Source organism: Vicia villosa, linkage group LG2, assembly GCF_029867415.1.
Source record: "Vicia villosa cultivar HV-30 ecotype Madison, WI linkage group LG2, Vvil1.0, whole genome shotgun sequence".
Classification (NCBI taxonomy): Eukaryota; Viridiplantae; Streptophyta; class Magnoliopsida; order Fabales; family Fabaceae; genus Vicia; species Vicia villosa.
This window is the reverse complement of record NC_081181.1, coordinates 114,567,829-114,639,917: the sequence shown is the minus strand read 5'-3', so window position 1 is coordinate 114,639,917 and position 72,089 is coordinate 114,567,829. Positions and strand designations below refer to the sequence as shown.

Below are 72,089 nucleotides of genomic sequence, written 5' to 3'. Positions count from 1 at the left end.
AGGGAATCCCAGCTCCTTCATGATACTTTCCAATGCTCCCCAATGAACCATATCATAGGCCTTTTGTAAATCTATTTGAATCATACACCGAGGTGTGCCATGTTTTCTATTATACCCCTTAATAAGCTCATAAGCAAGATGGATGTGATTATGAATATCCTGTCCAGCAACAAAAGCAGCCTGATTATTACCTATAATAGATGACATGACACTTCTCAGTCTAGTAGTCAAGATTTTAGACACAATTTTCACAAAGACTGTACAACCAGCTATTGGTCTAAACTCCTTGATACTTTTAGCACTTTCTCCTTTGGGAATAAGAGTCACAACAGTTTTATTAAAATCTCTATGCATAATTCCAGTCCTGAAGAACTCACTAACTGCTTCATTGATATCCATCTTCATAAAGTGCCAACATTGCTTGAACAGCCTAGCACTAAAACCATCAATGCCAGGAGACTTATCATCACCAATGTCATGAAGAGCATCCTCTATCTCCTTCAAAGTAACAGTGCTTCCAAGATACACTTTCTGATTCAGGTCAAGTTCCTTCCCCTCCCTCATTGCTTCCACATCAATGTGTTTGATGCTGTTCACCCTATCACCCATGAGGCTCCTATAAAAGTCAACCACTTCTTCCTCAATCAGCTGCTGATCAGTCACTATATCACCATTCTCTTTTTGTAAAAACTTTATGCAGCTTCTATTGTATCTGGCCTTGATATGAGCAAAGAAAAATCTGGAATTTTCATCTCCATTTCTGATCCAGCTAAGCTTAGCCCTTTGCCTAAGTCTAGCTTCTTCATGATCATGATACTTGATGATATCATCAGACAGATTCTTAATCCTTTCAATAATGCTGCCATCATGTCTATTCTGTATAAGGTCATTCTGAGCTTGATGTAGACTCTCTCTAGCAGCCTCCAGCTTGATCCTCATATTACCAGCTTGCTTACTGAATGTCTTCACATCATTCTTCAGCCTTTTAAGTTTCAACCATAATCTTTGCATAGATGAGCCCCTAACTGATTTCTCCCAAGATACTTTGGCCATCTCATGAAATCCCTCTAAGTCCAATAAGTAATTATTGAACTTGAACTGAGTAAATTGTTTCACACTAGGGCCACTAATATGCAAGATAGAATGATCAGACAAGTTTGGAGGTAACACACTAAGAACATGGTTGCTATACTGCATAAACCAGTCAACATTACAGATAGCTCTATCTATTCTAGAGTAGATAGTACCAGCAACTTGCCTATTAGACCATGTAAAATAGTCTCCAACACTATCCATCTCAGCCAGATTTGTAGTCTGCATCATGCTAACCAGATCATTATAATCATTACTGCTAACCAATTTCCCACCTATTCTGTCCTTAGCTGTAGCAACATTGTTGAAATCACCAATCACACACCAAGGCCCAGATTGATTGCTATGGATATTAGTAAGGATCTTCCATAAAGTCTTCCTTTTCTCAAACTGGTTATGAGCATATATACCAGTCAACCAGAAACTGAATTCACCTGTAACTTTATAAACACCACAATGGATATGTTGGCTTGAGTTGCTAATTAATCTCACATCAATTTTGTTATCATCCCACATTATCCAAATTCTACCGTTTGGGTGAGAGATGTAATTATCAATATAACATCCATCTCTACTAAGTTTCTCTCTCACTTTACTGGCTTTATTCTCCTTAACTCTAGTTTCAACAAAAATACTAATCATAGGGTGAAGATTTGAGAGGAGGGAGCTAACCTCTTTAATCTTCCCATTCTTATTTAGCCCCCGCACATTCCAGGAGATTAACATGGCCCCCTATCAAAGGCAACTAGTGGCTCAATCATATCCCCTAGTGCCTCATATCCATTCTCACAGTGAATCTGGTTAGAGCTCCCAATATACTCAGTCGACTTCCCTCTTCCACTGCCCTGTTTTCCTATAACAGTCCAAATAGATTCATCAAACAACCCTGTAGAAGTAGGGGTAGTAGTTACCTGAGCAATCTCCTTCGTTTTAGCTTCTGGTTGTTCTTTCACTATAGCTTCTTGTTGGATTTCAACTGGATTAGGTTTACTCTTAGGCTGCCATTGCTTCTTCTTAATTTTGCCTTCACAATTATGTCCAACTGCTTGGCATTTTTCACAAAACTTTGGCCTCCATTCATATTCAACCTTTTGTACTATAGCATTCCCCTCCTTGTCCTTTATAACTATCTCTTCCAATAGCTTTTGAGTTATATCCACTTCTACTAACACTCTAGCATATGAAACTCTAAGTTTGCTAGCCGTACATTCATCTGTCACAATAGGAGTTCCAAAAGCACTACCCAGCATACTCAAATTCGATCCTCCCCAGATATGTAGAGGTAGCATTGGAAATTTGATCCAAATAGGGATTGTTCGCATCATATCTTTCCTAAGGTTGAATCCTGCTCTCCATTCCTTAATGATCATTGGTACACCTCTGTAAGAATAGGGACCATTCATCAAGACTGCATCCATATCATCCCCTGATTTGAACCTAAGGATAAAGTACCCTTCATCATGGAAGAAGATATCAGGCAATTGCACATAGTTCCATGTCTTCATCATATAGGTCTTCACCGCATTCATGCTAAGATCTTCACCTAGCACATACATGATGAGAGAATTGCTCCAATATTGTATTTCACGCTCAGCATCTTCAGTATCAATTTCTACCTCCACTCTTCCATCAACAATCGTTGGGGCAATGTAACGCATCACCAAGCCTTTTGCAGGATTGCGATTCTCCGATAGAACATCTACCCACAGCTTCCGATCCTGTTTCTCCATAGGTATAGCCTTTGAAGGCTCCTTCAGCTCCGTGTTCACACTTTTTGTATGTACCTCAGTGGAAATTTGCGATTTTAGGGTTTCAGCGGGATGTGTCTCAGCTCTCTCACCCTCCACAACGCCGTCAGTAACATTAACAACCGATGCAGTGGCAGCTTCACCGGTTGACGGAGTTGGTTGAATCACCGGAATCGACGGCACCGGAGTTTTTGGCGGCCGCCCTCGATTTCGCTTTTTCGCACCTGAACCAGTAAAATGATAAAGATTTAATATTTTAAAAATATTGAAAAAAAGAAAATATGAAACAAAATTATTGAAAATTTTGATTGTAATAATTGGTTGCATAGATTCTGAGTTGTTTGAATGCAAAATTTCTCCATCTATAAAATGATAAAGATTTAACATTTTAAAAAATATTGAAAAAAATGATAAAGATACTAATAATAATAATAATAATAATAATTACTATTATATAAATGATATGTAAGATACTACTAATAATAATAATAATAATAATAATAATTATTATTATAATTGTTATTATAACTATTATAATTACTATAATATTAATAATAATAATAATAATAATAATAATAATTATAATTACTATAATTATTATAATATTAAAAATTATTATTATTATAATTATAATAATTATAATTATTATAATTATTATATTAATAATTATTAATATAATAATAATAATTATAATATTAATTATTATTATTATTAGAATAACTATAATTATTATGATTATAATAATAATAATAATAAAAATAATAATAATAATTATAATAACAAAAATAATAATGGTAATTATTATAATAATGATAATAATAATTATAATTATAATAATTATAATAAAAATAATTATTATTATTACTGTTCTTATTATGATTATAATTATGATAATATTAATAATTATAATAATAATAATTATTGTTATTATAATAATAATATTTATTATTAATATAATAATAATTATTAATATAATAATTATTATTATTATTATTATCATTATTATCATTATTCTACATTTTTTTTATTAATAATAAACTTGAATGAGAATACAAACATCAATTGCAAAGTGATGTATTGGCTATATATTTCTCATGCATGCAAGATGTATTGGGTTTAATTATTGCCTAAGACAAAATTTTGGAATGTTTAACATAATTTTGATGAACTTTGATGAGGCAGACACATCATGCGTACGACATCAGCACCATGTCAGATGCCACCCAAGCATAAGTTGACGTCGTTAGCAAAAAATGGACGGAAAGGACTAACATGGACTTTTTGAACAATTAAAGGGCCACTTTAAAACTGTTTAAAGATAAAGGATCAAAATGGACCCCGAAGTATACTTAAGGGACCAAAAAAGATATTTAGCCTTAATTTTATTTGTTAAGCATTCAAATATCTTTCAAACCTTTTGATGCACAGTGTCAACTTTTATATTTGATAATAAATTTATTTTATGCTGTACTGAAAATGATGTTACTGTTTCAAATGACTGTTACATGTTTCACACCTCAAACACACATCAAAACTATTTTGTAACAAGATTAGAAGGAATTTTATTGAAGAAAAAAAAACAAAAAAGGTAAAAAAAAATATGAAAAATTAATTAAGAGAACTTGAACACGAAGAAGACGACTATAACATACAAAATTGACGGTAGTGAGAGCAACAATGTTGGTGGACAGCGAGAGCAACATTTCAGTAAAAGCAATTTTTTTCACTTATGATTTCTACTTTCTATATCTTGGATTTTGGTTCTAGATGCATGTTTTGCATAAAGGAATGCAGTGTAAACAAAGATGGAGAATAATTGAATCAATAAAAAATTTGGACTTAATGATAGTTGGAATAAAATATTTATAGCGTAATTATTTTTATTGGTTCTGTTCATCAGTTTGGTAATTCCTAAAAACTAAAATCGAGAACCGAACCAAACTACATCGGTTTTCATTGATTTATTTGGTTTGATTTAGATTATCGATTTAATTGGATAATTTTTATCCGCTTACACTCCTACCTAACTATAAAGACAAATGGTCCACTATATATATATATATATATATATATATATATATATATATATATATATATATATATATATATATATATATATATGATCAAATAACACTAAGGTGTCAAATTTAGTAACATGACACCTCTAATAACTCTTTACTGTAAATTTATATAACAAAATTCACTGTTGGATTGAAAGCTAACATCATATAGGTTATGTCCATAAAATTCAACATCAATCAGAAAGCATTTGATATGTTAAAGAGAATGATCAAAATTAACGATTTTGTTGAAGTTTTGTAAGACGTTAATTTTTACGCATCTCGTTGACATATCAAATGATTTATGATTGATGTTAAATTTTATGGACATGATCTATATGATGTTATGCTTTCAATCGAACGTGAATTTTGTTATATAAATTTGCAGTAAAGAGTTATCAGAGGTGTCATGTTACTAAATTTGACACCTTAGTGTCATTTCATCCTTTCCATATATATATATATATATTCTTGGAAAAATTTTCCTATTGCAAGACAATGCCACTTTTTATCCTACCACAGTTGAATGACCTCTAATTCTTTCTTCTTTGAAACTTCTAGCTCCAAACTTTCTTTCACCCGTGATTGGGTTACTTCTGAAAGGAAGTCAAGTGAGTTCAAAATACTTCCTCATCCATATGTCGATTATCTAGCTTAGCTTTGTAAAATTGAAGCTTCTTAAATTTGGAGTAGTCGACACAATCTATTTTTGTTCGTATCTATAATAGAGATGTTGATGATCTGGCTAGGTTTGAAAGAGCGTATGTGGGGGTGGTGGAAAATCCGGGAATGATGTATAATATTCAGGATTCTTTCATGTTGGAGGGATATGCTAAGTTCAAAGCTACACCCTTAGGAGCGAACCTGTACTTGCTAGAAGATAATGAACCTGGTGAAGTGGAGTTTCTGGTGAATGAATCAAAGGAGTGGTTAGGGAAATGGTTTAAGGAGGTTCACAAATAGAGTCTAAGGGATGTGGATAATGAGAGGGTTACATGGTTGAGATGTTATGGCATCCCTTGCCATGCTTGGTGCCCTGATTTTTTCCAATTCCTGGTTTCACCAGTTGGTACATACATATGCAGTGATGAAGATACACAGAAGCATATGAAGTTTGATGTTGCAAAAATATTGGTTAGAACTAAGTACAATCTGGTTCCGAATCAAAACTTTAATATCAGTGTGAATGGCGAAGCGTATTCCATCAAGATTGTTGAAGATTCTTATGGCCCGTTGAGAATTATGGTTCCTTTGAAAACAGTTGTTGACGCTCACGGTAGTTCGTCTTCGTCTCCAGGGTCCGGAGGAGGGGTACCGGTGATGACCAGTTTGTGGGGGTTACTTCTAGCCATAGCCGTAATAAGAGTATAGAAGGGGACGGAGGGGTGCAGGAGGTCGTACCAGAATCTGTGCATATTGGGTGTCCGGAGGTTTTAGAGGTAGGAAAAAATAAAGTGTGTCCAGATTTTGTGGAAAGCTGTGAGACAAGTTCCAAGGAGAAAGAGACCAAAAGGTTGCAGAAAGGCTGTTTAGATGGTTCTTCTATTTTGTTGGAAACGCTGGTCATAAATGAGGTGCAGAACGAATTTATTGCGGTACCAGGTGTAGATATTGATATAGGTGGTGATTTGAGGGTGGGGCCAAAGGAGAGTATAAGAAAGAGGAAAAATTTAGTGGGTCAGAAGGGTAGTATAGGGATTGCGTGTTGTAGTGGATTAAAGGGTAGTTTATTGTTGGGCCGTCCAAGGCCTCTTGGGCCTAGGAAATCAAAAAAGGTGAAGAGTAAAATTAGGAGGGCCCGAAGTGGGGTGGGTGAACTTGCTGACCCAATCCAAACAGTGTCAATGTAGTACGGTGAATCAAAATATTGTTCGAAAGGATACATGGGAAAGGTTTCTAGAAAATCCAAGGTGGGGATGGGGACAATACCAAATCATAATTTTACTCATAGCTATGAATCCATAAACGATTTAGCAGTGGAAAGGGAAACAAAAGATTTTGGAACGAGGAGGGGAGGAAGGCAAAAAATGAGGCGTGGAGATTTTTTTCACAATTGGGGGTTGTGGGTGACGAATTTGATGAAACTTACATTGAAGCAATTCAAGCGATGGAGGTTCGAGACTGTGAAGGCTGAAGGACTCAGAAGGTGGAGCAAATTCAATCTTTACAATGAATATTGTATCATACAACATTAGGGGTGGGGGCAATCCTTTGAAAAGAAACAGGATTAAGATTTGTTTGTTGAAGGGGAAGGAAGATATATATTTCATCCAAGAATCAAAGTTGAAGGTCACTACGGAAGCGGTGGTTAGAAGTTTATGGGGGTCCGAAGAGGTTGATTAGACTGCAAAAAATCAATTGGTCTTTTCGGGTGGAATGTTGATAATATGGAAGAAGAAGATCATTTATCCGGTGTTCAGCTTCAGAGGCGATGGGTATCTTGGTTTATGTGCAACTTTCAAAGGTACTACTTGCTATTTTGTAAATGTGTATTCGTCGTGTGTATTGGCTCAGAAGAGACGGTTGTGGGGCAAGTTGTTAGTTTTAAGAAGTTTGTGGGAGGATGGTGAATGGTGCTTAGGGAGCGATTTTAATACCGTTAGGTTCGATTCAGAATGTATTGGTCATGACAGGTTCCATTGTCATTAGGAAACCATTGATTTTAATGATTCCATTGGTATCATGGAGTTAGAGGATCTTCTTACGGGTCCAGAAAATTTTCATGGAGTAGAGGGTCTGGTGGAGCTTTGAGTAGAATAGATAGGTTTTTACTGTCCAGCGGCTTTGTCTCCCTATTGTCTGCTGTTAGTCAAGAGATCAAAGCTAAAGACGTTTCTGACCAGACTCCTATATGGATGAAATGTAATGTGTTGGATTGGGGTCCTAGATGTTGAAGGGGTGAAGGATGAAGTTAAAAAAATATATCAAGCAAAGTGTAGAGATTCAAATGTTAGAAGACCAATAATGGAGGGTGTGGTTTTTGCGCAGATATCACGGCTGGATGCTGTCTCGGTGGAAAGTCTGTTCATAGTGGAGGAAATTTGGGAGGTGGTTAAGGATTTTTAAGGAAACAAGTGCCCGGGACCGGATGGTTATAAATTCAACTTTATACGTAAGTGTTGGAGTGTCCTTTTTATGATATTTATAAGTTTGTGGCTGAGTTTTACGACAGGGCGAATCAGCCAAAGGCTATATCAACAAGTTTTATCATATTGATCCCGAAGGTAAGGAATCCTTAATCATTAACAGAGTACATGCCCATTATTTTGGTGGGGAGTCTCTACAAAATCATTGCAAAACTGCTGGCCAACAGGATGAGGAGTTTGATTGGCAAGTTAGTTTCCAAAACCCAAGCTGCATTTATTCCCGGGAGACAAATTCAAGACGGTATTGTGGTGTTTAATGAAGTGCTGGACTTTGCAAAAAGGAAGAGGAAGAAATGTTTAGTCTTGAAGGTTGATTTCGAAAAAGCATACGATAATGTAAATTGGAGTTTTCTTTTGTATGTTTTGAGAAGGTTTGGATTTGGTGTTTAGTGGATTAGATGGATAGAAGTGTGTGTTTGTTCAACATCGGCGTTGGTCTTGGTGAACGGAAGTCCAACGACGAATTTCATAATGGAAAAGGGATTGAAACAAGGGGACCCATAATCCCCATTTCTGTTTACTTTGGTAGCGGAAGGTTTAGCTTTGCTGGTTAATCAGACGGTTCAACGGTTTTTTTGAAGGGTTTTAAGATGGTTGACGGATTGCAGTTTGATCTATTGCAGTTTGCAGACGATACGGTCGTAATGTGTGAACCATCTTGGAACTTCAGTGCATAAAGGCGTTAATTAGAGGGTTCGAATTAATATCGGGGTTGAACATAAATCTGTGCAAAAGCTATTTGTTGAGTGTTAACGTGGAGGATAATTTCCTATCAGAATCTGCTTCGTATTTATGTTGTGAAACGGGTTCTATCCCGTTTAATTTTCTTGGCATTCCAATAGGTGTGAACCAAAGGAGGCAAGATGTGTGGCTACCAATCATTAGGAAGATGAAGCAAAGTTTGTCGTCATGGAAGCCGAAGTTTTTGTCTATCGGGGGTCGAATTAATTTGATTAATTCGGTCCTTAACTCCATACCTATTTACTATCTGTCTTTCTTCAAAATTCCAAGCGTGGTGCTGAAGGTGTTAATAAAAATTCAAAGAGAATTTTTATGGGGAGGTGAGTTGGATAGGAAGGGGATTGCGTGGGTGAAATGGAGCAAGGTTTGCGGGTCGAAAGAAAAATGGGGGTTAGGATTAATTTGTATCGAGGCTTTTAATAACTCATTGATGTGCAAATGGAAGTGGCGGTTTCTGGTTGATAAAGATGTATTATGGAGACAGTTGTTACTATATCGCTACGGGTCTTTGGAAGATGCAGTGTTGGGGGGTGTCTCTAAAGTGTCAGTGAAGAAGGCTTCAATTTGGTGGAGGGACGTTGTAAGTTATAATGTGGAGGGGGAATTTTCTGACTGGTTTATGAGGGGTATCAGGTTTCGGTTAGGCTCCGGAAAGTTCATCAAATTTTGGCATAATAATTGGTGTGGCGGCATCCCGTTGAAAGAGTTGTTCCCAAATGCCTTTCGTAAGACGGTAAACCGTCAGGCATCAGTTATTAACATGTGTGATTTTGTGGATGATATTTGGGTGTGGAGGCTAGGGTTCGATCTGTTGTCAGCATTAGCACAAGAAGAAGGTGTGCAAGTCCATGAGTTGGAATCCATTATGAGTGAGGTAAGTGTGTCAGTAGGCGTGGAGGATTCATTCAAATGGTTCAAAGCAGATTCAGGCGAATATACTGTGGGCTCGGGGTATGATTGTTTCAGGTCCTGTGTTGTTTTGGATCAGTAAACTACAGATATCTCAAATGCTTTGGGGACCGTTTGGAAAACCAAGGTTCCGTCGAAGATTCGAGTGTTTGGTTGGCGGTGCATAAGGAATAGGATTGCGACTGAAGATCAATTAGCTAAAAGGGGTATTATAGGAGACGATAATGAGAAGGTATATCTGTTTTGTCTATCAAATATCGAATCGCTAAATCATTTGATGGTATAATGCTATTATTCGAAATTGGTCTTGCAAGAGATAGTTGTTTGGTTAGGTTGTGTAATAGGAAATTTTGTTGAGGTAGTGGAGCATTTGTTGGCATTTTCTAGGGGGTTGATCGGGGTGGTTTGTGCGAGAAAGCGTCTGCTTACGTGGTTAGCCACTTGTTGAGCAATATGGAGCATGCATAATGATATGTATTTCAACGCAGCGTCTTTCAAATTGGCGAAGTGGTTCATAGGGTAAAACTTTTGTCGTGGTTATGGAACATTGTAGAAATTCCGGAGAATGTTTATTGTAATTATACGCTATGGTGCAATCGACCTATCGACTTTCTTAATAGTTGATTTTGTTAGTGTCGGGGAAGTATGATTTGTACTCAACTGTTTTAGTGAATCTCATTGCTTATAAAAAAATATATCAATTATTTAATGAATTTAAATAATCAAAATTTACTTATAATATGATAAGGAGATGGGAGTACTTCATAGAATATTTTATCCCTTTAGATGGTTTCTATGTTACATAATAACTTATTAATGCAACATTTATGATGTAGTGGTTCTTTACACATGTTATTTCTAAGCTGTGAGATCTCTTGTTTGTATTGGCCAGGAATTAAAATCCTTTATTGTGCAAAGATATTTATAAGAAAAGTGAGTTTGAGCAGTATATATTCGTATGGCAGCGGATGGTGACATACATCTTCAATTCTAGTTTATGAACTACAAATATAAATTTATATTTGTCTATTAATTTCTAAATGCCGCTACATTGGTTTTATGTTTCAGTTATAGAGAGGGAGTGCAATTAATATCAAGTTGGTTCCTCTTATCAATTTTAAAAACAAAAAGAAATATTGAATTACTGAACAAGATTAGTGGAGCTATTTTCATATGATTGTATCATTTTGTCATAGTGCTTACTGCTTATTCATGGTTGAAACAAAATATTGAGAATGCGGTGGTTGTCCACTATAAGGCTTGAATGGATAGAATAGGGTAGGGTAGATGATTTATAGTCTTCTATACAATTCTTAAAGGTTAATAGTTTATAAGCATTTTCTTATTAAAGATATGATGAACGTGCTTGATAATTTTCATCTCTGTCTTGTTGCCCTGCTTAGTTGTATTTAGATTTTGATTAAATATATTGCAGCTAATACTATTCCCAACGTCTTTGGTTAATATGCATAAGGATTTTACTTATATATGCACCATGCATAAGCCTACATAAGTCATTGGATCATGTTTTTAATGCCGTATTGAGTATTGAGTATTGAGTAATAACAATTGATGTCTAGAGTTTGATCCAATGATCCAAGGGTCCATAATAATCTATGCATGGTGCATAGATTTTTATCTATGCACGGTAACTGCACCCCTACTATTGAAGTGTCAATGTATTATCTACCTATTCAGATCGTAAGTTCAGTATTGGGGTGTCTTATTATTGTAAAACTGAATTATGGAGTTACTAATTTCTTTGAGAGTTTGGAGGGGTGCATGAGAGGACTTTGAAAAATATATATTTTTTAAATATAGAGACATTTTATTTTTAAATTTTTTTTGTTTATGTTGTGAAAAACGATGTCAAGAACAAAATATAATAGGGAATTAGGGAAGATAAGAAGAACACAAGAATTGGTTATAACTGTTATTCTTTTACTTTCTCTTAGAAAACAAGATTACAAGTTTACAAGAATAACAAATAACCTCTCTCACCCTAAATTAGGATTTGCTGTGTACAATGATGAGAGACTAATAGACTATTTATAATAAAACCTAACATACTAACTAATGGGCTTTTTCCACAAGGCTCATTACACAAGCCAACTTAATAAACAAGCTAACTTAACAAATTAGGGTTTAAACACTAAAACCTAATTTAACATGCTAACAACCCTAGCATCTTCGACACAAGCATGTGAACAACCTTCGACTTCATGCTTAATCCCGTCGAACCAAGAAGCTACCCTTCGACCATACTAGAGTTCGATCCAATATCTCACAGTTTAGAATGATAAAATAATATTTAACATTAATGTATTTTTAATTTTTTAAATACTATAACAATAAAAATTATATTTGAAGAAATTGTCTACGCCTTCCAATGTCCTTCAAAACCTTGCTCTAATACAAATTTTAAATTCTTAAATTAAGGGGTTTTTGGTATTAAGAAGAAAAACAAATCCTCCAAATCTTCTCAACCAAAATCTTTCTATTCTTGTGATCAAATACTTTCTAATTTTCAAAGTCACGTCTCCCTCCTTCAAACTCCCAACCAAAATCTTAGTGTCTGCGTTTGACGTTATATGTTTAATCTTTTGCAAGCAAATGTTGAAGATTCAAAGTTAAAGTGAGAGATTCGACTATTTCATCAAGAGTCATGAGCATGTAACATTAATAATTTCACATCATTATTTTCACATATTTTGTAATTACATTCATTCACAAATATGCTTTGCTCTTTTTTTTATGGATCTTAGTGTTTATTGGTTGAAATTTGATATACATTCAATAACTACTAAACCAATTGTTAGTAGGTCCAATAGTGATGGACCCTAGACTTAATAGGGAGGATTAGTGCTCAATTCCCACAACTGTGATCGAGAGGGGACTAAAATTACTTGATGTTAGAAATAATCCCTGAATCAAATCAAACGGTCCATTAGACCGGATACTGTAGTGAAAAAAATAAATAAATAAAGTTTTAAATTATAATAATTTTATTCAATCAATAATTTATTTATTTATTTATGTTAATCACGAGTGTTTTAAAATAAAAATAAACAGTTAAAGAAAAAAGATATAAATATAATAAAATACAAAAATATATAAAACAAAATAATAATAACCAATATTTTTTCATTAAAATCCAAAAATACGAAAATAAAAAAAACAAATTTTTTATAACAGTTCAAACTGTTGGACAAAATATATAAATATATTTAGTATCAATATATTTACGGAATGTAAATTAACCCTTTCTTAAAATTGGTGACGGTTGGAACTTTCACAATTTCACTTTTGCGATGGTTACAATCCTTGCAACAAACTTTAACAAACAAAACATATAGTAAAATTGATAACATTTGAACTTTCACAAAATCACACATTTGTGACAGTTATAGTCGTTGCAACAAACTTTCCAAAGCAAAAAATAAAGTAAAATTGATGACAATTGAATTCATCAAAATATGTTGTTGCGACAGTTCCATAACTATCATATTGGCCTTTTAACTAGGGATGATAAAACACATGCTCGTCCTCTTTAATTCAATCCTACAAAGCTATTATGGTATTCTACACTTCCTAGTTAGCTAAAGTCATGTTCATGTATTATGTGAGTACTAATTATGAATGCATACAAATATGCATGTGTTTATAGAAATTGCATGTGTTTATGCATGTACTAATTAGTGTTTTTGTTTACCTTAATTAGTGATAATTCCATGGATAAAAAATGGATGAATGCCGATCGATTGTCAAAAGAGTACGAGAATGGGGTATTGGAAATCGTTAGGTTTGCTGTTGAACACGTCGAAGACGCCGGTCGAATGAAATGTCTTTGTTTGGGTTGTTGTTATGGGGGTCGGGTTGACGCAGATGGATTGAAATCGCATTTACTGACGCATGGGATTGATCGAAGTTATGAGTGTTAGATATATCATGGTGAGGAAACTAACGAGAATGTTGAACCGGGGGAGAAAAGTAATACGACAACCTATGCTCTAGACGACAATGACACAAATACACGGATACACCCGTCTTGTACCTATGGAGGAAGATGTGTTTGGTATTGAGCATCAAGAAACAATTGGTATGGAGGATTTTGAACAAATTTTTGAACATACGCAATTAGGCCTCGGTGTTATTGATACATACATAAGGTATATCCGATCTAATTTGTTTAATTAAATGAACAATTCATTTACTCATTTCAAATATTAATGAGGTCTTTTATTTAAGGTTTTTGTATGAAAAATTGATGCACCCGAGTGGATTGAGGCAAAGATTCGCTTTCTTAGCTCCCTTCAATACCAACTTAGGGTTGATCATATCTAAACCGGATGAAGTCATGGCGTATGTACTCAACCGTTTTATGACCACCATAAATTCAGAAAAGTTATTCTTTTTACCGTTTAATACCGGCAACGGGTTAGACTTCAAATTCTAAATTCATCTATTAAAATTTTTCATATTTTGACATTGTGTAGAAAGTTTTCATCTCACATTTGTTTTGCCTTACAGTGGACATTGGTTGTTGGTCGCGATTAATCCTATCAGAGAAGTTGTATATTTTCTGGATTCCTTACACAATCCAGTTAGTACATACGAAGCTATGAAGGAGTTGGTTGATACGTAAGTGAGATTGTTCTAAATATTCGTGTGTATATTTATTTATTTATGAGAATTATTTTAAATTATGCGTTTATGTTTTATTAGCGCTATACAAGTTTTTCGAGCACAAAGAGGAAGTCAAGTACCAAAGAGTAAAGCCAACAACATCACATGGATTCGAGTGGAGGTATATTAATTAATTATCGCAATTTTGATTATATAAATAGTGATGATACGTGATAAAACTTAGGCCTTATCCATATTTTCTTTCCATGTGTAGTGTCCTGGGCAGCGTAATGAAGTAGATTGCGGTTTTTACATGTTGCAGTTTATGAAAGAAATTCTTCTTTCGAAACAAATAGAGATTCCGTCCAAGGTATGGATTTCTAACTTAAGAGTTATTTTAATATTTAACACATATTTCTCATATAATTAAATAGTTTTAACTTAAACATACCATGTTATATTATTTTGTAGTACTTTGATGACTTCAAGTGTGCTACTTACTCAAGATCTAAGTTGGATGAACTTAAGGAGGAATGGTGTCAATTCATGATTGAGTTGAAAGTTGTATAGGTATAATGAAATTTTACTATAATTGATGAGAATTTTGAGTATAGCCAAGTGCATGTTGCAATATTTGATTTATCTACATAAATTATTTAGTGATATGCAGGCCATTTGAAATACATTCGTGACAAATGTAGAATGGTTTTATGGACACTAATGTAGAATGTTTTTCACCTTTATATTATTTTGTTTTTGGTTTTCTGTTATTCTGTTTTGTGATTGTAATGGTTTGATGCAATTGCAGGATATTGAAGGGTAAAAAGGTTACAATTGCTGGCAAGAAGAAAAAGTAGATATTTAGCATCCTTTTGACTTGGATGTAATTTTGTGTAATTGTTTTCATTGAATTGGATGTAATTTTGTTGTTTTGGATAAAAATGTTTTGGATGATGCAATTGTTTTCATTGAATTGGATGTAATTTTGTTGTTGTTTATTAATATATTCTTAGCATCTTAGCATATAAAAAAATACAAAGTTTATTCGTGTATATATATATATATATATATATATATATATATATATATATATATATATATATATATATATATATATATATATATATATATATATATATATATATATATATATATATATATATATTCTTAGCATCTTAGCTCTGAAAATAGAGTTTTTTTTTATTGTTTATATGTGAAATTTGTAATGGTATATACAGGTGCAAAATGTGGTGAAAACCTAGGGCAAGCCTTTTTTAAATAGATGCATTTAAAAATTTCGTGGACATTAGACAGCGCTTTACAAGAGAAGCGCTGCCTAAAAGCTCTTTAAAAATTTTGTTCAGAAAAGCGCTGCCTAAATGGGGCCTTTAACAGCGCTTTTAAGATAAAAGCGCTGCCTAAATGGGGCCTTTAACAGCGCTTTTAAGATAAAAGTGCTGGCTAAATTGGGCCTTTAGCAGCGCTTGTGGGAACAGCGCTGCCTAAAGGTGGCCTTTACCAGCGCTTTTAAGGGGCTTTTTCTTAAAATTTGTTTCATAAAAGCGATGTCTAAAGTGGGCCTTTAGCAGCGCTTTTAATATAAAAGCGCTGTCTGAAGGGGCCTTTAACAGCGCTTTATAAGTAAAAGTGCTGACTAAAGGGTGCATTTAGCAGCGCTTTTAAGGTGAAAAAAAGCGCTGCCTTTACCTACGACAGCGGGGGAATAGATAGCGCTTTAAAGCGCTGCCTAAAGCCAAAAAAAGCGCTGTCATTTTCCTTGTTTGGCGTTGTGTAAAGTGGTTGAAGTTTGGAAGGAAATGGCCGGTTGGTTGGGTTTGATTTTCCTCCGCCCCAAGACTTTAAAGAAAGCTTTTATAGGTGGAGTTGTTCTTGGCGTAGTTTGAATATTAAGAGAAGTAAGGCGGAAAGTGTTTGGTTGACTATTGTTTGGAGCCTTTGGCTATGTAGGAAATATATCATTTTTAAGGACCATGTTTGGAATGCTAGAGATGTGGTTTGGGGTTGCAAAGCTATGTTATAGAGGTGGTCATATATAGGGAAAATTACTCATTCCAATTGTAACTTTTATGAGTTTAGCAAAAACTCTTTACTATCCTTAAGATAGGTTTTATTTGGTGAGCAATTTTCTTTTATCGGGCTTGATTTTGCCTCCCTTTTAATCGTGTTTTGAACTTTTGTTCCCCTTCAATACAACTTGATTACAAAAAAAAAAAAAAAGAAAAGCAAATAATACATTTCATGATAAAGTTTTTATTTTAGCTATTGAAAATTTGAGCTCAAATGATATGGAACGCCTATTTCATGATAAAACTTAATCTTTTTCTTCGATTTTCATAAAACCGACATAACAAGTTGTTAAGGGTTTGAGTTTAATTTCCAATTCCGACAATTTTATGATTTATTTAGAACCAAAAAATAGTTTTATTTTCTTTATATATTTTACGTCGAATATCTTCCCTTGATTTTTTAGAAAATTGAGATAATAGCTCTTTAAATTTTTATTCATTTAGAACAAAAAAGGAAACTTTATTTTTTATAGATTTTACATCAAATATGTTCCCTCGGTTTTCAAGAAAACATATATAAAAACTTTCTAAATTTTTTAGGGTAAAATATATTTTTGGTCCCTATATATATTTCAAATTTAATTTTAGTCCCTATAAAAAATGATATATTTAATCCCTACAAAAATTTTATGCATATAGTTTTAGTCTCTACTATTTTTTAAAATTTTAAAAAATGTTTAATAACCTCTAAACTTTTAAACTTTTGAATGATTTTTTTATATATGTGTTTAGAATACTATAACATATTTCTTTATCAAATTATAGTATTTTTTAAAATGAGAAGAATTAAATATGAGTTTTTTAAATTTCAAAAGATAATGATAAAAGTAATGCAAATCTCAACTTAGAAATCAAATATTGAGTTTCTTTTTTTTCGAGGAACTTTTTATAGCATTCTAAACATGTCTGTAAAATAATCATTCAAAAATACACACCGGTTTAACAGTAGGGATTAAAACAGCGTGCATAATAATTTTGTGGGGACCAAAACATGTCATTTTTTTATAGGGACCAAAAACAAAATTTGGTAATTTATAGGGACCAAAAATATACTTAACCCAATTTTTTATTCCTTCAGAATTATTGTTAAATCTCATTTTACTTTTTGAGCCCCAGCGAACGAAAGAACACCATTATTCTCCAAGGAGGAAGGAAGCTCAAATTCCAAAGCAACACTTTTCTCCAAGGAGGAAGGAAGCTGAACCTCAAATCATCCCATTTCCGATATGTAAATATTCTCCATTACTATTGTTGTTGTTTGCGTCTTTGATATTGTTGTTGTTGTTGTTGTTGTTGTTGTTGTTATTATTATTATTATTATTATTATTATTATTATTATTATTATTATTATTATTATTATTATTATTATTATTATTATTATTATTATTATTATTATTATTATTATTATTATTATTATTATTATTATGGTTTTTGAGACTTATACGGTTTATTATATTGTTGTCGTTCATGTATTTTTAGTTGTTGTTGTTTGTTGTTATTGTTGTTTTATTGAGATTGAATATTCATTTTTGTTGGTTGTGTACTATTTTTATTTTATTTTCAGAAGTTTTATATGATTATGGATCGTAGTTGGATGAAAGCCAGTTGATTAAATAAAGAGTATGAGAATGGAGTGATACAATTTCTTGGTTTCACCGAAAAAAACCTTCATAACAATAAGGGCATTTTTGGTGTCCTTGTAAAATTTACCAAAATACGCAAAAACATCCAAAGCGTGATCTATTCAATCATTTAGATTGTGATGGAATTATTCAAAATTACATGAAATGGGTATGGCATGGTGAAGTGATATAAAAAGGACCTCTGTCACATATAGTTGAAGATGATGAATATATGAATGATACTCTAGAAGACATGATTTGTGATATTGGAGTAGATGCTTTCAAGAAAGCTAATGTGGTAAATACTTTGTAAAGAGACATGGAAGAATCATAGTATGCAGGATATAAAAGTTTTACAAGATTGTCAGAGGTTTTAAGACTATTTAATCTTAAGGCAAGAGATGAGTGGACAGATAAAAGTTTAACTCAATTGCTTGAACTGTTGAAAGAAATGCTTCCAAAAGGTAACATGCTGTCGAATCGTAATTATGAGGTCAAGAAGATAATGTGTCCAATGGGTTTGGATTATGTAAAAATACACGCATGTTGTAATGATTGAATATTATATAGGAAAATATATAAAAACTTAAAGGAGTGTTTGAGGTGTGGGGAGTCACGCTACTAGCAGAAGGACAATGTTGTTGATGACGATGATGACATAACTAGAAAGGGTGTTCCTTCCAAGGTGATGTGATACCTACCGATAGTTGAAAGGTTCAATAGATTGTTTTCTAATGATAATGACGCAAATAATACTACATGACATGCATATGAAAGTGTGTGTGATGGAAAAATTTGTCACGTAGCTGATTCATTACAATGGAAGAAAATTGATTCATTGTTTCCAGATTTTGCACTAGAACCGAGGAACCTTAGGCTTAGACTTTTCACCGAAGAAATGAACCCTTGTGGTAATTTGAATACTAACCATACGTCATGGCTTGTTCTTCTCATAATTTAAAACCTATCTCCACGGTTGTGCATGAGGCGCAAGTATATGATGTTATCAATGATGATTTTGGGTCCAAGACAACCGAGAAACGACATAGATGTTTATTTAACGCTATTGATTGAATATTTAAGAATTTTGTGCGAGGAAGGCGTTGATGTTGATGATCCGTATATATGTGATAACTTTAACCTGTGTGCCATGTTGTTTTGCACAGTTAATGACTTTCTTGCATACAGTAATTTGTCTAGGTACATCGTCAAGGGATATAAAGCGTGTCATATATGTGAACTTGATACATGCCACCACTAATTACTAAAAGGAAAAAAGACTGTTTATCTTGGACATCAAAAATTTCTAAAGCCTAATCATGCATACCGTAGATTGAGAAGGCTTTTAATGGAGAGCATGAGTTTGATATCGATCCAAAGCCCTTAATCGGGAAGAAAGTTTATAAAAGACAACATCACATTAATGTTTTCTTTGGAAAGAAACAAAAAAGGCTCGTGAAGAAAAATATTTAGAAAAGAGGTCGGTGTTATTTGATCTTCCATATTGTTCTAGTCTTGATGTAAGACATTGTCTTGATGTGATGCATGTGGAGAGAAATGTATGTGTAGTTGATTGAAACACTTCTCAACATTAAAGGCGAAGATAAAAGATACTAAGAAATTTCGTGAAGATATGATTGTGATGGGTATACGATAAGAGTTAGCCCCAAAAGAAATAGGAAATATAATATATTTTGTGATTGTTTGCAGGGTATCATAGTTCCCAAAGGGTACTCATCAAATGTGAAGAAACTTCTGTCAAAGAATGATCACAAATTTGTTGGCTTAATATCTCATGATTGTCATGACTTGATGCAATAACTTTTACCAGTGGCTATCTGTAGCATTTTACCAAGAAATGTAAGGGTAATAATAACCAGATTGTGCGTATTCTTCAATGTTATATGTAGTAAAGTTATTGATCTTGAAAATTTAGATGACTTAGAACATGAGGCTGCAATTATCTTGTGTCAATTAGAGATGTTTTTCCCTCCATCATTCTTTGACATTATGGTTCACTTAGTTGTTCATCTAATAAGGGAGATTAAAATTTGTGGTCTAGTTTATTTACGGTGTATGTATCCGGTATAGCGATACATTAAGATCTTTAAAGGGTATACAAAGAAGTATCATCGTTCAGAAGCTTCGATCGTTGAATGGTACATCATAGAAGAAGCTATTGAGTTTTATACAAACTATTTGTTAGAAGCGAACTTTATAGGAATTCCCTAGTCTCGTCATGATGGAAGATATGGTGGTAGAGGTGTTAAAGGTTTAATTGTTAAGAATTTTGACCGAGAATTAGATCTTCAAGCACATTTGTATATATTGAATAGCCTTAGTGAAGTTCAACCTTAATTGGCCGCTCATAAAAGTCTTATAAAGGAAAACTTCCCCCGGACGAATGAAAGATGGTTATTGACAGAGCATAACAAAACTTTCATAACTTGGTTTAATGAAAGTATTTCTAAAGAGAGTAGTGCATCAAAGATAATTAAATGGTTATCATGTATGCCTAAGTTTAATGTAATTACTTGGAGTGCATATGACATTACTAAATTTTTAATCTATACAAATTCAAAGGATGACCGTAGCACCATGCAAAATAGTGCAGTTATGATTGAAGATGAATCCATGTACTTCTTTAGTTCCAAAGATAACAATCATGTACTAGCATCTAGAGCGTACTTTGGGGTCATTGAGGAGATTTTGGATTAAAATAGTGCTTTTATTTAAGTGCAAGTGGATTGACAATAACACTGGTGTAGAAACAAATGGATTAGGATTCACGTGGCTTGATCTTCGAAAGACAACTTATAAGAATGACTCATTCATCATGACAACCTAATAAGAATGGGTTTTTTATGTCACTGATCCTTTTAACATATCTTTCTGATAATACTGATGAAAATCAAGATTTTAACTATGAGACCCCTTGTTTGACAACACATGTACGTCATTCGTCTGAAGAAAAAGATTCAGATGATGTGCATGTTATTCGTCGTGATCATAAAGATGAGATATGGAAAAACTAGTAAATAAATATTTTATATCACTTAGTAATTTATAACTATTCATTTTACTCTTTTTTGTTCCTTATACTAAAAATATAAAGTTGTTGACTATCCTAATTGGTTTTAAATGTTGTTCAAATTATAGATGCTTAGAGACCGGTGACAAATCCTATAGCATAGAACTTTTGGCAACCTACAAAATTTTTTATCATGGTTATTACTTTTGTTGGTTAGTCATTTATTTTAGTTTTATTGTAAAATTATAAGGTTTGTGTCATTTTGACTTTGTATATGGTGTAAACAATGAATATTTGTAGTACAATGTTTTTGTTTGAGAAATTGTCAAAATGTACAATGTTTTTGTTTCAGAAATCTGCAAAATATGGTTCTATATTCTGTTATATGGTTTTGTAATACAGGTACAAACAAAAAATATTAAAAAACATGTTATCCCCAGAGTTCTTACTAATAACCTAGGTAACAACATTGAGCTATTGTCTCGATTTTAAACAACACCGAGAGTTAATATTAGGCGCGCCATCCAATTCTAAAAATAATAAAAATATAGATGTTGGGGTTCAAACTCATGTGCAAATAGCATTACCCTTCGGTTTTTTTAATAATCGAGGGGTAAAGTGACTGCTTTTTATGTCGTCATTCGTTACGTCGCTTATGTAGTCGAGGTTATTAACATTTCACATCTGAGATTAAATGTGTTTTTATACCAAAAATAATTAACAAAATAAAAAGTTTTTGTAAGAAATAAAATAAAATATATTACATAAATTAAAATAAAAAATAATATGGTTGCAAAAAATAGTTACATAATACATATATAAGCCGATTAAAAAAACAAAAATTTTCTATTGAAGTTAAGTTAAAGACAAACCTTAACTAAACTTTCTCTACTTATTTTTGTTAGGAGTTGAGTCATATTAACTAATATTTAAATAAGTAACATTTCTCTACTTATTTTTGTTAGGAGTTAAGTCATATTCACTAATATTTAAATAAATTTTTATGCAAGACTATCAAATCCAGAACAAGTTAAATCGACATAAAAGAAAACTTGGATTAAAGTCTAATACCGACAGAGAAGAAAAGGAAGTATAGCATGCCTCCCTTGAATTGAACTTGGTAGTTAGGTGGTTCTTGTTTCTTCATTTTCTTTACTTGTGTTTGTAATTCTTATGATACTTTTCAACTCAACTACTAGTATTACCAACAAGTCAACACCAACAACAAAAAACCCAACTACTAAAATATGGTCTTCATCAAGAATGAGTTTGCTCTCCTCAAACATGATTTTGTTCACTTTTCAACATATTTGGGCCTACAGCATTACATTCTCGGTGTAACCAGGATTTAGGTTAAAAACGAAAAGAATCTTACGATTTTACCAAAGTAGTGTTTGTTTACTATCATTCAACAACTTTAATAACTTTTTTAATTATTCTACATATCTAATAACTATTTATTTTGGAGATCCGCTTCATTATGCTAAGAAATCAATTGTATACCACAATCTATAGTTATTATTTTAAATATAAATAAATTATATCAAACATAATATAATATTCAGCAATTATGGAGCACAGAGACCACGATGGAAGAAGATTGAGGGAAGGATAATCTTACTTGTTCGCCATGAATATCATGCCAGTCTGATTAAACAAAAGTGGATCGAACAAATGGTAAAGTTAGGTAGGGTGGGTGTTTGTTTCATATTAAAACCTAAATTACAGTATGAAATTATTTTTTTCAGAGGGCAGATGTCGAGCCCGATATCCTGACCACAAGTTAAATCAGAATCAACACAAATAACACCGTCTAATTTGTACAAGATGATGGAGAAAAAAAATATAAATAACACAATCAATTGATAACTCAGTTCGATGCAAATATCTATTATATCTGGGGGATCAACCCAAGAGAGAAAATTCACTATTAATAGTTTAGTCACTCAATCTTACAAGCAACAACAATCCTATGTTGTTCAATGCCTTTTTCAAACACTACCTAATGACTTTTTATTTAGGACCCCCCTAAATATGAGACACCCTCTCACTTTGTTTTCTCCCATACACTAACCCCTTAGTGTTTTCAATCACTAAATCCTAGTGATCAAATTCAGTCAACAAGATCATACAAAGCTTAGTTCTGATCTTATCTGTCGGGAGATCTTGCCTCTAATCAACTGTGACTCGTCTGTTAAGGTGAAAACAATTATCTCGCATATCGTTATCACATACAACTATACTCCATCATACAGAAAGGCTTGGATAGCGAAAAAAGGCCATTAAAATTGTCTACGGCAACTGGGAGGAGTCATGCAAAAATCTTCCACGTTACCTTACCGCACTTCAAACATATGCTCCTGACACCGTTTTTATTCTAGAGATATTGCCAGCGCGCGGCCCGGATGGAACCCGTGTCCAAGGTAATGGAATATTCCATCGCGTTTTATGGGCTTTTCAACCTTGCATACGAGAGTTTGCATATTGTAAACCTATACTGCAAATCGATGGAACTTGGTTATATGGTAAATACAAAGGAACCATGTTGATGGATGTTGCACAAGATGGAAACAGCAACATATTTCCAGTAACATTCGCAATAGTGAAAGGTGAAACTGCTGCAGCTTAGAGTTTCTTTCTAAGGAATCTCCGAGAATATGTTGCTCCTCAACCTGATATTTGTTTAATCTCTGATAGGCATGCTTGCATTGAAAGTGCTTACAACAATCCAACAAACGGATGGCAACACCCACCATCAACACATGTCTACTGTATTCGCCATATTGCCCAGAATTTCATGCGGGAGATCAAGGATAGACACCTCCGGAAAACACTGGTCAATGCGGGATATGCGTTAACTCAACCTACATTCCAACATTATCGGAGTGAAATTGTTTTGTCAAATACGAATGCGGGAAGTTGGATTGATAACCTTTCTAGAGAGAAATGGACCAGGGCTTACAACAATGGCGTGAGATGGGGCCACATGACAACAAATCTAGTAGAATCCATGAATGGTGTTTTTAAGGGCATCAGAAACCTTCCAATCACTGCACTGGTGGAGGCAACCTACTTTAGGATGGCTTCACTATTCTCAAAAAAAGGTCAAAGGTGGAGTGCTGTTAGAGAATCAGGTCAACTGTTCAGCGAGAGTTGCATGAAATTTATGAAAGAACAATCTGCCAAGGCCAACAGTCATCATGTATCTGCTTTTGATCGATTTAACCGCACCTTCAGTGTTCTAGAAACAATTGACCATAATGAAGGATTGCCGAGACAACAATATCAGGTTCTACTAGATGATCATTGGTGCGACTGTGGTAAGTTTCAAGCATTCTGTATGCCTTGCTCGCATGTCATAGCAGCATGTGCATTTGCGCACCGAGACGCATTATCGCTACTATCTCCAATTTACAAGGCTGAGACATTGCTCCAAGTATACAGTATGGCATTTTCCAATGATGGCAAAGTAGGATTATTGGCCTGAGTATGATGGGGAGGTAGTATGGCATAATGACACGATGCGACGAAATAAAAAGGGTCACCCCAACAGTGATCACATTCGAACCGATATGGACGTGCATGACAAAATGGAACGAAAATGCAATATTTGTCGTTAACTAGGGCACAATAAAAAGAAATGTCCTAGCCGTGGAACAACCTCACCACATGTTTAATCAAGTTTGTAACATATTTTTACGATAATGTATCGACTTCGTGTACTCGACTTTGTAACATATTTTTTATCAATGAACTCTACTTTATTAAACGCAGGAATCGACAACACAAACATTAATTAGGGTTAATATCAATTTTACGAAATCGGCGTATCGGACAATTTTACGAAAATCAAAGATCAGAATCGAAAACTTTGTGCGAAATGAAACAAAATGGGGTATTTTTTTATAAAAATAACCCAAACACATAGGAGCCATTTCAAATGGCGCCTATGTGTAATCTTCTCTTCATATGCGCCATTTGGAATGGCTTGCCCTATTCCCCATAATGTTTGCGCCATTTCATATGGCTAGGTCACAAACAATGCACCAAATGGTTTGGCGCATACCCCTGGGAGGTCTGCCAAACCTAGACACTTTGGTAAATACCTTAAAAACATGGTTTTTTTTTTGTTTTTTTTATTAAACTTGGTTATTTAAATTTTTTTCGCTAAATTAATCTTTCTTCTTTTTAAAACTTTATATTTTTTCATATAATTTATTATTCAGGTTACATTATTTTTTGTAATAGTGAATGTTGCACCTCATTCCATATTTCTTGCACTTTTTTTGGGTAGTATATTATTTAAATTTTTTTTAAATATTTATAATAAATAAAAAATAAAATAAGGAAAAAAACTAGGCATCAATACTTCTCAACACTCATTCTGCTAAATCCAACCTACTAGGTTATATATGGATTTATTTTCATAAAAAAAATTATATAATTAAGTTCACAACTAAAGTAAACATGATTACACTTTACCCTTCAACTGACAAAGAAAATAACTTGTAAATACTGATCATATATATATTTTTTCTCAATTGCTTCAATATTGTATATAACATCACCAAGCTTTATTTAATTAGAATAATAAAAAGTAGAACTTTTGCTTGGTTATATAATCTTATATCACACATATAATTTCAGAAATTCATCCATGCATGTATATTGCACTTCTGGGTAAAGCTTTGATGCTTCTTCTTCATCACTTACTTCAAAATTTGTCAAACACCCTTCATAGAAAATATGATAGAAATGTCCCATTCCTGCTTGGCTTGCAAAGTCCACACCTAAATTTCACACTAATCAATAGTCAACAATTATTTGTGGAATGAAATAATCAAAATAGGTAAAGGGTGTGTTTTACCTTTCATGGAAGAAAGAAAGTCATGTTCAGATATAGGAGATATCTCTAGTTGCTTTCCAATAAGTTTCTCCCATTTCTCAATCAGCTCTCTTTGAGTGAGAATGTTTTCTGGTGGCCTTAGATATATTGTCTTGTTCAATGTTCTTGGATCATCAATTGTCTTAATTGTGTATGTTGCAACATCATCTTCATCAACATAAACAACTGCCACAAACATATCTCACATATCTTAGTGTAAATTCCAACATTAATTTTGTGTCCTAGTTTATATTGGAGAAAATATTTTTAAGATTTTGTATACCTTTGACATTGCCATCGCCATAGAGAACCACCTTGTCCCTTGGAGGAAAGAGTGTCCCCATCTGAGAGAGGTTGCCGGCCATGTAGGCGGCGAAGCAATTGGCGGAGATGTAAGTGAAAGGGATGTTAGCATCTCCAATTGCTTTTCTTATAGTCATTTTCTCATCAAATGTGGCTCTTCCTGGTTGAAGTGCATGTCCCATGCGAGCTGGATCCATCCCAAATTCTGAAGGTAGGAAACGCTAGTGGAAAGAAGAAAATGAATAATCATGTGTGATATCAAACCAATTTGACAAATCTGAATCGTTTTACCACCCTAATCAGAACTATATGCCCCAAAAAAATGCAAATAAAATAGATATATTTGACAAATCTGAATCGTTTTACCACCCTAATCAGAACTATTCTTTTCTCAATTAAGTCTTATTAATCATGTTTATTTTTACTATAATAATAATAATAAATATTTCATATAAATACTAATTTCAATAAAAATAAGAAAATATAAATAAATATATTATATTTGTACTCGCAAAAGGTACATTAGTATAATTAAGAATGACAAAAAAAAACAATGTATTCGTGAATATCTAAGATAAAATCGGCCACATACATATTAACGGATCAATTCACGAATATGAATACATATTTGATGATACACGTTTAATATATGAATTACTTACATTTGTCTAAATTACTTAAATATTATTTTATTAAATCTAAAACTATTATTATTATTATTATTATTATTATTATTATTATTATTATTATATTGAATCTCGTATAATTATTTGGTAAAAGAATGAATAAAACCTTTGTGATTTATTTTATTATTATTATTAATATTTTCTGTTAAATTTAAAATTATTTTTTCATGCCTTTCAAAAAGAATAAATATTGTTTGATTAATTATATATTTTTTAAAATATTTAAATAAAAATATCAATCGATATTCGTAAATATTCATGAATATTTCAAAATTTATGGATATATGTTTGGTGGATACTAACACAAGCATGTGGTGGGCACGAATATCATATTTATCAAACACAGTGACTAGCGGGAGACTAGTACTCATGTCCACCCTGGAACCATTGTCATCCTTAAGTGTAAATTTACCACCACTAAGGGCTAATAAAGTCTCAATCCTTTATCGATCAGTTGTGTATCTCTTCTCCTTTGATATTTATCTCTATACATAGTAACTTGAATACTCTCCGTACTTAAGACTCATTAATGACCATTAACGCATTTTCCTCTATTTAAATAAGACCTCTTAAATCAATCGTTAGTTAGTCTAGTGGTAATTGGCGCTGGATTTAGTGAAGAAGATCACAGTTTGATCCATGAAACTACGATCGAGAGAGCTGGAACCACTTGATCAAAAATAGAAAAAAATAATAGTATGTACGACATCTATGATATTGTATATAATGATTAGAGATGGACTTATATGGAACTCCAAATTTATACAAGAAAAGAATTTCTAAAAGTTAATCTTAATTTTTAAAAAAAAATTGTTTATCGGTAAATATTAATAAATTATTTGTATTGTATATTATGAGAAAATATACTTTTTTTTTTGCGGAAATGAATTGAGATTAAAATTTTACATTCATCCAGTTGAACTAACAGATATCAATTGAGTTATGAATTTAGTTATTATGCATTATCAATGTAAAAAGTTTGATAATATGTCAATTTATCACCATCATCATTTATATTATTTTATAGGTATTTAAAATAAAAATCAAACTTATTCAAATATTTAACGTTTATGATTAACTGAGGGCATAAAATTCTTACACTACCACTGTCAATAAATTTCAATTAAATTCTGAGTCATTATATTCATTCCTTTATTATTTTAATAAATTTTAATAAAATCCGGTCTAAATAAATAAATCTCAATAAAACAATTACACTCTTTATTATGTAAAATTTATTATTTTATTGAAAAATAGTCCGAATCTTCACTTTTAAGCCACATTATTCACATGTAACCAAAAAACAACAAAAACTACTATTCAGAGTTCCAATAAACACCCACATATCTTCTTTCCATTGAACAATTATTTGCTAAGATTCCATTTATACGTACCTTAACATTTCCAGCATCCTTGATAGCATCAACAAGTTTGAGTTGCATCAACAAATTATGTGATCGAAAATGAACACCAGACATAGTGCAAATAACAACATCCACTAGTTTCACAGCATCTACCAAACTTTGATGATCAAAAAAAGAACCTTCAACAAGATGAGCACCTTGTTTCTTGAATGAAAGAAGCATTTGCACCTTCTCAGTATCAAGTCCTATATCTGGACGTTGAAGAACATAGGTTTCATGACCTTGTTCTAAACTTGCTTTTACTATTCTCCTACCAATATAACCAGTTCCCCCCACAACTAAAACCTTGCTCTTTCCCATTATTGTCTTTTTTCTCTTGTGGCTACAATTTAACTTATCCTTAAAACTGCCGAGGCTTGCCATCTATTTATATATGAGGAGGGATCAAATTACACCCGAAGAGTTACACCACGAGTTACACTCGTTCAATAACTACATCTCGAAATAATATTTTTTAAATTCAACCGTTGGATTGAAACATAATATCATATAGATCATTCCTATAAAGTTTGAGCTTAATCTATAATGATTTACTATGTCATTGAATAACATCAAAATTAACGTTATATGAAAGCTCATTTTGACGTTAATCTTTGGATATCTTGATGACATAGTAAATCATTATAGATTAAGCTCAAACTTTATAGGTATGATCTATATGATATTATGTTTCAATCCAACGGTTGAATTTAAAAAATATTATTTCGAGATGTAGTTATTGAACGAGTGTAACTCGTGGTGTAACTCTTCGGGTGTAATTTGATCCCTCCTCTTTTTATATATATATATATATATATATATATATATATATATATATATATATATATATATATATATATATATATATATATATATAAGATATGACTTTTCTTATAATTGTCATAGTACCTTCAAAGTAAAAGAGGGGAATTATATTGTCTCTACACTTGGGTTAAAAGAAAATAACTTATTTTAGTTTAAGATAATGAAATGACTTCCTAAGAAATTTTAATTTGAAACTTAATTTCAACTTATTACTAAAATAAAATAGTAAAATTTCATAAAGAAGAGGCAGAGTTTAATTTATAATTAAAAATTTTAAATAAAATATAAATTATATCACAACGGTTGAACGAACCAACAGTAGTCATAACCTTTTAAGTTTTTTATTTAAAAATGAATAAAAAAGAAAAGGCGCACCTTAATATTAATAGAATAATATATATGATGACGTTGAGGTTCGAACCCATGAAAGCTTGCCGATTTTATCATTGTTGGCTCATGAACCATTGTGATATACAATTAATTTTAATTCAAAAACAAAAATAATATGGGAGCGCCTTAGTTTAGAGATGTCACCACGCTGTAGAGAACAACCGTGGTGACTCTAGCGTTGTTGTTTACGCCTTGTAGTAGTGAGTTCCTCACGAAATTTGTCCAATTGTGCTTATTGCACATAAAGTAAGACTTCAACATCACACACAGTAGGAGGTGTAGGACAGCCATACATTTGCATAACAAAGGGATTATATTTCTCAAGAAGCCCTTGCAAGATTGAATCTACTTGGTCTTGTTCAGTTATAGAATCACCAACAGCTTAGAGAGAATTCGCTATAGCTTTGATCCTCATGACATATTCGGTGACAGATTTATTACCTTTCTTAGTGGATTTGAGTTCAACTCACAATTCTCGAACCCTAACCTTTATCTAAGCATTGAAATACTGATGGATTGTGTCCCAAAATTCAAAAGCGTGTTTACGCGCAAGAACCCTAGGTAACATTGATTCAGATATTATTGATAGCAAATATATGAAAATAGCTTGATCTTGCAAAATCCAGGTTTCGTATTCATCAGAAATTGTACCTGTAACTTGATCTTTAACAGATTTAAACTTTTGTGGAATTTGTGGATTCACAACGAGCTTATGCATCTTTTGGGACAAGATTACTCCCTCCAATACTTGTTAATTTCAAAGGAGATATTTGTTATCTTGAAACTTAATCGAGAGTTTCGGTCCAAAAGATCATTGGTGGACTTGGATGCAGCGAAACCTGTAGAGTTTTCTTGAGATTTGAGCACCGAGCCTAAATTTTCTTCAGATTCCATTGTGGAGCCTTAAGCACGAGTTGACAGGGAAGCGCAGATGATCGAAACGTGCGAATGATACCATGTTAGAGCTGAAACTCAATCTTCATCCTTCACTCAATACAGGTGAGATGCACAGAATGCAGAGAAATGAAAAGATAGTGAAACGGTGATTCATTCATCATCTGTTAAATGAGCAGTGGCGCAGTATTTAAACAAGGGAGTGTCGATACCATTTTAACGGTAAACAATCAAACTACTCTAACAGAAAGTAGTTACGCACAGAGTTATTTAACGGTACAAAAGTAATACATCAAATATATACAATATATCTCTAACATGCTTCAATGATTTGTTCTTTTGAAAATATAAAATAAATTCACAATTAAAGAAAACTTGATATATTATGCTTCAATACTGTATATAACATCACCAAGATTTATTCAACTTGAATAATAAAACGTAGAACTTTTCATGATTAAATAATCTCATATCACACATATAGTTTTAGATATTCATCCATGCGGGTGTATTGCACTTCTGGGTAAAGTTTCGATGCTTCTTCTTCATCCCCTACTTCAAAATTTGTCAAACACCCTTCAAAGAAAATATGGTAGAAATGTCCTATTCCTACATCTGCGTTATAGTCCAAACCTAAATTCCACATCAATCAAAAGTCGACAATTATTTATTTATATGAAATCAATGAGTTATTTAAACATTATTTAACTGCAAATAAATAAATAAAAAAATATATGAATTCAATATGAACTTTCAGGATAAATTTTTTTACAGAATCATTTATAAAAAAATTGCACAATCAATACATCATAACCATTTATTAGTATTTACTTTCAAAGACATTAAAATAAAATTCAAATATTTCAAACTAATCGACCGTTGTGATTAATTGCTAGAATAATTTTTGTATTTTATATATATATATATATATATATATATATATATATATATATATATATATATATATATATATATATATATATATATATATATATATATATATATATATATATATATATATATATATATATATGACATTGTAAATTATTTTTACACTGTCAATCAATAACAATCATGTATCCTGTCAAGTTAGACTGTAAATTTTAAATTTATATAATTTGACACTCTAAAATATTTTAATTGAATATCTGTGTAAGACTTCTTTACACTCACAATACACTACCATTAAACTCACTCACACACACACACACACACATATATATATATATATATATATATATATATATATATATATATATATATATATATATATATATATATATATATATATATATATATATATTGATTGAATATAAAGTAATAGTGTCTTGAGATTGCAAAAATAAGATATAAGTTTGAAAGTTGGCGAAGGCCTGCGGGGACAGGGTCTTGTCATTGACGAGAGGCGATGGTAGGTGGGCTGACAACGTTAAGGTTGGTTTGTGTGGGTGATTTCAGTTTGTCGAATATCAGATCTGGTCCAGACAATTTTTGTGTATCACACTTGGTTGTTTCTGTTCGTTAATGAGTTGTGTTTTGGGCATGTCAAGTCTTCGTTGCGTTTCAACCGTTGTAAATATGTATGTCCATCATTTTTATCTTCAAAACCTTCAAAAATTTTGAGTTGGAGATATAGATAAATGTTTGGAAATCTTAGTGGTAATTTTATAGGGGTAAGTCTAAATTCTTAAGAGTGTGTTTTTGGAATTTTAGAAACCCTTGGAGATATTTAAGGGGATTGGAAAACAATTCTAAACATCTTGGACTTGTGATATTCATATATAGAGAGAGTAGGAGAGATTGAGAAACACTTGGGTAGAAAATATGGTTTGTTCTTGGAAACTTGGATGACTATTTTATTTTTACTCATGTGTAATCTTTGGTAGTAACCCTAAAGTATAGTGAAGAGAGTTGCTTTCTTTCCCAAATTAGATCATTTAATTCAACCGGGTGAAAAAGTTATTGTACTTCATGTCTTTTATCTTCTTCAACCAAATTAAATTGTTTTCTTATTGCATAGAAAGTTATTTTTGGTTAAGGCCATTTATTTTGTTTATCATTATTCGTTGTCCTCACACATCAAATTTTTTGGTGTGATTGAACCTTTAAATTTACAAAAAGTGGGCCCACCATGGACAGAGATTTTGTTTACAAGTGAGTAACATGGGATCCAAATAATAGATAGAGAAGTTTTCTGGAGACAGTGATTTTGGCCTGTTGAAGGGGAAGATGCAAACAATCTTAACTTAAAAGAAGTGTATTGAAGCATTGAATGGCGAGGCATCAATGTCTGCACACTTAATACAAGGAGAGAAGAACAATATAGTGGATTAGGCCATAAGTGTCATTATCTTGTGTCTCGGGGATAAAGTTCTAAGGGAAGTCGACATGGAGAAGACTTTGGTTTTGATGTGGTTAAAACATGAATCATTATATATGATCTAGTCTCTGGCTCATAGGTTGTGGCTGAAATAATAACTCTACTCATTCTGAATGATAGATATCAAATCCATGGTGGAGCAGTTGAGAAAATTTCACTAGATGATTGAAAATCTTGAGAATATTAGAATGAAGATTGATGATGAGGACAAGTCTCTACTATTTTTTAGCTCATTATACAATTATTTTGAGAACTTCAAGGATGCTTTTCTATATGGTAATAAGGGTACTATTACTTTGGATGAAGTCCAGACTGCTCTGAGATCTAAAGAATTTTAAAAAGGTGAAAAGTTTGAAGATTGACGATAGTGGTTAAAGCCTGAGTTTCTTAAGACGAGAAAGTGAACGTAGAAGGATTTCCAAATCAAAGATATTTGATAAATCAAAATTCTATTTTTAGAAACTCGATCACTTAAAGAGGGATTTTTTAGAGAGTAAGGACAATGAAGATTATGTCCAGATTACTGTTTCTTTAGATGAGTATCGTTATGATAGTGCTAGTGTACTAGTGGTTTCAAATTTATATACTGAAGAGAGTTGGATCATGGACTCAGTCCGCTCTTATCATATGTGGACAAGAAAAAAATACTTTGAGACTTAGAAATTGGAGCAAGGTGGAGTAGTTTTCCTCGGTGATAATTAATTAAACCTAAAATGTTCGACAATCGTGATTTTTATCTTCACAGTGTGAGATATGTTCCAAAACTCAAGCAAAATTTACTATCCATAAGTATGTTTGATGTTCTAGAATATTGCAATAAAGTTGAACATGGGGTGTTGAAGATTTCACATGTTGAATTGACCATAATTAAAGAGTCTAAACCTATGGCTTATATATTTTAGAAGTTTTCATTGTTGTTGTTCATATCACCAGCTAGTGAAGACTTTCTTGAAATGAACAAGCTATGAGATTTGAGGTCAAGGCATGGTGGATGCCTAGAGGTTCTTTTAGAGCACTTTAATGATTTTGTATAAGACAAAGAATAAAAATGCATTTGATTGGTGATTTGTCATAGATTTTTTGGAGTAATGTTGGTGCCAAATAAGCTTACCTGATTGGCACATATTCATTTACATAAATATTCTTCCAAATACTTATGGAGATTTGGAGTAAGAAGACTATAACCTACTCTATTTTGACGGTCATAAAAACTTTGTTTATTGATCAAATTAAGCTAATTCAACTTGATCGTAAAGTTGTGGATTGTGTTGTCATTGGCTATCCAAGAACTAGGAAGGGTTATGATTTGTTGGGAGGAACCTAAAGGATCAAAGTTCATCAACTACACATCTATTACTTTTAGTGAGTACCCTCTAGGGAAGAAGAGCAAAGACGTGGGGAAGAAGCTTTTAGAAGCTATGATAGAGAAGAATCTGTTTGAGGTGGAGTCCCCTCCATCATTATTGTCTTCACAACCTTTAGACCTTTAGAGTTGAAAATAGAAATAAGGGTTTGAGAATCCTAATGATAATCTTAGAGAGATACGAGTAAATTCCTAAGAGTGTGAAATTTGGGAAATCCTTGGAGATATTTAATGGGATTGATAAACAGTTCTAAACACATTGGACTTGAGTAATTTATATATAGATAGTTTGAGAGATTGAAAAACATTTGAGTAGAAAATGTGGTTTGTTCTTGAGATATTAGGTAACTATTTTCTTATAACTCATTTGCAACCTTTTGTTACAACTCTTTGAAGTATAGTAAATCAAAGAGTTGGTCTCTCCCTCAAAGTAAATATTTTGATCGAATTGGATAAAAATATTATTGTGTTTCTTGTCTATGTCTTTTTCTGCTGAATTAAGTTGTTCTTTTATTGCACAAAGTTATTTTTATTAAGTACTAATAATTTTCTTTGTCATTGTTATTTGTCCTCACACATTAAATTTTTTGATGTAATTAAACTTTCAATTTCACGCGCACGCGCGTGCACAAGCACGCACACACATAAAAGAAAGGAGATGTCAAGACACTACTAAAAATAAGACATTTGGTTTTAAGATTTTACATCAGGTATTAAGATAACTGATGTGAAAAATATTTGTCAAAGGATTTTACATCAGGTATTTTACTCAAATGATGGGAAAAAAATTTGATTTAGTGATTTTACATCAGGTATTTAACTCAAATGATGGAAAAAATAACGCGGTGGCAAACTTGTAATTAAAACGAAAATGGGTTATAAGGGCTTTTACATCGGTGGAGAAAGAAACCGATAGGAAAAATGAGCCACTTAGAGCGTTTACATCGGGTCATATAAGCACCGATGGGAAAAGTGGACCACTTTGGGCGTTTAAATCGGACCATATATGCACCGATGGGAAAAGTGATGGCTGTTACATCGGCCCAATGAATAAACCAATGGGAAAAGTCACTTTCTCCACTAAAACCCTAATCCCCTTTCCAATCCAAAACACATTTCTTTTTTCTTCTTTCTCTACTCGCGCCGTCCCCTTTCTCTCGCACGCCGCCCATTCCCCTGCACCGTCCTAGATAGCAGTTGTTGAGAGAGATAGAGAAAAAGCAAGTTTACCCGAACAACAGATCCCTATTTCTTCATTTCTCTGCTCATTCGATCTTCTCCATCAGGTTTTATGACATTCTCTTTTTTCAATTCAACTCTCTTTCTTCAAACTCTCTTCTCTCTTCTCTTCCTTCATTTCTTCAAAACTCTAACTTGTTTTCGCTTCTTCGGTTGCTCTGTTTTTTCATAACTCAATTCGCGATTAGGGTTTATCACTTCTGAACTTCGAAGTTCAATTTTTCTTTCTCGAGTTTTCTAAGCTTTGATTTTAACCGGCTTTTGCTTAAATTTTGAATAGAGGAATGATTATCAAGCGGAAGTTGAAATCTCAAATGCCGCGTTTGAAACGGTGTAGACTCGGTGACTCGGTTGGAGAAGATGAAGACTGTTCTTATGCAATAAGAAGAGGTTATTATTATCCTTTGAATCTTTTAGGTGATGTTGCTGCTGGTTTAATTCCGGCGAGTTTTCACGGTTTGTTGAGTGTTGGTGTATCGGAGAGGGGATTCTCTGCATCATGGTGCACGCAAGTTCCGTGCTCCCCTGGTGAAGTTGAGTCAAAGTCGAAGGAGGAGATTAGGTGAAGAAAAGTCAGTTTCAACGACCGCCGCTGGTTCGAACTTCGAGAGGACGAGTTCAGGTTCTTCCTTCTTGTTTTAACGACTCTGTTATTGATAATTGAAAGAAAGATAGGAAAACTACCTCTCGTGATTGTGAAGTTGAAGGTGAATTTGAATGCAAGAAGGATAGGTTAGTAACCAAAACTTGCAATAACAATGAAATGTTTGACATTATCACTATTGTTATGTTTAGTTCCTTTGTAAGCATTTAGTGGTAGAACTTAGATTATTGAATTTAGTTATGTTACTTATTAGGCGCAGAGGCTAGGTTGTTGAACTTGATTACTTTTAGAGCCAGAGCTAACCAAAGTGAGTTATTGTTTTAGTTAAACAAAATTTTCAAGTTAAGGGTAGAGCTAACCAGAATCTGAGTTATATTTTTAGTTAAACAAAGTTTTCAAGTTTTCGTTGAATATTTTATGTACATTATAATGTTGTGTCCGGATAGAGCCTTGGCGTAGTGGATTGGGTGTCCACCACAATATTTTATGTTAGCAAGATGTGTTCTGATAATATTCCCACTGCATCGGACACATTGTTAAACTTCAGTAGCTGCTAAATTTCTTCCTGACCGGGGGACTTAGTAGATCTCAGCAATGATATATGAGGTTTAGGGTTAAGGATAGTATGTACACGAGTCTATACTGCTAGTTGGACTTTATAGCAGGGAACTGGGGTTCTTTACGACTAGGGCCTTGTTCCAGTTCTGATCACCTCTTTTGATTTATCAATAATTCAGATTTGCAATCATGGTCTTTCTTTTTGTCTGCTAGAAAAGAAGAGTAGGGCACCCATGTTGTTCTCAAAATTAATACTTCCTTTCACTACATCTAGGGCACTCGAATTGTCTTGGTCTTCTTGTTTTTGAAATTGATCCTACCTTTCACTACATCAAGTAATAGAATTAGCTATTATTAATATAATTTTTATTGAGGGGAAATATTTTGTCTTACAATACACTAAGTTGATTCTGCATTTTGCATCTATAACAGCATAAAAAAGGGATCGGTAAGGAGCCTTCCAAACTGTGTATTCAATCGTATCAGAAGGTATGAAGCATGCTTGATTTTGATTTTAGAAGTTGAAGAAATAATTTCTATGGGACAATTACAATTTACTCCTAGAAATAGAATTTGGCTTTCTTGGTGTGTTAAAAAGACTATTCTCTTCATCAGTTCACTAGATCTTACAAAGGTTTTTGTCAGTTGTGGGTTGCTTTTGTTGGTCATTTTTTATAAGCTTAAGAGAGCAGTTCATGTGTGTGTTTAGGTCAATTCATAATTGTCTTAGCATTTTCTACATACATGAATACCCTAAAGTGTTCACCTCATTGTTTGTTCTTCATGGTAAGTTAGTTTCAACTTTTAACTACCTGATATTACATTAAATGATTTTCATTTTCTTAATTTTTTTTACCGTTACTTGTGTGTCTAGCCTAGGACCATATTCAGTGTCTTTATTTAATATATGCTTCCTAGAGTGTGTTCTATGATATCTTATAACCTATTTTCACTTGAAAATTTACATGTTATCAAATTGTTTGACACAATATTAAGAAGTTGCAATCTTATAGGAATTGATCTTTATTGGTTGATGTTATGCTAGAAATTTTCTTGAATTGTTCATATGCTTTTAGTACCATTTATATTAGATGAAGTTGGTACTCATATTTTGAGTTGTCCAAGACAATCTTATGTCAACAAGGTTAAATGTAAAATATTATCAAGTTCACATGCATTGGTTATTTTGATTGAAGTTATACGTTTTTTTATTTTACTTATTAGTTTTCAAATATTTAATATAAAATAAACTTTAGCATATATATATATATATATATATATATATATATATATATATATATATATTAGCTATTTGGTGGAATTAAATGTGGTTTATGTGCTGTGGGAAAAATATGCAAAATAGCGACCTAACTTTGATCTGTGTGGTATTTAAATCTTATATGGAAAATTAGGTACAAAATAAATTACAGGTTAAAATAGGAAAAAAATAGGAAAAACAGCCATTATATACATAAAAGCAGTAAGCATATTACATCGGGCATTATTAAAATAGATGTAAAAGTCAATCTATTACATCGGGCAAAGCTGAAAATCAATGTAAAAACAATCTATTACATCGGGTGTAGTTGAAAACCGATGTAAAATATGGCGCATATGTTTTTAATAAAAAAATTGCATTATTTTTTACATCAGACATCTGATTCAACCGATGTGGTATGTTAATTTTTCACATCGGGCCTTGGACAGATGTAAAATGTCTTAGACTTATTACATCGCCTGGCTTTACATCGGGTCCAGGACCGATGTAAAAAGTACTTTTCGCCCGATGTAAAAAGTACTTTCTGCACTAGTGAGAAAATGATCAATACAAGATTATCAAATCATCCATCACTAAAAGCTAACAACAACGACAAAAAAAAAAAAACAACAAGCAATTAAACAAAATCCACTAATAGAAAAGAGAGAAGTAAACCCCACAAAAATGATTAGTAAAAATAGTTTAGGCTTTGTTTCCAAATTTGGAGGAGAGAGGAAAGCTTCCAAAAATAAATTTAAAAAAAAAAATAGAAAAATATTTAAATTTTTTAAAAAAATTAATTTTGTATAGAATGATAAAAGAGTATTTATCATTACTATATTTTTAATTTTCAAAAATACTATTATTAACAAAAAATTATTTGGAAAATTTATTTATGCCCTCAAAAATGCTCATTCAATACAAATTTTGAGTTTCGCAAATTAAGGAGTTTTTGATATTATGAACGAAAGCAATCCATCCAAAACTCTCCCAACCAAAATCGTTCAAATCTTTCCGCTCAATCTTTTCCCTTTTTCAAAGCCTTCTCCTCGCTTCCCCTCCAAACTCTCAAACACACGTTAAAGAAATCAAAGTAGAACTCGATCAGAAAGAACCACCAATTCTTCTAGACCACATAAACATAATTTCATTTTATTTTTATTTTGTCAAAATCTATCAAAAAAAAAAGGTAATTAAAGGGTGTGTTTACCTTTCATGGAAGAAAGAAAGTCATGTTCAGATATGGTATACTTGTCTAGTTGCTTTCCAATAAGTTTCTCCCATTTCTCAATAAGCTCTCTTTGAGTGAGTATGTTTTCTGGTGGCCTTAAATATATTGTCTTGTTCAATGTTCTTGGATCATCAATTGTCTTAATTGTGAATGTTGCAACATCATCTTCATCCATATAAACAACTGCCACAAACACATCTCACATATCTTAGCGTAAATTCCAACATTAATGTTGCATCCTAGATCACATTAGAGAATATATTTTTATGGTTTTGCATACCTTTGACATTTCCGTCACCATAAAGAACCACCTTGTCCCGTGGAGGAAAGAGGGTTCTCATCTGAGAGAGGTTGCCCGCAAAGTAGCCGGCGAAGCAATTGGCAGAAATGTAAGTGAAGGGGATGTTAGCATCCCCAATTGCTTTTCTTATAGTCATTTTCTCATCAAATGTGACTCTTCCTGGTTCTAGTGCATGTCCCATCCGAGCTGGTCCATCCCAAATTCTGAAGGTAGGAAACGCTAGTGGAAGGAAGAAAATATTTAATCATGTGTGAGTTCAAAAAGAAATTCTATAATACTGAGTAGCACCGCGGTTTAAGATCGAACTAATAAAATGTTGAATTAGCGAAATATCATGTATATAATTTGTATTGTAGTGAAGAAATATTAGAAAGAATAACAAGCAAGTTATATAGATATATTCTTTAATATCTTTTTTAATTCCGAATTTTCATTTTGATGTGCATCTTGTTCTCTTAATTTAAAAATAGTTTATATTGATCTCTGAACTCTTCAAAATATAACATATTAATAATTTTTGTCAATCAAAAAATTTAGCAATCAATTTTAAATTTTTTTAACAACAATTAAATCAAACTGACTAACATGATATTTTTTAAGAGTTAAGGGACGAATATAAACTTTTTTTAGTTAAGAGACTAAAATAAACTCTTTTATTAAGATATCAATATATCAATATATATATATATATATATATATATATATATATATATATATATATATATATATATAGGGGACGACTCAAGTGAGAACACTTGGTTATTATGAGAAATGAGAACAATGAATCACGACCGTTAGATTTGATTTTAATGGACTGGATTGGTTTCTCTTTCCATGATCCTTAATATTTATTTTAAATCAACACAGAAAGAGAAACCAATCCAGTCCATTAAAATCAAATCTAATGGTCGTGATTCATTGTTCTCATTTCTTATAATAACCAAGTGTTCTCACTTGAGTCGTCCCCTATATATATATATATATATATATATATATATATATATATATATATATATATATATATATATATATATATATATATATATATATATATATATATATATAATTGAATTTGTCTAATTCAGCCTCTAAAAAAGGGTATAACTAAATCTTACAATTAAAAAAATAAGAACAAATGTACTAATTTCTAACCAAATTGATTGAAAACGATAAGATTATTTGCTAAAATGCCGTTTATAACGTACCTTAACATTCCCAGCATCCTTGATAGCGTCAACAAGTTTGAGCTGCATCAACAAACTATGCGATCGAGAGTGATCACCAGAAATGGTGCAAATAACGACATCAACTAGTTTCACAGCATCAACCAAACTTTGATGATCAGAAAAAGAACCTTCAACAAGATGAGCACCTTGTTTCTTGAATGAAAGAAGCATTTGCACTTTCTCAGTATCAAGTCCTATATCTGGACGTTGAAGAACATAGGTTTCATGACCTTGTTCTAAACTTGCTTTTACTATTTTCCTACCAATATAACCAGTACCCCCCACAACTAGGTGGCTACAATTTAACTTATCCTTATCATAGTACCTTCAAAGTTAAAGAGGGGAACTATATTGTCTCTACACATGGGTTAAAAGAAAATAACTTATTTTCTTTTAAGATAATGAAAGGACTTACTATGAAATTTTAGTTTGAAACTTAATTTCAACTTATTTACGAAAAAAAAAACTACTGCTAAAGATAGTTTTCATTTAATATTTTTGTTTTTTTGGTTTATTAATAAAATTTTGATTTAGCAATTATTAGTTGGTTCAGTAGTGATTGACGGAATCCACGGTTCGATCTCCGCAACTACGATCGAGAGAGAGTTGAAACCACTTGATACAAAAACTAATTCTCAAATCAAATTAGGCGGTCCAATTGATCGAATATTGGTGGTGAAAACAAAAAAAAATCCTGATTTTTTTAAAATTTATTATTGTGCGCTTTATATGGATTTGGTATGCTATCTTGGTATCCGCTTATGGAATAGGTGAAAAAGCGCTTGGCAGGGTGGAAGAATCGTTTCCTCAATCTTGGAAGTAGAATCACTCTCTTGAAGTCTATTTTGTGTTCTCTTTCTATCTTCACCTTGTCTTTTTACAAGATGCCAGTTAAAGTAGTCAAAGAATTCACTAAGATGCATAGCAATTTCTTATGGGGATGGGTGGAGAAAAAAAGGAAAATTCATTGGATTAGTTGAAAAGTAGTGACATTACCATATTTCAAGGGGGGATTGGCTATCAAGAATATGTCCGACTTTAATATTGCTCTTTTAAACAAGTGGAGGTGGAAGATTATAAATGGCTCTAATTCTGTGGTATGAGATTTTGAAGGCCCGATACGGTGATTTATCAATGCATGTCCTATACGGAGGTGATGCTCACGTTAGTGCTTCTTCATCTTTTTGGTGGCGGGATATTTTAAAGGTCGGTTTTCTTCCTTCTTCTCCATCTCCATCATTTTCTTCTTCTTCTATCTCTTCTCTAGATCCTTTGATTCTAATTGTTGTTTCAAAGTGGAAAACGGTTTCCACACACCGTTTTGGGAGGTTCGTTGGTTAAACAATTGTATTTTGGTGGAGACTTTTCCGAATCTCTTTTTGACTACTTCCTTGAAAAAAAATTGGTGGCGGCCATGGGCGGTTGGTGTGAGGGGATTTGGAAATGAGGGGATTTAGGTATCTCGGCGACGGCGGTTCATGAGCCCGTTAGTCTTATGGAGTACACGACTTTGCGCGAACTTTTGGAGTGTTTTGGTGGAGTACAAGAAGGGAAGGATTTTGTTGTGTGTGGTCTCTTGACACGGAGAAAGGATTTACGGTGTCATCGTGTTATTCTCATTCAGGCCCGGCCCAAAGCAGGTGCAACAAGAGCTGTTGCACCGGGCCCCAAAAATTAAAAGGCCTCTCAATTTAATTTTTTTTTTGGTATTAGACATTAGAATTGAATTTGCAAATGGTTAAATGTTATCCCACGTGGACTCCGCAAGTCAATGCTTGGACTATTAAGCTATGATTTTTTTTATTTTATAGATTATTCTTTCTTCAAAGAACTATTATATTTTATTATTTCTTATTTGAAAACAATTGTGTTTCAACAGCAGATTTTATTTAATGATTATGAAAGCAATTATTATTGTTTGATTTAGTCTTCAAATATAAAGACTTATTTATTAGTTTATAAATATATAAATAATATAGAATCTATAAATTGCAAGATAAAGATAGTTTTATTAAATTTTAACAATAATATTTAGGACTTAGGCCCTCTTTATCATATAAAAAAAACAATAATATATAGAATTATAAACTTTAATTCAATAATATATGTTAAAATTACTAGTTAAGTAAGAGAGCAATATTATTGAATTTTTGAAAAAATAATCCTGTTAAAATAAAAAGTAACTATATTTTATTTTTTTAATACCAATTTTTTAATCTAAATAGTTTTTTCAATCAAAACATACCGATTATTAATTATGAATGAAAATTGAATCCAAATTGCATATGCACTATAATTACACTAGATATTTTAATTTTTTGAGAGTTGTATATTGTAAAACCGAATATCTACCATATATTAAAACAAATTTTAAGTTGTGACTAAACTCTAGTTTTTCTACTGGTAAAAAATTCTTATGTGTTTGTGTACCTTATTTAAAAGTATAGTCAACTACTTGTTACTCCTTCTTTTTACACACCCAAGAAAATGAATGAAGAGAAAAAAATAAAAAAAAATAATTCTTTTAAATTTTTTATAGCCTAATTTTAAAGATTTGAACACGGCCTCTAAATTATTTGGGTCGGCCCTGTTCCCATTATGCTCAGTTGCGCATTCCTTTTGACCCTTATAATAAGCACGATGATGCTTTGGAGTTGATTTGGAAGATGGAGGTTCCTTTTAGGATTAAAAGTTTCGGTTGGAGACTTATTATGAATAGGCTTCCCACAAAGGATCAATTGGTGTATAGAGGTATTAACATAACTTCTTCTAATTTAAAGTGTGTTTTTTGTGATATCCATTTGGAAGATAGGGACCATATTTTCTTCAAATGCAATGTGATTAAATATGTTTGGAAAGAAATTGCTAAGTGGGTGGATTTTCCGGATTGGAACATGGAGGAATGTTTATTTATGGAATGACATTCATTAGGCTGTATTAAAAGTATTAAAAAAGGCAAATTGGGGGTGTTTTGGTTAGCCATTTCTTGGATTATTTGGTGGACAAGAAATGGTTTTTGCTTTGGGAATGAGGTTTGGAATGTTAATAGCATGATTTGGAATATCAAGATTTTGATATGGAGATGGTCTTCTATTGGCGATATTGCTCATTCCAATAGTAGTTTTTACGATTTTAGCAAAGACCGTTGTCTTTTATGTCTTAATTGTAATTGGTTTGTAATATCGTTTTTCGGTGGTTTTGTTCTGTTTCCTGTGTATCAAGGTTGGAGAACCCATAGTTCTCCCTTATATAAAATTCTTGCTTACACAAAAAAAAAGTTGGTAAGGGTATATATTTGAATTTTTTATATATATATGTTATAAGTAAACTCCTTAATTACTTCAACAAATAAGTTTATTTACAATTCAATTTTACAAAATTTATTTATGTTAAATATAGTTTCAGTGTTATAATCCTGCCAATGTTAGCATTGTTATGCACTGTCGGTTCTAAACTGGAATAAATTAAGATAGTTATGTTAAGCAGTCGATGTAAAACTTTATTGAATTTCTATGACGTGGATCAATTACATAATAATGTGAATGTTAGGTCGTTTTCGGAAGCAATGGAACGTATGGCTCAATTATCGTGTCAAAAGAGCAAGAGTTACTACATCGTCATTTGAATGCAATGAAAAGTAAGCAATTGTTCCCAAAATTTTCACGAACAGGTGTAGGTAAAGAACTTAGTTCATGAGAACAGAATTTATTTTCGAACATGGAATATAGGCACACTTACAAGAAAATCTATGGAAATAATAGAAGATATGATTAGGAGGAAGATCAATTTCATGTGTCTACGAGAAACTAAATGGATGTGCGAAAAGGCACAAGAATTAGAAAACTCGAGTTTTAAGGTTTGATAAACTGGCAAAGTTAGATCGAGAAATTGGTGAAGGTTATCGTAGACAAGGAGTGAAAGAAGGATATTGTGGATGTAAAAAATGTAGGATATCAAACCATATCTCTAAAAGTTGTAATGGATCAAGACACCTTTAATGTTATTAGTGCTTACGCACCTTAAGTTCAGTTCGTAGAACACCTAAGAGGTAAAATTTTGGAGGATTTAGAAGTCTTATTTCACTATATACCCCCAAAGAGAGAGAAGTTTTCTATGAGGGGATCTAAATGGACATGTGAGAAGCGTAGCAAGAGATTTTTAGTGTAAGAACAAGATTTGGTTCTGTATCTGGCTTATGTTTTGATGATAACATTACATGATATCTTAGAGAATAATTTAGTATTCTAACCGTTTTTGTATAGTGTGTACCTTTTGATAACAAGTTCTGACTCTAAAGATAAGACATGTGACGTGACCGGGTTCTGAACTCAACACACTCTAACTCTAGAAGAAACCAGTGGTGTTTACAGAATCAGTCAAGTTCTAGATTATTGATATAACAACTGTTTTGATGAATGTTAGTGATAGAGCTTCTGATCGTGACTCTTGTGGAAGTTGGAGAATCCTTTAGCTCTAATATTATGTTGTCCAAGTTATGATGATTCTAAATACAAGGTTCTGAAGATTTTGAAGACAGATATTCTGAAGATTAAATGCTGAAGACTCTGAAGACAAGGTTCAGGATGAACAAGTTTTGAAGATTCTAAAGACTTTGGTTCTGAATATTCAAGTTTTGGTCTTTCTAAGCATACTTCATCATCAACTATCAGAAGCCTCTGAAGATTAGAAGATAAGATCAACATTGGTTTAGATGAGGAAGATCGTACGAGGTACATATGTTTCCACTACACGGATAGGGTGGCGCAACGACTGCACTACAGTACTATGTTGTCGACCACTCCCTCACTGACCATTATGGACAAAACAACTGGAATTAAGTGTTCCAATTATACCCTTCAATAGACTTCTTTTTGGCTATAAAAGGAAGACCTGGAAGATTGAAGATAAGAAGAATTCCAACAAACAAGACTTTAGCTAAAATGTTTCACAAATCCCGTTGATATATTCTTTGTAAATTTTTGTAAAAGAAAGTGAACTTTTGTTCGTAAACTTGCAGCAAGTGAGCTTTTGTTCATATACTTGCTCAACACTTTTCTGTTTTTGATTTTATTCAAATTTGTGTAATCTGCTTTCAAGAAGCAACTCTATGAAACTAACCTTTGTTTTTCAACATGTAAGGTGAAAGTTCCTTGAGAGACTAGGTTATAGTCATAATTTCTCAAGAAGACGTTGACGGGTAGTCTTTATGGTTTGCAACACTGAAAGTTAGCCTTTGTTGTGGTTCTGTAATCAGTTTGGTTATAGTGGATTAAGTCCTTGTTGAGAAGGCAAAATCAACTTGGCGGGTGGACTAAATTAACTTCATTAACAGTGAACCAGGATAAAAATTATTGTGTCATTTATTTTTGTTCTCGTGTTCTTTGTTTTTGACTTGGGAAGAATTCATTTTTAATCTTGAAACCCAATTTAAACCACCTCCTTTCTTATGTTTCTTGCCCCCTCAATTGGAATTAGAGATCTCATTATGTTATTGATTGTTTATCAAACACTTAACCGTGTCAAATAAAGATCCAAAATTTTCTGCGAAACACAATGGCCATTCCACCACCAATTATCAATGAAAAAGATCATTACAACGCCAAACCTCCAATCCTTGATGGAGAAATATTTGATTATTGGAAAGATAGAATATAGAGTTTCTTTCTAAGTTATGATGTTGATCTATGAGATATGGTAGTTGATGGTTAAGAACATCCTGTTGATGCAAGTGGAAACAATATTGAAAGAAGAAGAATGAATGGTCAACAAAAGAAAGAGTATAAGAATCATCATAAAGCTAAAACCATTATGTTGAATGTGATTTCTTATACTGAGTATAAAAAGATAACAAATAAAGACTCTTCTAAGTCTATATTTGATTCTTTAAGGATGACTCATGAGGGTAACACTCAAGTAAAGGAGACCAAGGCCCTTTCCTTGATTAAGAAGTATGAAGCCTCCAAGATGGAAGACGATGAAACTATTGAGAACATGTTTTCAAGGTTTCAAACTCTTGTTGCAGGACTAAATGTTCTTAATAGAGGGTATTCTACTTCATATGACATGAAGAAGATTATCAAAAGCCTATCATTAAGATGGAGGTGATGGTAAATGCACTCAAAGTTGCCAAATATTTGAACAACACTTCTCTTGAAGAACTTGTTAGTTCTTTAAGAATTCATGAAATACAGCTTAAACAAGATGAACCTCAGAAGAGAGGAAAATCAGTTACTCTAAAGTGTGGCAAAAAGTCTGGGAAAACTAAAGCTTTTTAAGCTGAAGAGGCGGAAGAATCAAAAGAAGATTCTGATGAAGGTGGAGATGAGATATCGCTTCTTTCCAGAAAGATTAACCAAAGATGACTTCAATATATTTAACCTGTTCAAAAACTTGATGTCCATATGATATTCTTGTGGACTTCATATTTCTTGTTCACCTTTAAAGCAGATCTTGTTCAATCTAAACATGTGTCTCCGATCAAGGAAACAATAATGACCTATAAAACAACATTTACGATTAGCTTTAAGATGGGGAGTAGTTTCAAAGATACCTGTCGCACGCTCGCGAAAATGAACAGAGTCGCCACCAATATATTTATCCCATAAGGGAAAGGAATATCAGAAAACCTAACAAAGAATGGGACAGGGTCTTGCGACCAGAGAATCTAGGTACGGGAGTCGGTTACGCAAGGGGAAGGTATTAGCACCCCTCACGTCTGTGGTACTCCACAGGATCCACTTATGTTTGTTCTATTCTAAGGGTGTATAAATCTAAAGCTTAATTACTAAGGGAATGCATGCAAATGAAAGAAAAGAAACACGGGGAAAATAAGGTTTTTAAATAGTTGTGCTCGCTTAGGCCCCGCGACCTAATGCCTACGTATCCTTTTCAGGAATCAGAGCGCCGTAGTTCGGCTCCTTAGTTTTTGTTTGTTTTTGTGTTTTTTAGTTGAATGGTTACATTCGCACTCCGCTGCTCGACCTCTGGAGTCTTAAGCTGGGAATGGAGCGGAAATAACGTGTCCGATTAGGAGAAAGAATGCCCTGAAGGCAAGAGAAAGAATGCCTCAGAGGCAAGAGAGAGAAGAGAGAAAATTGGTTTGTGTCTTTTATGTGTGATTCCATGATGGACGAAAACCTACTACAAGGCATCGCATCACTTCCTCACTTTGATTAGCTCTGAGCCTTTATTAGATATTTTGAAGTGTTTTTGTTTAGGTGTCTTTTAAGGGAAATTAATTTGTGACTTGAATCATGCCATAAAAGAGAGTTTTTGTATATTTAGAGAATGCACATCGAGGCCTACGCCACAACCGTTTCTCTAAATGAAATACAATTTTTGAATATTTAGAGAATACACATCGAGGCCTACGCCATAATCGATTCTCTAAATAAAATATAGTTTTTAAATATTTAGAGAATGCACATCGAGGCCTACGCCACAATCGTTTCTCTAAATAACGGTTGAGAAATACACCGAGGCCTACACCTCAATCATTTCTCTTCCGCTAAGTGGGAAAGAACATACATCGGGGCCTACACCCCAATCATTTCTTTCACACTAAAAAAAAAAGGCATGATTCGCGTCGTCCTTTATTAATGTTTTAAAAGTTGAAAGGGAAAGGAAAACTAGCATAAAATGATCAACTAGCCTAATGTTATGATTATACCTAGATGTTAGGATTAAATGAACGGAATTACAAGCATACGCGGAGATCGAGAATACAAGTAAAATGATACCAAATTAGTGTAAAACGGCTAAGAGAAGCACTTAAAAATATGATACAAAACATGATTCAAAATAATGCACAAAATGAATTAAAAGATACTATTTTTATTGATTCTTTTATATGACAAAAACAAGAATTCTAATCAAACAAAAAGAGTTACAATACAAGCCTAAACTAATATTTTCATGTACATCTTTATGTGTCAAAAATTATATTACAAATCTAAACATTAGTGGAAAAATTAGCAATTGATCAACTAAAAGAAAATGGCAAAAAACTAATTAAAATTAAATTGAAAATTAAAAGGAACCGGGGGGTGAAAGCTGAACTCATGGGTGTGAAAAGTAGTGCAGGCGCTGGGCCCAAAAGTTTGGTTTTTTTGTTCAGATTTTGCTTAGTGTCAAAAACGATGCACTGGGCCACAGGGGGTGAGAAAAGCAATTTCGTGGTGAAGGCCCAGACTTAATTGTGTGTTCGATCCATTCATCCTAATTATCATCAGACTTTATCATTGATGCAAACTCTTCATTAACACTCAATTAATACCACATTAACACTTAATTACTCTTTGATTAACAATAATAATAAAAAAGGAATTAATTAAAGCAATAAAAGGACTTTAGGGTTAGAACGAGCGTCGTTCCCCCTTCCTTCTCTCAGAACTCTCACTCTCTCGTTTCGTGCGGTTTCTGGCGATAAGCGCCGCCGTGAATCACCGTCTCTAATCATCACCCCGTAAACATAAATCCCTACTCATTTCCGATCCTAAACACAAACCCCTTACCAATTTCTCTTGAATGGTACGCAAACGCCGGATCGAATGATCCGAACACCTAACCCTAACTCCCCTAATCGGAGCGAAAATCTCGCAATTGACGGGAGAACGTGCGAAGTGGAGTGATAAACAGCATCAATCAAGCTAGAGAATCGGAGAAAACAGAGTTTAAAGGGAGTTACCTACCGGAGCAGTTCCGGTGACTCTTCGACGACTGTGTGCTGGCGAAATAAACGCGTCGGAGAATTTCAATTCAGGTGCACCTCTTTTCCTTTTCGCTTGCGCTATCTTCTTCTCTTCTTGTTTCACTCTTTCTTCATCATGATTCGATTTCCGTTGTTGCTGCGAGGTTGAGGGATTGAAGGTGAAGGCTTAGCTCTGTTGTAGCAGAGTTTCAGAGGTTGAATCTCTGCTCAACAATGGAGATGAGCGTATAGTGATGGTGAGGGTGAGGTTTGATGAATGATGAAGGTTTGAGAATTGTTGAAGATGATTGTGCGGTGGTGATGAAGGGTGGAACAGAAGATGAAGATGGAGGTGAATGAGAGTGATGAAGAGTGAAGATGAAGTGAAAGAATGGTAGCCCCCCCTTGCAAATGGTGGAGGCTGGAGATTATATAGAGGCCGCAGGAAGTGCTTCTGAGAAGGTTAGCTTCTTTGATTTTCTGATTCTGTTAGAAGATAGTTAGGGACAAGTAACTGATTCTGTTATTTCGGTTTTTGGTAGTTATGAGTTGGTTAGAGTTTGTTATGACTTGGTTAGGTTAGTGAGAAAAAGTTAGTTATGGGACTGTTTTCTGTTATATCAGTTATAGGTGGTTATTGGCTTTGTATGGTTTGAATGTTAACTGTCAGCTTTGTATTTTATGCAGGATGAGGTGAATTGAATGCACATAGGCGATTGTTCGGATGTCGGGATATAATTGAGGGGTCTGTTTTGAATCATGCACGAAGAGGAGGCTTTGAAGGCCAAGATGATGAAGCTTGTAGGAGCAGTAGGAAAAATAATGATTTTTGTGTAATCTTTATTGTGAGATGGATTGTATAGCGGTGTTTCGAAATTAGCATGAAACCTTGGAATTGTAGAACATGTACTCTTTATTTTCTCTTGCCATTTTTCCTTGTATTGTAAGCATGTAATGATGAATATAATATTATTTTGAAACGGATGTTGATCTCAATCATGTAATGAAAGGTTGTCTTTTGAATTTTGTATGAATGGAATTTTGACCAATGATAATGAAAGGTGAACTTCCTCATAAATATGTTGATTTGTTTTTTTGTACTTGTAGCTTGTAAACCAATGAATGGAAGGGAGATCCTTGAAATCAATAGAGAATGCGAATTACCAGTATCCTTGATCTCCATACTAAGTTAATGATTAATGATGCATGATTTTATTAATGACCTAAGATGTAAATGAATGAGATATGTAAGCCAATTCGGAATAATTAGATGGGCAAATTTTGGGGTGCAACAATACCAAAATGTGCACCCAAACCTGGAAAGTCACTAATCGTCCACATCAAATTTACATGCAACGCAAACATGTATTTCATGAAAGAATTGTATATATTGACACCATTTTCCATAACTCATTCAGCTCTTCGACTAAGGGTTGTAAGTAGACATCCATATTATTTTCTTGTGCTTCTTTATTGGGAATTATCATTGACATTATAAATAATGTTTGCTTCATGAATACCCATGGAGGATTGTTATATGGAATGAAAATAAATGGCCAGATACTATTACTTGTACACATCACACCAAGTAGATTAAAACCATCACTAGCCAATGCAAGACGCACATTTCACGGATCTGATGCAAACCAAGTATGTGTCAAGTAAAATTTCTTCCAACCTTTTGAATCTCTAGGATGCCTAAATATTCTATCATTGTTAGTATTTGTTGCATCCCATTTCATATCCTTGGTCGTCTTTGATGACAAAAATAATCTCTATACTTGAGGATTTAATGGAAAATAAAGAAGAACATTAGCATGAATTTTCTTCTTTTTCTTGTTAACATGGATCTCTTCATTTGGTTACCATTTTGAAGTGTTACAATTTTTGCAAGTCTCCCTCTCTTCATCTTCTCCCCAATAAAGCAGATAACCATTTGGATATGCGGGTATCTTTGCATAATTCAAACCAATTTTTGTGATTGATTTCTTGGCTTCGTAGAACGAATTTGGAATGTTTTCATATTCAAATGCGCCTTTTAATAACTCTAAAACCATTGTCATTGCCTTCTCACTCAATCCATGTAAACACTTTTTATGGTACAACTTTACCAAAAAGTATAGTCTTGAATATTTTATACACCTTTCATATAAAGGTTGTTCTCCTTCTCTAGCCAATTCATAATACTCCTTGGCTTCATTTCTTTCTTGAGTTGCACTTGGCATCACATAACCTTCTTGGTCAATCTCCATATTTGATGCAGATGGTATTTCATTAGCATGATTCCTATCAACTCTAAATACATCGTTGATCATGTTCTGAATAGGATTTTGAAAAATGATAATATCTTGAACCATATTTTGAGTAGTACAAGGGTGGATAGTATTAGGTAGTACAAAGGACTTTCCATGATGAACTTGAAGGAGGAGAAAAACACAAGAAAGGGGGGATTGAATTGTGTTCTTCACAGAATAAAATTTCCCTTTCTATAAATTTCTTTTTCTTCTTTTATATCTCATTCCGTTGGATATGCTTTAGGCAATATAGTGGGAGCTTTGTAATGCATAACCAAACAGATACATATTCATTTTTTTCTTCTTAATATCATCAGAACATCTGACTTTGCTTAGCACAGTTCTGAAGATATTCTGCGTGAATGTTCTAAGTTAAATGAATGATATAGAAGATAAAAGACACGTTCATTTTTATCCTGGTTCACCTTCTCAATAAGGCTACCTCTAGTCCACCCTCCTCAAGTGATTTTGCCTCTCTCAATCGAGGACTTAATCCACTATAAACAAACTGATTACAACTGCACGATCAACCGTCTTGACTAACTTCCTGCCCAACCAACTGCTGTGACTAACCCTGCACAAGCTACCCGCGAGTGACTAACCCTAGATGATGAATCGTTCAGTGATCTCAGCAAGATATAACGTTCATCAACCTAGTAACTCCGGCACAAGCCAACTGCTCGTGACTAACAAACTTGAATAATAAACCGTTCAAGGATCTCCACGAGATATTACGTTTATTAATTTAGAAACCTCTAAGACTAAATTAGTCCTAGAATTCTTGAGACTTCTGACCCAACTGGTCTCTCAAGGAACTATTATAGAGTAACTTCAAATGACAGTGTTTAGAATTGCTTCTATAAAGCGTTAATCACAACTGTGATATTTCACTCATATTTAGTATATAATATTTGAACTCAAGGATTTGGTTAATCTTTAATGCATGAGTTCATCGTGTTGTGTTGGTGTTCTTTTTGTATGTATCAATTGTTTGATGCCCACACCACACACACTTGAAGGAGTGATTTTGTGTGTGTGTGTGTGTGTGTATATATATATATATATATATATATATATATATATATATATATATATATATATCTTCAGACTTTTTCCGTTTAAACTTGGTTATTGGAGAGAGCAATAAATGCTTGCGTATTTTCTTTTTGCTTTTATTTTCTCCAATGAGCTGCATGTGGATAGCTTCTTCAATCAACCTTGGGAGTTGCGCTTTTTGAGTGTTGCAGCCGCCTTGCTAATGATTATGTCTTTAACGGTATCTTTCTCTTTTAATCAGACTACATGATCTTATGTTTTTGCGTGACTTCCTGTTTGAGCACAATTTGCTTTTCTTTATAACTTCTGTTAGACTTCGTAAGCATATATTTCAATCGGAATTTGTCTTCAGCGTTTGGTGTAGTCAGAAGTTGCTTCTGATACTTTAGCGTGACTTTTTCTTTACTTGCTTTATTTATCTTTTGCACTGAGTCCAAGTTCTGATGGTGCTTGGTTGAAACTTCTTCTAAAATAAGAGATATAGGAATCAGAGTACCATATTCACTTACGCAATATTTATCTTATGATTAACATCACTTATACAAAATTTATCAAATTGTTATCATCAAAACTTTAATATATGATTAGAACCAAACTTTGTTCTAACAGAACCCACATGGTGTATCCCTCTGGAAGTGGTCGAACTTGACACTCCTACTCTTCGATTTTATGAAACCACAACGTTACATATTATCACGTCGCTTTCTTTTGCACCTTTAAATGAAAAATTAATACATTATGCAACTGATTTACAGTTACATAATGTATTTTGTATTCCTAATTTTCATGCAAATTTAGTTTTTGTGCCACAACTCATTTCTCAAAGAAACTTCTATGTTGTTGTCACTGGCCAAACTTGTTTCTTTTTACAAGACAATACTAGGAATATGATTGTTTCAGATAGGCTATGTCATGGACTCTACATGATGGAAGTTTCCACACATGTGTTTGATCATAAATGGTTGGTTCTATTTCCAATGTTTCTTCAACCACTACTTATTGTTATTCTATTTATAGACTTCTAGTGGTATCCATCTTTGGCATTGGAGAATTGGAAATATTTCCCATAAAAGACATCATAATATGTCTATTCAACCCCCGGAAGAGGTCAACCCCTAATAGAGGTGGAACTACTAGATCCCTAGCAAAGTTTGAGGGACGCAGCGATCCCTACGACCACGTGGCCTTCATCAACATGCAGATGGCCATCATAGGAGCGCAAAATGTAAGTTGTTGTCAAGTACTATTAGGGAGGTCAACCTCATATGGTACATGAGTCTTCCCCGTGACTCTATTAACAATTGTAACACCCCAAATCTACCCCTCAATTAATAAGAGCAAATAGAGTATAAAACATCGAAACAAGCAACTAATTTGAGGCGTCACATATTCGACTTAAACAAAACTACAATTCATGCTCAAAGTACATGGATACATAACACTTATATCGGAGGAAACTCATAATTCATCGAACATTTAAATCCAAACGACTTCATCATATTGCAGCGGAATCCAAATAACAACACAATATCCAAATCTTATATTCTTGTCAACATGGCACAATAGGTCCAAAACGTCTCCACAAGACATAACATCAAATTTCAAGAAAAGATAATCAACATATAACAAGACACAAGCAAGTATCGCAAACATCCCCCCGAGTGTTACGTATCAGAGCATTGACACACCGACTCGAGCTATAAGGTACACGGCTACTCCACATCGTTACCTGCACGTTACCAACGGAGGGTAACATTCAAACATAAGGGGTGAGATATCATTCATTATAAAGAAACGTATGATAATATTTCAAAGCAAGAGAAAAGATCATACATTGGTCACCACTTCTCATCACAATACTCAATACAACAATTTCACATCACATAATCAACTTAAAAAAACGGCAACAATGTCATCAATTCAACTATGACAATATGTACAATTCATAAGTAAGATTCCAACACAATCACAACAAACATCTCATCATCAAGTCACCACGTCTTAACAATCATATCTTCATCAAGTCACAATATCATAATCAAATAAGACTCAAATGCAATTCACATGTGACTCGGCTTATGCAAATGCATGTGGTACCATTTGGAGTAAAACTCCCACGTCTCAAGATTTGCCATTGGGCACACCGTTGCTAATTGCCATTAAGGCCACCGTCACTTTTTACCATTAAGGCCACCGTCTCTTTATGCAATGGATGTGACTCACTAAATGCAACATCCATACAAACACGATATTCACAAATACATCATAAATACCGACTAAACATCATTACTTTTATAGTAATTCACCACTTCCCAAACAAATTCACTTAAAGAAAGATTCTAAAAGGTTTATAAGCATTCCTAAATCATATTCATTAGAAAGGTCTCAATTATAGCTTCACATAGGTGCAAACGGCACTTAAAAAGGAGTTACCGTTCAAAAGTTACATCATTTCAAAGTTTGGAAAAGTTCTATAAAACAGGGTTCGCAGCGCCAACAAGGTTCGCGGCGCCAACAAGGTTCGCGGCGCGAACTGAGTGAATTAAATAATCCCTAAGTTTCTGCCAAGCAGTTCGCGGCGCCAACAGGGGTTGGCGACGCCAACAAGGGTTCGCGGCGCGAACTGGCGATTTTTAGAAAACCCCTGTCATACCCCAAAATTTGCCCATACTATTTCTCCTATCCAAATTCAAATCAAGGTACAAAGCTCCAAGACACACTCTCCTAAAACTAGGCTCAGAAATTAGGGTTTTGTTGTTCTGAAGGAAAATCAATGAATCAATGGCTCCAAGGCATTCCATATGGTCTATGATGTCTCACATTACCTCCATGACAAACCTTAGGTCTCAACTCAAAGGATTGATCACTCAAGTGTTCAGAAAGTCAACAGTCGACTAGATTAACCTAAAAGTCAACTGTGGTCAAAGTACAGTCAAAACTCCTGATTTTTTGTAAACGTCCTCATATTGAAGTATTATTCACCATTTGATCAAGAAGTGATCATGGTTTGTCAAGGAAAGATCAGAAATCAACAATTCCAAAAGTTTCTAAATTAGGGTTTTCATAGAAGAAAGTCAACTGAACTTTGACCAACCATAACTCTCACATGGAACATCAGAAAATTTCCATCCAAAGCTCATTTTGAAGAAAATTTGATTCTCTGCAATTTTGTGTCTCACAAGCCAAGGCTAAAAATGCTTCATTTGAGATATATGGACCAAAATATTATAGGTCTTTTTCAAAAGTCAACAAAAAGTCATTTTTTTCAAAAGGACACACAAGGAACATGGAAAATTATTTTGATATGAGACCAAAAACATTGGTTAGAGGACTCTTCAAGGTTTCTAAAAAGCCCTATAATTCCTCCATACCTCAAAAATTGAGGGAGATGTGCCTTGTCAAATTTGGACAAATTTGAGAGGGAAAATGAGAAATAAAGGGCCTCAAATTGATTTTTTTTGCAAAGGAGCCCAAGTTTTTATGGCCCAATCTTGTTTCACAAGCCACAAATGAGGTCCATATCCAATACCACGAATTATTGATAATTTTTTGATTTTTTATGAATTTTTATTCATTAAAAAAATCAATTTAATCAAATGTTTTGAAAGAAAATAGAAAAGATTTGGTTGGATTTATTTCCCAATCAATTTTAATCATCATATATGCCAAATATTTGATATAAAAAAACGTGGAAAGAAGATTGGAGAGAGATAAACTTTATTTGAGCTAATTTGGAAAGATTTTTTGACTAATTCCAATCAAATTTTTTCAATCATCAATTGCCAAAATTCAGTTGGATTTTTACAAGTTTGTACCCTAAAAGTCCATCTACTATAAAGGCATAAAGAATCCTAATGAGTTTTGGACGAAAAATCAGAGGAAGAACCCTATTTCTAAGCTTAAAGAAACAGTGGATTGGAAGGAGAAGGGAGACCAAGGCACAATTCGATTCAGGCCAGACCAATCATCCAAATCAATTCTCTGGTCTTTTCTGAGCGTGACCCGATACCCAGCATCGATCAGAACACGCTGAAGTACAGTTCCATGGTCACGGTTTGCTCTTGAAATCTTTAAATGTCCCATTCGTTCATATATGCATCGAAATTCATGTTTGAATGAATGTTTATATCTAGAATCTTGTTTGCAAGCTATTTGTTCCATTTAATTTGATTTTCGTGACAGGTTAGAGGATCCACCATTACTAGGGTTTATAAGCTCCAAATTGGGGAAACTTGAATGGAGACGAAATTGGCAGAAATTAATAGTTCTATCGTGTTTAGAGGGTAGCCTTTAGTTAATCTGGATGTTTAATTGGAGTTTATTTAAATTGTATAACCAATTCGTTGATTGCAGGGATGTAGTGACATAGGGAAATCCGTAGCTAAAGGATAACTGAATCGTAGGCAAAAGTCCAGTCCCTCTGATGAGGACGATGAACCCAGGGCGCGCAATTGATTTGAGTTTAAATTTTTCAGTTAGTTTTTTTTATTTATATTAATATCGAAGTCGTATGATATCAAATAATATATGCAGCATAGATGGCATCAGGCGTGTAATGCCAAGGGAACAAGCGAGGGTTCGAATCCCATGCTACAAATCCAGTGCGCGCTACTCACAAAGATCCATCATGCTCCTTCAACGTGAGCCTTCAGATCGAGCCAGCACTGGGATCCAACGTCCCCAAGCCTGCAGACCTATCATGGACACTCAAGAGGCTACACACCTGATCGCCAGCTAAGTGTTCTTTAATTTTTTATTTTTTTATTTTCATATATTGTTTGTTTATTTTTACTTCTTCAAAACCCTTTTGAATTTTTTTTTTATAATAAAACTTTTGTTTTCTCTAAATTTAGTTTTCTTTCATAAGAATATTAATTTATTTTAGAAATATATTTTTCTCTTTTTATGATTAATTTGACCTAATTGTTAATAATATTCCTTTTTGATTTAAAAATAATTAAATGGTTAATTTAATACTTATTAGGGTTAGACAACTTAATCGAAAATTTATTTTGCCGATTTAATTAATTAGGTTGAAAACCAATAATTAATTAATTTATTTATTCTATTAATCATAGTTAACTTGTGCCCTAAATCAAGGTTTGTGAGGTTCGTCATTAGATCACTCATACACTAAATTTTCTCTTTGTGGTGCAGTTTTTCAGGGTTACCATCAGGGTTTGTCCGACTACGCGCCATATCAAAAGCTAAGTCCTGATTTAATCCTTATTTAAATATTTGTTATTTTTCCCCTCTTATTTAAAATTAGGGTTTGCCTTCCAATATAATGAACTCCGCCTACACTCACTACTTTCTGTTTATTTCTCCCTTTTCCAATTTTCAGGGTTGGCCAACCGTCAAAGCTCAACAGTCGGTAACCCTAAAACCCTGATTTATTTTAATTATTACTTGTTTAGACCTATTATTGATCCGCTGGTTTCTTTCTCTCTTTCCCCCGCTGGTTTCTCTTTCCCCTTCCCTATATTAATTGATGTGGTTAGTAATCCTAGGGAGTGATAACTATTAATTAAATTAGAATCACCTAATTACAAGATAATATAATCGAATCTGATCACATGATTGTTGCACCCACGCACCTTTTATGATACCCCTCTTGTTGCCTGTTGCCTGTTGCCTTGTTGCCTTGTGTTTTTTTGCAGAATAGCCATGTCCAGGGACGGACCCACGTTTCACCATGTGTGGGTGGAGGCCCCCACTATCTTTTAAGCAACTGCTTATAGTAGTCAAGCTACTTATTTATTTTAACAAATATGATTAATCTTTGAAACTATTATATGTAGCTAAATTGTGCGATGTTGTCCTATGTAATATATTTATATACATGGTCCCACTAAAAAAATGTAAGTTTTAGGCATTGTCATTTTCCTAAACATCTTTTCAAACGAGTTTCATTTAAATTATATGATAGTAATAAAATATTATTTTCATTTAAGTTATATGATAGTAATAAAATATTATTTATAGTAAAATTTGAAAGTTTTAAAATCGAAAAGCATTATTAATCTTTTTTTAAAGTTTATATTAGTAAAAATGTATCATATTTGTATACTTATTTTGTATTAAATATATATGTTATAATCAAGAAATGAAATTGTTGGGAGTTTTTCAACAATCAACATTATAAAATTTGATATGAATTTTAGTCTTATAAAAATATTATTTTTTATATTTTAAAATATTAATAATATATATTTTCTAAATATATTTTTATTTTTTGAGTTTTACATTACTTAAATACATTGGTAATTATATTTTATAAAAATATTTGATAAGTTATTATAAACAACTTGATTATTCAGTTTCTTAAAAATTATGCGCAATTCAAATATGACGTTTAATTAAAAAGACAAAGCACTTATTTATATTGCCCCCACTGCTAAAAATTTCTGGTTCCGTCCCTGGCCATGTCCCTCGATTACGAGGATATCTCAGCAAATGTTGCCCTCAGTTCATTCAAAGGTCATAAGTCCCTAATGATGCTGCCTTCGGTTCGCCAAATATGACCTCGTCCCTCGAAGTTGCCTACGAAGTGCTGAGGTATCCTCTGGTTGCCTAACGAAAGGCTATTCTGATCCTTCCCTTAGACTACCTGCCTCTCTATGGCATGTGACAGTCTTATGGCGAACGATAATGCGACGACCCTTCAACCTCCAAATCAAAGGACTTCCTTGCCCTCCTATGGTAGGGATAGCCCTGAAAGGCTAAAAGAATTCTTTTTACAAATATCAAGGTAATTTGCCCTTAATTGCATGCTCTGGTTTAAAATTCTTTTTCTACACTTTTTTCATAAACCTTGAATATGGCTACGCTCATTTACGAGCTAAAGTCCGTATTCACTTCTTCTACATTTCTTTCAAAAGAGCAAAGCAATTAAGAATCCATGGAAAACCATGGATGCAAAGGGTGCCTTACACCTTCCCTTTGCATAAATTACCCCCCGAACTCAGTTTTCTTTAAAAAAGGTTTTTTTCTATTCTTTTAGCCTTTCTGATATTTGGATAAAATAAAAGTCGGTGGCGACTCTTGCTATCCGCACATTTTGATAAAAGTCAGTTCACCGTATTACAACCCCAAACACAGAAAACAACATACGAAACCCATCCCAAAACCCCTAAACTCAACCCAATCAAGTTGGAAAACACCAAGCATCACGAATAATAATAGAATACATGTTATAGACACAATTATAACACCTATTATGGGTCTTCTAACATCATAACATTATTAATCATAATTAAATTCACAATTTCATAGAAGTCTAATATAAGCCCTAACAATCTCTATTCAATTTCTACACAATCATGGATAACAACATACAATCAAAACCCCGCCCAAAACATCATCATATATCCCTTTAGCATGAAAGAATCCCACCCTTACCTTAGGTTTTGGATTGAAGCCAACTCTATCTTCAACCTTGAGATTCTCTTCTTCTCTCCTCTCTTCTCTTCTTTCACCAAAAACCCCAAATGAACTTCTAATTTCTATTTCCTCTAAAACCCTTGTTTTAGTTAAACCCTTACTATCTTAAATTACTAATGGGCTCTAACTAGCACCCCTCACTTACTAATACCAACTTAGGCCCAATTGTAACAACCCGTTTTTTTTTATATAGTATTTATTTTATTATAATATTTTATATTTTTTTAGTGTCTTAATTAATTATTTAACTATTATGAGACTTAATTATTAATTTAATTAATTAAACTTGAGTGCATTTGTGTTTAATAGAATTAATTAAATTATTAGAGAGTTAGATTAATTGGGCCTATTTATTAGAGTTATAAGCAATTGGGAGGTGCTATTAATTTTAAAGCCCATTATAATAAATAAAGATAGTAAGAGAGAAAAAAGAAAGGGTAGAAGCATCATTAGTTCATTTAACTGGTTTTGAAGAAATAGAAGTGGAGGAGAGGAGCAAGAAGAGAAAAGCTAGGGTTTTGGAGGAGAAATCAAGAGGTAAGGGGGAGAATCCCTAATCATTGTGGGCTAGTATAATGGGGTAATGGGTAGGTTAACATTTATATTTGTTCATAGTTAAACCTTATAAAACATGGGTTTTAAATCCTGTTTATGATATTGGAAATCTGTAGATAAATTATAAATTGAAACCAAGAATAATGCCGGAACACGAATACTCTTTGTTTCATATAATTTTGAAAACGGAAATGGGGAGAGATGGTGGTTTTGTTCTACAGGGCGATGCTGTTGTTTTATTACGCTGAGAAATGTACTCTGTTTCATATTTGTCACTTGGCCAATGATGCTATATTATTAAATCCCAACACATGAAACCATATCTTATTTTATTAATAGAAAGTGGCATTACTATTAGATATTGTTTAAGTGATAACGTGAGCATAGCATGTGTTATGGAGTGGAAATTAATTCACTCATATGGTAGGAAACATACATATTTTTAATCCAAATATTAATTGAAATTGTATAGTTTAAATATGATCAATCACCTTTTTATATAGCTTCGTGTTAACTTGTGTTTTAAATGTTCAAAGTGACTCAAATTTCTTGGAAACAAACCATGAAACTATTTAATACTAATTTTGGTTTAACAACTAAGAAATTAAACCGAAAGTTTAGGAACTATATTATCTTAATCTCTTGCAAGAATATCCACGGTGAGGATAAGTGATTACTTATTTATTAGATATTTACTGTAGCGGATACCATGAATATATGTAGTAGTGTCATGTTCATATATGACATTGTGGATTACTTACTGTAGCATAGTTTACATAGAGAATGAATTAGAACTTTTCTTCATGCCCTGTTTTTCGGTTTTGGCCTTAAACGAAATGTGAGCACCCTGCCATTAAATGCAAATACATTTTAACAATAGAAGTGTGGCTGAACCAAATTTGTTTAATTAAAAGTGATGAATTTATAGATTAATTAATACATGAATGTATTCTTTGATTATTTTTTTGGTTGAGACTTCTAAGAGTGGGTAAATGGTATACACTTAATGACTCTTAGTTTATTTGTGAAAAGAGTAAAATCCTATATAATTGATAATTATGGGTTAACAAGTGATAGTATTAATTATTAGTATCAATTAAAGTGGTGGATTGGAAATTTTGTATTGATTAATATATGAGAATAATGCTTATGTGATGAGAATGTCGTGTACAATATTGTGAATAATTCATAGAGTGGATTATTGTGATATGCTAAATATTAAGATGGTAGAGATGATCTTAATTGCATATGTTTGTTAACATTGTACATACATTCATATCATGGTGTGCCTTGAAACAAAGGTGGTTTGCTTTGAAACAAAAGCGAGGCTTAGATTCTAAAGTGAATCGGAAGCGGTAGACTATATGTTTACATTTTGGTGGGCTTTGGTCTTGTTCGGATCGGAAGCGTGGCTTGGATTCTAGATAATGAATCGGAAAGCGGTGAAACCTTGGGTTCACAATTCGGTACCACATGCATAGCGTCACATATCTTGCATTGAGTCACATTAAAATTATGCGATAATTGAGTATGTGGAGTTGATGTAGTTGTGATATGTGTATGAGTTGATAATTGAAAACAAGTGAAGTTTGAATACATATTTGATTAAATGTGTGAATACGTGATAAATTATGATTGTGTATTTAATTGAGAACATAATAGTAGAATTGAAATATTATACTATTTAAGCTTGTCGTATACTCGATAACATGTGAAATATGTGTTGAATTCTATTATCTATTTTGTTTTACATAGTATGACTAATTACTTGATGTGTTGATTTAACTATTATATTCTGTTGTACTTTCTTCATAATGGTTCGTATTCTCACCCTTCTGTTTTAATGTTGCCCTCGTTGGCGACATGCAGGTTCTGGAGTTTAGTAGCCGCGTGTGACCTAGCCGGAGGTTCTTCCTTGGTTATTGGAGACTAGGTAGTGAGTCGATGCTCTGGTCATGTAACACTGGGTAGACTAGGTGTATTAAACTCATGTTATATTTGCGTATGTATTATGCTATGAATTGTGAACTTATTTATTGGCTATATGTCTTTTGAGAAGCTTACAAGCCAAACCTTTTGATTATGTTTTATGTTGAATTGAGACTATTAGTCGATGTATGATCATGGTATGGGACATGAATCATTATAAATCACATGAGTATCATATTTTCCGCTGTGAATGCATATCCAGGTTAAATTGTGATTTGATATTGAGTGTTATAAAAATGACCAGGAGTATTGTGCTGTGTAGATACATGCTGTCGGTTTTTTTTTTGGTTTTTAGTTCTTCTAAAAGCATCGATGTGACGCCCTTTTGAATTATATGCATGTTATTCTCTGATTATATGTTGAATATTTTGGGGTATAAAAAGGGGTGTTACATTAGTGGTATCAGAGCATGGTCGACCAGTTGGTCAATAGTCGTTAATATTTTCTTATCTTGTTGTATTTGATTTGTGTATCTGACACGATCGATACTGTTTGTCTGGTTGTTTGGTTGTCTAGGACGATTGCAGGCAGGAATGATGATGCTATTGCTGAGGCATTGGCGATGTTGGCTGGTGCTATTGGTTAGATCCCTCCAGCGAATGCGGGTAACCGGAATGGAGATGATGATGAGTACCGTGCATTAGGGAGATTTCAGAGGAACAATCCTCCTGTCTTTGAGGGTGAACATGAACCTGATAAAGCTCAAGCTTGGCTGAAGGCTATTGAGAAGATCTTCAGAGTTATGAACTGTACTGATGCTCAGAGAGTGTAGTTTGGTACTCATATGCTGGAAAAGGAAGCTGAAGATTGGTGGAACAACACTCTTTAGAGGTTTGAAGAAGATGGCATTGAGGTTACTTGGGATCTTTTCCGTGATGTTTTCTTGGAGAACTATTTTCCTGAAGATTGTCGTGGGAAGAAAGAGGTGGAGTTCCTTGAGTTGATGCAAGGAAATGGTACTGTTGCTGTTTATGCCGCTAAATTTCAGGAGCTTATCAAGTATTGTCCTCACTATAATACTGCTAATGCTGAGAGATCTAAATGCTTGAAGTTTGTGAATGGCTTGAGACATGATATCAAGAAGGCTATTGGTTACCAACAGATTACCCATTTTACTGAATTGGTTAACAAGAGTCGGATTTATGATGAGGATAGTAGAGAGAGTGCTTCTCTCTACAAGAGTTTGAAAGGAAAGAATCAGGATCGTGGGAAACCGTATGATGACAAGAGGAAACAAGCTGGTTTTGGCAAGAAGCCAAGTTGGGGAGGATCTTCTACTTCACCTAAGTGTTTCAAATGTGGTGTTAAGGGTCATAAAGTTGCGGAGTGCAAGAAAGAGGTTACTACTTGTTTCAAGTGTGGCAAGTATGGTCACATAGCTACTAATTGTAGAGGTGGTTCGAATGTGACTTGTTTCAACTGTGGAGAGAAAGGCCACGTTAGTACAAAATGTGACAAGCCAAAGAAGGAGCAAGCAAAAGGAAAAGTGTTCGCATTGTCTGGTGCGGGAGCCACTACTGATGAGAGGCTAATTCAAGGTACATGCTTCATTAATGGTACACCTTTGATTGCTATTATTGATACCGGTGCGACGCATTCTTTTATTTCCTTGGATTGTGCTAGAAGATTGAATCTTGTATTATCCGATATGCGTAGAAGTATGGTTATTGATACACCTGCTATGGGTTCTGTTTCTACTTCTTATGTATGTCTGAATTGTCCATTGAGTATCTTTGGTAGGGATTTCGGGATCGATTTAGTTTGTCTTCCTTTAGAACAACTTGATGTGATTTTGGGCATGAATTGGTTGGAATTTAATTGTGTGTATATCAACTGTTTTGATAAGACGGTCATCTTTCCTGCGAACTGTATTAAAGAAGATTTATTCTTGTCCGCTAAGCAAGTCGACGAATCAGTTCAAGGTGGAGCTGAATTGTTTATGTTATTAGCAACCTTAGAGGTGCGCGAAAAGAGAACCATTGAGGATTTGCCTATAGTTTGTGAATTTGCGGAGGTATTTCCTGATGATATAATTGACTTACCACCGGAATGAAAAGTTGAGTTTTCGATTGATTTAGTTCCTGGAACTAGTCCTGTATTGATGGCTCCATATAGGATGTCTGCTTCTGAGTTGAAAGAGTTGAAGAGTCAACTTGAAGAGTTGCTTGAGAAGAGATTTATTCGTCCTAGTGTATCGCCGTGGGGTGCACCTGTTCTATTGGTCAAGAAGAAAGAAGGTTCGATGAGATTATGTGTTGATTATAGACAATTGAACAAAGTGACGATTAAGAATCGATATCCACTTCCGAGAATTGATGACTTGATGGATCAGTTGGTTGGAGCATGTGTGTTTAGCAAGATTGATTTGAGGTCTGGTTACCATCAGATTCGCGTTAGAGCTGAGGACATTCAGAAAACTGCTTTTCGGACGAGGTATGGTCATTACGAATATTCTGTAATGCCGTTTGGTGTGACTAATGCACATGGCGTGTTCATGGAATATATGAATAGGATCTTTCATGACTACCTGGATAAGTTTGTTGTGGTATTCATTGATGACATCTTGATTTACTCTAAGAGTAAAGAAGAGCATGCTGAGCACTTGAGGGTTGTTTTGTCCGTGTTGAAAGAGAAGAAGTTGTTTGCTAAGCTATCTAAATGTGAGTTTTGGTTAAGTGAAGTAAGCTTTCTTGGACATGTGATTTCAAGTGGTGGTATTTCTGTTGATCCTTCGAAGATGGAAGCTGTATCTCAATGGGAAGCTCCTAAGTCTGTCGCTGAGATTAGAAGTTTTCTTGGTTTGGCTGGTTATTACAGGAAGTTCATTGAGGGGTTTTCTAAGTTGTCGTTACCGTTGACGCAGTTGACTAGAAAGGGACAAGCCGGACTTTGCAATGTGAAGAGAATTTCCAAGAACTCAAGAGAAGATTGACTTCTGCTCCCATTTTGATTTTACCGGATCCGTTAGAACCTTTTGTGGTATACTATGATGCTTCTTTGTTGGGATTGGGAGGTGTTTTAATGCAAAAGGGACAAGTTGTAGCTTATGCTTCAAGGCAACTCAAAGTTCATGAGAGGAATTATCCTACACATGATTTGGAGTTAGCAGCTGTGGTATTTGTGTTAAAGCTCTGGAGACATTATTTGTTTGGATCAAGGTTTGATGTGTTTAGTGATCACAAGAGCTTGAAGTACTTGTTCGATCAGAAAGAGTTGAATATGAGACAAAGAAGATGGTTGGAGTTCTTGAAGGACTACGATTTTGGTTTAAACTACCATCCTGGTAAAGCGAATGTTGTAGCCGATGCTTTGAGTCGGAAGTCATTACACATGTCTATGTTGATGGTTCGAGAGTTTGAATTATTGGAACAATTTAGAGACTTGAGTTTGTTATGCGAAGATACTTCTAGTGGTGTGAAGCTTGGTATGTTGAAGCTTACTAGTGGTATTTTGGATGAGATTCGAGAAGGACATAAATCTGATTTGGGTTTGGTTGATCGATTCACATTGATTAATCAAGGAAGAGGTGGTGACTTTCGAATTGATGAGAATGGTATTATGAAGTGTCATGATCGAGTTTGTGTTCCAGATGTTGCGGACTTGAGAAAGAGTATTCTTGAGGAAGGACATAGAAGTGGTTTGAGTATTCATCCGGGCGCTACTAAAATGTATCAAGATCTGAGGAAAATGTTTTGGTGGCAAGGTATGAAGAAGGACATAGCAGAATTTGTGTATTCTTGTTTGACTTGTCAAAAGTCAAAGATTGAGCATCAAAAACCGTCTGGTTTGATGCAACCGTTATCTATTCCCGAGTGGAAATGGGATAGTATATCCATGGATTTTGTTTCAGGTTTGCCGAGGACATCGAGTAATTGTGAGGCAATTTGGGTCGTTGTGGATAGATTGACTAAATGTGCTCATTTTATTCCGATGAGGATGGATTATTCAATGGAGAGACTTTCTAAGTTATACATCGAGAGAATTGTGTGCTTGCATGGTATTTGTCGCGGGCGAAAAATCGTTTTGTTCCTCTTTTTTGTGGGATGAGACACCTGATGCCTTCTTTGGGTTCGAGTGCTCAAAAAAAATGATTTTTCTTTTGTACCGACCAAACTTTTTATTATTTCCAAAGGAGGAAAAGGAAAAAAGCTGCAATAACCTAAAAGTGGGGGGAGAGATCTTGGGTAAGAGGGTTGGTTATACGAAGGGAAGGTATTAGCACCCAACGTATCTATAGTACTCTATAGGTTTCTTTGCTTTGTTTTTTTCATTCCATGTTTTTGAGAGGTTCTTGTGAAATAGGTGGGACCTAAGGTGTTTGTTTGATTATGCTCGCAAAGATCATCGCGATCCTCTGCATACATATCCCTTAGAGGGAATCAGAGCATCTGTAGCTCGGGTCTACGGGTGCTAAGGTTTGAGTGGTTTTTTTTGTTTTGTTTTGCTCGCCAAGGATCGACCTTGTGCCTACGTATTCTCAAAGGGATGTTGAGAAAGTTAGAGCAATCGTAGTTCCCACTTATGCTAGTGGAAGCAAAGGAAAATAGACAAATGTCGTCTAAATGCTAGATGTATCTAATCTATATCATCACATACATCTGTTTGATTTTTGTTTGAAAATCTTTTCATTATAAGCCCTGGGCTGTGCCACTTATGGCGCTTAAAATGATAAATATGTTTTTGTTTAACCAGCCTTGTGGCAAAAGTTTCAATGAAGTCAGCCTTGTGACAAAAACTTTGATTAATCAGCCAGCCTTGTGGCAAAAGTTTCAATGAAGTCAGCCTTGTGACAAAAACTTTGATTAATCAGCCAGTATGGTGGCAAAACGGTCTAATTGATTAGCCAGCCTTGTGGCAAAAAGTTTGATTGATTGATTGATTGTTTGTGATGATATAGAAGAGATACTCCTATCATAGAGATGAAAAATGTCTAATCTCCTAGGGTATTTGATTTGGATATTGGGGATGCTTATAAGAAGCCCGTGGGTCCTTGTACGAAGCCCAAGAGGAGGCTATCCGAGGGTCCTTGCATTGTAAGCCCAAGAGGAGGCTATGGGAGGGACAATCCAGGGTCCTTGCATTGTAAGCCCAAGAGGAGGCTATGGGAGGGTCACTCGTTTGTACAAAGCCCAAGGGGAGGCATGGTATAGTTGGTTTGAGCTCTTAGAGCGATTTCACCGGGAAACCATACTCTATGTCCTAACCTAAACTAGGGAGATTCTTTGCACGAAGCCCAATAGGAGGCTATGGGGAACCTAGTGTTGTACTAAGTTGAATAAACATATATAACACAATCACAAGTATGAACAGGTACGAACAAATATGAACAAGTACATGAACAGATATGAACAGTTATACATATATGACAAAGTGTGTGTATATAATGGAGTTTATGAAGGAAATATACCTGTAAGCATGATCCATTTGTATACACAGGGCTCGGGACTCACACTCGGGGAGAAGTCCACTTGAGTTTATTCAAAAGCTATGTAAACAGGTATTTACAAAGGGGCTTGGGACTTATACCTACATGGAGGCCCATGGTATATTGGGAAGATTTAAAGAAACCTTCATTTTTGGTTTGTTATTCAAGGTTAAAAAGTCAAACTGATCGAGGTATGTACAAAAAGGTGTATGTACAAAAAAGTGTATGTACAAAAAGTGTATGTACAAAAAGGCGTACAATGAAATACCTAATTTCATGTACTGGAATGGGTATGTACAAAAGGGCTTGGGGCTTATACCTACATGGAGGCCCATGGTATATTTGAAAAGCTTTGAAATTGTTTTGTTAACAGACGCGTCGTTTGAAAAACGGTTTGAAAGTTTGTTTTGAAAGAAAGTTTATTTATTTTGAATAAAAAGACTGTGTAAAAAGAAAAAGGAGTGGGTCTTATACTCTCTAATATTCGAGAGGCCCCTGTTTTATTTTCATAAAACAGGGTGGATGGTTTTGAAAAAAGATGTGATATTTATTGTTTTAAAAACTGTTTGGAAGTAATTTGGAAAAAGTTTTCTGTTTAAAAAACTGTACAAAGAAAAAGAAAAGGGACTTATACTCTCTAATATTCGAGAGGCCCCACATCATTTTGAAAATCAATTGATCAATTAAAAAGATTTAATCAATAGTTTCAAAAAGAAATGGTTTATCGTTTTTGAAAAGAATCGCGATCGCTTGTTTTAAAATGATTTGAAATTGAAAGAAATCAAATTAATCAAGATAAACAAAAAGATTATGCTTAATTAACACCTAAATGATTAGGGTTTGTTCAAAAAATATTTACAAGTGATTAGGTTAAAAATTAAATGAAAAAAACAATATTTAAAGTATTAAAAATATTTAAAAATAAGTCATTTTAAACCTATTTAAAAATGTATCAAATAAATATTTTTTTGATGATTTTTTTTGATATTCTTAAAATATATATATTAAATGAATAGTGTTTAAAAAATGAAGCAAAAATGAATTGATTTGGTTAGTTAAATGATTAATTAAAGTTGTGAAGAAAAATGAAAGAAAATAGGTGCTAAAAAAAATTGGTTTTGTCTCCACAAGGGTTTGAACCCACGCACCCACGCTTGCCAACCAAAACATGGACCAACTGAGCCACGCTTGTGGCTTGTTTATAATACGCTTCCAATGCATTATATTTTAAAACAAATATTTGAATTCTTTGAACGAAAAAACGCGCCAAGAACACAACCCTAACTGAATTTTGAAATTCTTCAAATCTGTGTGGTTTTGATTGATCAAAGGGTCTATCTCAATCGGTTTTGGACGAGGAACATGATGATGACCTTTAATTTCATTTATTTTTGCTCTAAGGTTATCAATTTTCACATGAACATGAAGAACCCTAAAACTGAATTTGATCGTGAAATGATGTATGTGCAAGTTATGATGCAATTGATTGAGGGTTAATGATCCCCATGTGTGCAGAAACAAGATGGTATATCAATATTTCATTTATGATGCGTGCATGATAGAGTTTGAAGTTCATGAGACTTACCTTCAAAAACGGCCAAAGTGGAGATTGAATTCTTCAGTAGAGGTGTTACAGAAGTTGTTGCTCGATCTGAACAGCTTCAATGATGATTATAGAACATGTCTGGATGCTTGGAGTGGATTAAAAACATCTGGATCATTCCATGGAACCCGATCTGCAGTAGAACCAAGTGTGAATCGAGCCTGATGATTCTGAAGTTTTTGATTGATGATGAGTGTTGGGATAGTTCATATGTGACATATATGAGGTGTTGGAAGTGTTAGTTTGGACAGAAATGATCTTGAATGGATTTTGGCATGATAAGGCTCAATTTTGGTTCATGTGGAAGTGAGGTAGTGATTCTGAGATTTGAGTGTTTTTGGGTTGTGTGGATGGATCAAACACATCACATATGATGTTTAGAAGTTGTTAGAAACATCACTTTGGCCAGAAATTCAAAGGTTTGGAGGTTGAGTTTTCTACCTCTTTGAAAACTATGAAACTTGCAATTCAAGAAAGAAGAGAGAAAACCTATAATTGTGAGGTTTTGGTGTGAATTGAAGAGTGATTTGCACCTCTATTTATAGGCCAAGAGTTCTGAACTCAGACCTTTGCAAGTTGATCAAGAATTGGTGATTTGGCTTAAGAGATAAAAAGGAATCTTTTACATTTAATGCAAAATGGTTAAAGTGACCAAACCATGGTTAAAACTCTAGCTTCTTATCCTCTTCCATTCTGATCTTCTAATCAGAAAATATCTCTCAATTATTGCTTCTATGCATCATTGCTTGAATTATAGGTCATGTAGTCTTGAAACTTAGTGAAAAATGGTGAGAATTCAAGTGAAAAAGTTCACTAATGTCAAAATTCAAAACCATAGCTACACTTCATATTTTTTCATGCTCTTGGACATTTTGGAAAGCTCATATTACACACTTCAAAACCCTAGTTGAAAGTTTCTTCAAGATCCTTAAGGAAGTGGGTGAAAAAGATCCATGAACTTTGAAGAAAATGAAGTTTTAAGTAAAGTTTTCAAAAGATACCAACTTTGAAACTCCATATCTCTTAAATGGTTGATCTTATGAAAAAAATTTATATCTGACAAAGTTGTTCATTGGATCAAAATCTACAACTTTCATGTTGGAAGTTTTTTTCAGTTTGTAGGTGAAATTTTGAGAAATTCCCTTCCAAAGTTTGGAAAAAACCATGAAAAACACTTAGAAATTTTTCTAAGTATGGAAAGTCAAACTTTTGACTTTTTGATTCTTGATTGATTTTCTTGATTTCTCTTGATCAAATGACTTCTCATATCATATATTGATGATTTAAAACTTCAAAAGTCATGGTTGACCAAAATTCCCCAAAAGTCAATGGTGATCTTGTACAGTTGACTTTTTCAGACGAATCGCGTTTCTGGAGATTTCAAATGAAACAGGCTATCCTCACCAAATGAATGGTATGAATGGATCACATTGAGGCATTAGAGGATATTGAGCCATGTTTTGAGTTGTGGCACCATGTCCTGATTAAAAAGTCAGTTGTTCAGTGAATTAGGTCAAAAACCCTAATTGTCGACCTGATGAAATTGATGACTGTGGATCTTGAATTGAGATGCAATTTCCATGGGATATTGTCATAGGGATTATTTGAGGATGATTGAAACCTTTGATTGACTTCCTGGGGATTTTTAGGGTTTCCCAAATGTGATCCCTGATTTTAGTCCCTGATAGTTCAAAACCCTAATCTGATGATTTGAAATTTCTCTGTTGATCAATCCTTGTGTAGGAGATGTTATGAGCCAATGGATTAGGTCAAAATGATACACTTGGGGTCTTGAGGTCATGTCCCAAGTCATTAGGTCAAACTCTGAGCAAAAATCAGGAGTATGCTATCCTCAGTCAAAACCCTAATCTGGTTGATTCAAAGTCTCTGAGCTAAATGAAATGACTCCCTGAGGACCAAATGTTGATTGTTGATGAAGATGATTAATTTGAGATGAAGGGAGAACAAAACCCTAATTGATTGTTGCTTGTACTGATGAGTGATTTCTTGTTTAAACCCTGCTGAGCACAAGTAGCAAACACAGGCTATGCAATTTGTTAGAGATGCAAATGATGCATATGCAGATGATATGAGGTGGTATCTTAGGTCAAAAATTGGGGTATGACAGATGCCCCTATTTAAGTTTCTTCAACCTGAGACATGAAGATTGAAAATCTTTGTTTTGATAGGGTGGAAGAGACTTAAATATCAGAAGACGCGAATTTTGGACCTAAGATACCAAAATTGCGAATGATGCAAGGATATCTTTACCGAGGGAATATCAAGAACTGACTCCACTGGGGAAAAGAGGTTGGGAAGGATGTCTCAATCCGTTTTAGGAAGAGAATCTGTTTTATTGGGAAAGCAAGTGTATGCTTCACCGGGGAATGATAGCTTTGTAAGGAAAGCTTACCTATCGACATTATC

General features: G+C 33.6%; 4 protein-coding genes and 1 pseudogene across 5 annotated transcripts; 3 read left to right on the top strand and 2 right to left on the bottom strand.

Annotated features, from left to right (window-relative positions):
- Positions 1-13,742: 13,742 nt before the first annotated feature.
- Positions 13,743-15,340, top strand: LOC131646644 (uncharacterized). Of its 2 annotated transcripts, XM_058916626.1 has the most exons (7): positions 13,743-13,865; positions 13,945-14,133; positions 14,227-14,337; positions 14,422-14,503; positions 14,597-14,692; positions 14,794-14,892; positions 15,131-15,340. In XM_058916626.1, the coding sequence occupies exons 1-6, from the start codon at positions 13,753-13,755 to the stop codon at positions 14,890-14,892; spliced, it is 690 nt and encodes a 229-aa protein (XP_058772609.1). In that variant the 5' UTR covers positions 13,743-13,752; the 3' UTR covers positions 15,131-15,340. The 2 variants fall into 2 exon arrangements, with proteins under 2 accessions (XP_058772609.1, XP_058772611.1); XM_058916628.1 differs by lacking the exon at positions 14,597-14,692.
- Positions 15,341-23,488: 8,148 nt separating this feature from the next.
- LOC131649828 (uncharacterized) lies at positions 23,489-24,549 on the top strand. Its single transcript, XM_058919583.1, has 2 exons — positions 23,489-23,587; positions 23,692-24,549. Exons 1-2 carry the CDS (start codon positions 23,489-23,491, stop codon positions 24,547-24,549), a joined length of 957 nt encoding a protein of 318 aa, XP_058775566.1.
- Positions 24,550-25,568: 1,019 nt separating this feature from the next.
- LOC131646643 (isoflavone reductase homolog) lies at positions 25,569-28,678 on the bottom strand. The gene is made up of 4 exons (XM_058916625.1): positions 28,331-28,678; positions 26,231-26,471; positions 25,930-26,133; positions 25,569-25,852 (listed from the first exon to the last, which is right to left on the bottom strand). The coding sequence occupies exons 1-4, from the start codon at positions 28,658-28,660 to the stop codon at positions 25,692-25,694; spliced, it is 936 nt and encodes a 311-aa protein (XP_058772608.1). The 5' UTR covers positions 28,661-28,678; the 3' UTR covers positions 25,569-25,691.
- Positions 28,679-30,840: 2,162 nt separating this feature from the next.
- LOC131649827 (isoflavone reductase homolog) lies at positions 30,841-51,612 on the bottom strand (annotated as a pseudogene).
- Positions 51,613-62,870: 11,258 nt separating this feature from the next.
- Positions 62,871-64,687, top strand: LOC131649826 (uncharacterized). The gene is made up of 5 exons (XM_058919582.1): positions 62,871-62,909; positions 63,221-63,373; positions 63,464-63,688; positions 63,944-64,172; positions 64,512-64,687. Exons 1-5 carry the CDS (start codon positions 62,871-62,873, stop codon positions 64,685-64,687), a joined length of 822 nt encoding a protein of 273 aa, XP_058775565.1.
- The last annotated feature ends 7,402 nt before the right edge of the window (positions 64,688-72,089 follow it).

Coding starts and splice junctions, on each gene's coding strand:
- LOC131646644 (XM_058916626.1), top strand. CDS start 13,753: ATGGAGGAAGATGTGTTTGGTATTGAGCATCAAGAAACAATTGGTATG. Junction 14,338..14,421: donor ATGAAGGAGTTGGTTGATAC/GTAAGTGAGATT, acceptor ATGTTTTATTAG/CGCTATACAAGTTTTTCGAG. Junction 14,504..14,596: donor TCACATGGATTCGAGTGGAG/GTATATTAATTA, acceptor TTCCATGTGTAG/TGTCCTGGGCAGCGTAATGA.
- LOC131649828 (XM_058919583.1), top strand. CDS start 23,489: ATGGAATATTCCATCGCGTTTTATGGGCTTTTCAACCTTGCATACGAG. Junction 23,588..23,691: donor CGATGGAACTTGGTTATATG/GTAAATACAAAG, acceptor GCTGCAGCTTAG/AGTTTCTTTCTAAGGAATCT.
- LOC131646643 (XM_058916625.1), bottom strand. CDS start 28,660: ATGGGAAAGAGCAAGGTTTTAGTTGTGGGGGGAACTGGTTATATTGGT. Junction 26,472..28,330: donor AGGATGCTGGAAATGTTAAG/GTACGTATAAAT, acceptor TCTTTCCACTAG/CGTTTCCTACCTTCAGAATT. Junction 25,853..25,929: donor CTTTCTTTCTTCCATGAAAG/GTAAAACACACC, acceptor TGTGAAATTTAG/GTGTGGACTTTGCAAGCCAA.
- LOC131649826 (XM_058919582.1), top strand. CDS start 62,871: ATGACCAGGAGTATTGTGCTGTGTAGATACATGCTGTCG. Junction 62,910..63,220: donor TGTGTAGATACATGCTGTCG/GTTTTTTTTTTG, acceptor GCTATTGGTTAG/ATCCCTCCAGCGAATGCGGG. Junction 63,374..63,463: donor CTATTGAGAAGATCTTCAGA/GTTATGAACTGT, acceptor AACACTCTTTAG/AGGTTTGAAGAAGATGGCAT.